This window comes from Coptis chinensis, chromosome 3, assembly GCF_015680905.1.
Source record: "Coptis chinensis isolate HL-2020 chromosome 3, ASM1568090v1, whole genome shotgun sequence".
NCBI classification, from domain to species: Eukaryota; Viridiplantae; Streptophyta; class Magnoliopsida; order Ranunculales; family Ranunculaceae; genus Coptis; species Coptis chinensis.
The window spans coordinates 115,205,486-115,267,813 of record NC_141458.1 but is presented as its reverse complement, the minus strand read 5'-3'; the positions used below and the strand labels follow the sequence as shown (position 1 = coordinate 115,267,813).

Sequence of the window (62,328 nt, the reverse complement as noted above, 5' to 3'; positions counted from 1 at the left end):
GCCCAAGTAAATGTAGGAATCTCATTAGTATTTCCTCAACTTGACAATTTCGCGTGTCTTCCAGTAGACCTTTTTCCCTAACCAACAAACAGAGTCGATGGAATGACTCCATTCCCATTCGTAAATTTTTACGACACTTTTCATCATTATATATGATCGAAATTATATGCATTTCGTTCGGGCAACATGACGAACATAAGGTTCTCTTTGGTAAGTTAAAAGAAAAGTATGCAGTAAATATTGTTGCTACATGTGCAACGCTTGCACAAGTGACAGCAACAACCTCTCTAATTCGCTCCTCATCTTCAAAATTATCCATAACTTCTATACTATTATCTGCCAGTAGAGAAAATTGATCAAGAGGAGTATTTAACATTATCACGACTCTTTTAAAATAGAAGAAGGACAGGAATAAGGGGTGGTAGGGTACTAGGGTTACCGACCCTCAAAAAAAATGAGAGGACATGAAACAGGATAGGTGTTTCCCTACTAAAATCTTCATGCTTTGTGATGCTACTACCTTTATTTTGTTCAAATTCTACATGAAAAACTTTAATTCGCAACATAAACAATCAAGTGTGCACGTCTATTTGAATATTCGTTACTTAACTTCTTCCTCAGATTAGATATCACCTCCATATTTGTTTACATTATGATTATGTACATAGTCAAACTAAACATGTGTTTGATCGGTGTTTCTAATGAATGGAGAAACGAATATAATAGAACATACTTTTCCTATAAAAATTATTTTTGAGTCAAGGAGGCACATTGATTACATTCATGATATATCATTTATCCCACCAAAGCAGTATAGAATGATAGATTACAAGAAATGCCGTATTATCTTGGACTGATTAGCTTTTCTTTAAATCCAGCCAACTTGCCATTCTTAATTAAAGAATAACCCAATAGTGGTTTGGCCTCTGTCTTATTCATATGTATAAGTAGAAATTCTCAATCTTTTAGCCATACCTAACTCATCAATACACCAACAATTACGGGGAACTAGCCAATGAACCAAATAACACTATGTTGAGGAACAAAGCAAAAGAAATAAAAGTTTGAAGTCTAAACATGTGAGCAGAGCAAAGTTATTACATAGTCTAATTATATTGATGGACGATGGGATGTGAAGCAAAATAAATTGAGGGGAAAAAATACATAAAAGTCTATCTATCCAACCAATTCAATCAGAGAGAGATATAGGAAGAAGAAGAAGAAGAAGAAGGTGAAGGCTAGGGCAAGGGCTTACCTTTTCAGAAGGAAACTCCAATAGAAGCACAACAATAGCTGAGATCAAGAGAAGATAAGATCCAGGTGATTTTGCTTAGAGTTCCAGAATAGAGAGACAGTTTTACGTTTGTGTTACACAAAAAAAGAGAGAAGAAAGATCGTGCAAGTGGATGCATGGGTTTTTGGGTTGCAAATGGGTGTTGTGCGAGCTATTTATACGCGGGAAGTGGAGATACCCATTTGCTGTAACGGGTTCTAAGCAATAGCGGGCCAAACACCAGTAAATGGGAAGTTAGAGGGAAATGGGTGCAAATGCAACCCATTGCACCGAACCAAACAGAGCATATAGTCAATGGCTGACCCACCCTAACTTAAGACATCAAATATTGATGTCCCATCTACCAACAGAAAATAAGTTCTTAAACTGGATTTTCTTTCTTCTCCATTGGGTTCTTCAGATTCAAAACCAGGCGCCGCCCCCATCAATGGAAAATCTGAATTCAAAATAAAGGTATGTAAGTAACAACAAATTAGATCTCATCTCTTGCATCTCTTATTCTTTTTTGGGATTTTTTCTCCTTAATTTTTTTTGTTGAAGATCCAAATAAATTTCTTGTATATAAACCGGAAGATTTAAGATTGAACTCGCGATTTGCGATTTTGGTACAAATCGCATGCGATTTATTCCGGTTTGTTAAATTTCCGGTTTTGCCAATGATTTAATTCGATGTCTATACGGTTCGAGTCAACTCGCGAGTTTTAACGGTTTCTACAACACTGGTTTTTTCTACTTTTTTAACATTGAAACAATACTCGAACTTGGAAACTATTCTAAGATGCCACGAAACTAAACAAGTAAACAATATTATTGACGTTTTGAAGGGGGGTTAAAAAAAATTTGAAACTGCTCAGCTCTTGGATATGTCAACTCCTAAATATTCAGGCATTGCAAATTTGCCACCATAGCCGCCCATTCGAAAGTACAACTGGAACTGATCCATGTGGGTATCATGCACAAACGGCTGTGGACTTGGAATCCTAATGCATTCCTGTGTTTCTCTCTTACCGTTCATAAATAGTCCCATTCTCAGAACAACATCCACGTCATTACTTCTAATCAATTTCAAAATCCTGTCTTCCATGGAGAACAACAACAGCAGCTTCTCTCCCCTCTCTGTTTCTTCTCCTTCCAGAAAAAGGTAAATAACTTGTCCACTTTATTATAATTCTGTAATAAAAAAAACCATACCTTTTTTTTTTTTTTTAATTGAAATTGAAGTAGTCATGGAGGTAGAGGTAAAGGAATGGAGAAGAGAGATGATGGACAGAGAACAAATGGAGGACGAGGTGGGAGCAGTCCAGATAAAATCGACGCTCTTGGTAGACTCTTGTATGTTATTATTGATTTTTCGTTCTTTGTATTTCTCTTGCATAGAAATTTTAATCATTGGTAATGTATTGTGTTGGTAAAAATTTACAGGACACGTATTTTGAGACATATAGCGTCTGAGTTGAATTTGAATATGAGGAGTGATGGGTATGTGAAGGTGAGCGATGTATTGAAGTTGAATATGAAAACTTTTGTTGATATTCCGATAAGATCACATACGGTGGAGGATATTAGGGAGGTGGGTTCGTTAAACTGTTCTTTTAGTTTGTTTATTTGTTATTGTTTTGGTGTTGGTACAATTGTATAGTCAATTTATAGCAAATAAAGTTAAGCGATTATCAAATCGAAACCTATGGTCCTCCCGTTTATAATAGTTACATTTCGTCCAGTATAGTAGTCTTTGGTTCCGTCTCTCATATAACACCGTTTACAAGTTTGCAGGCTGTTAGGAGGGATAATAAGCAGCGGTTTAGCCTCTTGGAAGAAAATGACGAGCTGTTGATACGTGCTAACCAAGGGCACACTGTAAAGGTAATATTTTCTTGGAGCAATTTATCTGTTCTTTCCTGATGTTTCAGATAGTGGAAGCCATTGTCCAAAACTATCAACCATCATGTTAAAAATTATGTAGATACAAGTAATAGTCTCTTCTCAGTAGTTCCCGCCTTTATAAGTCTGTGAAGATATGTGTTTAGTCACATGCTTCAGTGAGATGCAGTTCTGAATAGTGGAATTCTCTGTTTAAGACCACGACTAACATATCAAAAATGTTTGCAAGCATTGCATCTAATCATTGTCTTATTTTTCTGTTAAATAGATGGCATGCAGAGAAATGAAGAATGAAATATCTATTTAAACAATAACAACAAAAGTTCTAGTTAATTTTGTGTGCATATTGTAAATGATGATTTCTTGATTTGTGTACCACTTTTCATCTTAAGTAGTAGTTTGTTTACTACTAGCATACCGCGACACAATGAGGAACAAGCAAAGATCCCTGAATAATAAACTTGAAGTTCAAAATAAGAAAACAATCAAATTTCAAAAAGATTAGAATGACACAGCAAAGAAGAAAAAGAATCGGATTTCGAAAATACCTACCTTTTTGTTTTCTATGTTGTGGAGGATTGAACAATGAGATTTCTTTTAGAGAAGGTGATGATGAAGTGGGCAAAGAAAGGGGATGATCATCCAATTAAAGGTTTCTTTTGGCAGAGGAGGATTTATTTATTATTTTTTTTTGTTTGGCAAGACATGAAGACAGGGAACGGGACAATATTTTAAACCCTCCCTTTGTTCCAGGAGAACTCGCTATCGCTTGTTCGGATCACTTTTTTTGCAACCTTTTATGTTGTAAAAGGGTGTCTTAGTATTTCGTATTATTTCCCAGAACACTTAATAGACAAAATGTACAACGTACTATACATTTTTTTTTTGCATATTAGGTATTATATATTTTTTTTGCACTGCAGTACATTATACAATTAGGTTTATTGCACTTCGAGACTGACTCAATTTTGGTTAGTCAATGTTGATGTGGCCACCAGAATACATAACGTGTCCGTTCATTTCATTAGGTGGCACAAATAATGCACGTGAGAAGCACGTGGGTATTGGTTTTATTTATTTCTTTTTTTTCTAAAAACTAAAAATTAAATATCAAAATTCAAATCCAGCACTCAAAACCAAAAATCACAACTTCTCTACAAAACCAAAAACCAATTCAATAATTTCTCAGGTGATAAAAAATAAACAACTTTTTGAAATGAGACTTGGTCAACAAATTGGTAAGTGTCGAAATGGGGTGGAATTATTATTTAAAAGTTCTTTATACAATTTCTTGATTTATGAAAGCTTCTGAAGATGAGAAACTTCGGCGCGATTAGCGGATTTGATGTTTTGAGGAATGAATGGAGAATGGGAAGTTTGTAATTGAAGATAAGAAGATTCGAAAGATGAAATTGTAGTAAAAAGAGAGAAAATGAGGTTTGGGGAATTGGGATTTGTTTGGTTTGGTGAGTGGAATTGGGTTTATTTACTGCAACTTGTTAGTTGTTAGTGATAATTTCTTCTTCTGAAAGAAAAAGTGTTTGGAACTTGTTGTTTTAAAGTGATGATTCTTCTTCTTCAGCAAAGAATTAATTGTTTCGGCTTTGAATGCTATGCCAAAAGTTTGAGATATTCCTGAAATTTGGGAAAAATGTGGTCACGTGCCTTGTGTTATTTTTAGCTGTTGTGGCATACCAAACAGTTACATGACGCCACATTAGCAAGCAAAAATGATATGTCAGCATTTTTTGACCGGAATTTGGCCCATGGTCGTTGCCTAAAAGAAAAATCATCTACTTACTGCAGTGCAAAAAAAAAAGTATCTAAATTGCAAAAAAAAAATGTTTAGTTGTACATTTTACCTATTAAGTGTTTCCCTGAAAGAATATTAAGTTTTTATTGATCTCTACCTTTATCTTTTCCTCTCTTACTTTTAAAAGTTTTATCATTGTTGTATTAGCAAGAAATGCTTTCTGAAGTTGATTGTTGAAAAGGAAAAGGGATATAAAATTGTTTGTTATTTTTCTAACTTGATCTTGCTTCCAAGTATTTTTCAGACCATTGAATCTGAGAACTTACTAAAGCCCATCCTATCAATTAAAGAAGCTCCAGGTGAATATGCCAAATGTATTTAATATGTAATAGTAGATGATTGTATTTATTCTTTTGACCATAAGGTTACTGACTTGTTGTTTTTAATGTTCAGTATGCGTACATGGAACCTATAAGAAGAATTTGGAATCAATTTTGCAATCTGGTCTCAAACCAATGAAAAGGTTGCATGTTCATTTCACTAGCGGTTTGCCGAGTGGTGGAGAAATTATTAGTGGTAATGTTGACTCCATTCTTTATGTGTTTTCTTTTGATTTGCTTATTGGGATGAGTAGATAAACTTTTCTATCAATACTGTAGGTATGCGGAGGGATGTAAATATCTTGATCTTCTTAGATGTCAGAAAAGCTTTGGGAGGTGCATCTTACTAATTGCCTTTTTAATTACATATGGAAGCTCTCCTTATAATTTTCTTTGAACTTGTATGATTACTAATACTTCTTTTAGTTTCAGATGGATTGAAGCTTTACATTTCAGACAACAAGGTTATATTGACAGAAGGTGTTGATGGTGTAGTACCCGTAAAGTACTTTGAGAAGATAGAAACATGGCCAGGTAGACAACCAATATACTTCAAGAGCACAGAAACAAACACCGAGGATGATTTAAATATAGAAAAGTTCAAAAATCTACAGTTGGGTGAAAACAAGTAAACGAGAAAATACGGCCAGCAAACCTACCAGGCAATATAACCTTTTTGATCTTCTCAAAATTATCGGCCTACAAATAAATTCCAGATGGTGCTAATAAGTTCACAACATAAAATGTTCCGGAAAAGATGACATTATGGTTGTGCTATGCTTATTACTGTTTTTTGGTCAAAATAGAAGTTATGTGGGGTGTTTGAAGGGTTTTGATCACTTGGATGGCAGTTACTCCCTTCAGCTCTGCTTAAATAGCAAATTGTATTACTGTAACACCTTTTGTTTTCTTGGATGGCAAGACCCCCGGGCAATTGGGTATGTATATGCTCGCTAAATAGAAGCTTTGACTGTGATGTCCATTGAATGTTCGCTAATTTAACTTATATATATATATTTTTTATCTGCCTACTTAGGTTTGTTCTCATATCCATTGTAGCTCTACGTTTCTACTTTAATGGCAGTCTCGATCTTGGCATGTGAACTATAGACCTGTAGTTTAGCAAAGAAATTTGGAGGACTTCTGTTAAGTCAGAATAGGGAAATGCCACACAAACACTTACATTTTTTAAAAGCTTCGATAAATGATTTCCTGGACTAACGAATATTCTGCATTCCCGTCGATCAGTAATTTTCCAGTAGTGTCTGTAGCTGTTTGTTGTTTTGGGCGCATAGATTTATGTGATTTCACTCGACTTTTTAAACTATAATCTTGCATTCTAATTCTCTTACGAATATGAACGGTTTTGGTTTTATATTTGTGTTTTCTCACTAATCTGGTTGAAAATATCTTTTGAGAGCTGAGAGCCTGAGACTAACATAAAGTCTTTCATTAACACAACTGCATAAGAAGTCGAGAACTACACCCAACTTCACTGGAAAATTCATCTCAATTGTTTAACTTGTTCAATCATCAACCAAAATTCAACAACCAGACAAATGAAATCCAACTGGAAGATCTTTAAAACGTTGCCCAACTTCATATAAATTTTGAGGTGTTAATAGAAATGCAAAGAACTATCAATAGTCGCATACATGTTGGAGAACGATCTGGCTTAATACTAGAAGAATCAATCCAATTACTACAATACACCGGTCAAGTTTGTATTATCTTACTCTGTACGGCCCTTAATTGAACTGAACGCGTCCATGATTCTGCAGTTCTCGGGAATTAAATAATTAGATGATACATGTTTTGGTTATGTGTATAGAAAACAAAGGCTTCACGGATGAAAATTTTCAGATCCCAAATTACACTAGAGGTTGATGTGCAAGTCTTGTGTTCAAGTATTCTTTAGCTTCCTAGCAGGAGAGATGCTGCTATGTTCATCTTGCCTTTGGAGATCGCATTTGCACTTATATCCCACCAGGTGCATCCTTGATCCTATCTGTTGATACCCAAGGCTCGTTGAAAGATACAAACGATTAACTTCCACACTCTATTGGCAAAATGACATCGGACTAGAACATGCCCCACATCTTCCCAAAAAATAGATTCAATCCAGTTTTACAGCAATTCAGCTAATTGCTGACAGCCATGACATAATCTCTGGATAAAAAAACCAAATTATACTCGGAATTATAATAAATAATGAAAGCGACTTTATATTAGTTTAAGACTTGAGATCGCCATTTCAGCTGAAAAAGTTGTACCTAGTATTCTCCAACTTCAGTTCACTGTTCAATGTAACTTTTGCTGCAGCGAATACATAAATGATGCCTCATACAGGTTAGCATATCCCTCTCGTACAATCCAATCAGCACTACACCAAAAAAGACATGTTTAACGCTCGATCTAAACGATTGCTGAAATCTAATAATCATAAACACAACAAAAAAAATACCTAAGAAGAAAATACCGTATTTTCTCATCAGTTAACTAAAACTCAAATCTTAACTTGACATACTGCATACCGTTGTCTAAAACAAGAGGATCAAGAATATCACCACCACCAAACCTCATACAGGATAGTCAATCCATGAATCCCAATCTCAGGAGTCGGAGCAAAAGAAACCTGACAACATTGAAATCTTGGAGTTACACGAAAAAAGCTGTAAAACAAACTTTTCAAAACATACATTAATACGATGATTACCTTTTGACACGAATCACACGAGATTACCTTCATGCTTACAGTAATGGTGAACATGAGGCCTTGGGATCATTCTCGTGACTGTGCCATCAGAGGACCAAGGCTGTTGAGACACGAAACTCAGAAAATCATGGAGATGGTTCATCATTAAATTCTCTAACGGATCATTTAGCAGTAGTTGAAGCTAAAAAAAGTTTAAACCTATAGAGAATCACAATTCTAATTGTTGAGGTCATTTTAAACTTGGAATATTCTAATATTCTAATAGTCTCTTCTCCTCGAGGAAAAACAAAATAATAAAACATTGAAAAGGTTCATGCTTCACATGAAAATAAAAAGCCTAGAAGACAAGGAACTGAAAGAAATTTGCACTCTATTACCGCTATCATTCGTGTTGAAAGAAGTTTGGACCTTTATCAACTAGCATAGTTTCATAGTTTTCAATGAGTGTAATTTTTATCATCTATTTCTCCTAGCTTCCCCAAATTTGCATTTACATTTCCTGTTGTCCATAAACTCATGATAAAGACCACATCCTCTAAAGGTAATATGAGTTTTCTAGTTAGTTATTTTTTTTTAAACGGTAAATAGTTGTTTCCAAATGCTTAAAAAAAAAAAGTTTGATTCTGCACCTAATAGACTGATTGATCCAATCCCATTTTCCATGATTGGATATTTTATTTCCATTAACAGAAACTCTCTAATTTTGAGACCATTTTGTTAGGAGTAAATATAAACAGCTCACTTAATACTTCTAAAACCCAAGAATCAATAAAACAAATACAATGTGATGAAGGAAAAAAAAAACAATATACAGCTAAGACTTACTTCAGTGCCTTCTCATTGACGTGCATGACAATATTGACACAAATACCTTGAAAAAAGGACAAAACAACAATAGGACAAAACCAAGGTATTATGGTATTACTGTGTCATACACATAGACGAGGAAGACAATTAAGTAACTTAATTGGTATTTGTTCATTATCTCTTATCTCAATATATATTTTCCTTTATTTATGAACTTCTTTATCAAGGTTTTAAAGCCACTAGAGATAAGTTGTAAAAGTTTATCTACTAATTGATAAAAAAAAATTGGAAAGTTGATAAAATAAATATGGAAGATATCAACTAATTATAATCTTTCTTGGATCAATCAATGACAAAGAAGAGTTCGTAAAATCATTTATAGTTCATTTTGAAAAATAGTTTTGACCTTAACAGCCTAGAAAAAACCAAATTATCTTTAAAAGATGTGACATTTACCATGAATATAAGGATAAAAGAAAACAAAAGAGCCGAAATGGGGAAACTAGCAAAAGTTTATTTAACAATTCTAATAATAATACTAGTAAATGAAGTTGATATATGAATTGTAGTATTGAAGAAGTGATCAAAGGAAAACTTATGGTTTGGTGGGCACAAGTGAAATGGATATGCCCAACTCTTAATTTATAGCTACGGCGTCTCTTTCCTTCGTGGATAAAACTTACTGGCTCGCGACAGTGATTTTACCAGTCCTATCCAAATCTAGATAGCGAAAGGCCCAAAATTTCGTCTGACATATCTCAAACTACATACCGATATATTCAGATCAAGCCAAAATATCATAATATTGTACTCGTTTTAAAAACAAATCATTTCTCCCGCGTGTATATCTCACAAGTTTCATCATGCGACTGGAAGCATTTGCAAGTTAGATCCCTGATTAGCTGGAAGTGAAGCTCTGTTTATTTATGTTAGATCCTGCTTTGACAAGATTTTGAAATGTCCATGTTAGTGAAAAAGTTATGTTTTGCTTTTTGAAACCATTGAAACAACTTTTCTTTTTCTTCTTAAAGATATGATAATTTGATCTTACGAGTTTTTTCAAAGAGTTTCTCCTTATTCATAAATTTTGTTTTCCTGTTTTTCAAAATAAAAACTCCTTATTATCTTATTCTGAATGGTGCCTCTGGCTGAATATCTGTTCACGTACGGGTACGTCTAGTTTCGCTTTAGACAAATTTTATTGGATAGGAAGCGTTTGCGAGTATGTTCCCCACACGTTCATAAATTCTTCACAAGAAGAATTTTTCTCTGCAACTAAAAACTCAAAACAGACTTTCGTACTTCATAAATTTTTCTAGTTCTGAAAACTCAACTCACTTATTCGGATATGCCTAAGTTTTCAGAACTACTTCATTTCTTTATCTTGCATTCTTGCCTACTAGAGACTAAGCTGCTCCTGTTTTCTTTTGTTTTCTTCCAATTACACCAGTGGTTTAGTTTCCTATTTTTCAAAAGAAATAATTTCTTATTGTAGCTTATTCTAAACGGGTAACTTTGGTTGCGTGGAGAATGTCTGAGTAGAAAAATTCATGTGACTAGGAGCATTTATGTTCCCCATGCTCGTGAATTGTTTACAAACAGATTTCATTGTAGAAGGGGGTGGAGAAATACTCTATTCTGTCAAGTGAGACTTGTTGGTTGAAATTGTCTCATTCATTCAGACGCACTAGAATTTCCAAAGGTACTTGATTCCTACACACCTTAGCTTGTTATTTCAGTTTTTTTTTTTTAAAACAATTGTTTGTATTATTCACTTTAATCTGAAGGTTTCTTGTGAAAATATTTTCAATTATTTATTTTAGCCAAGCATTTTAAGTTTATACATGTTATTGTCGCTGATTCATAACTATTCTTTAATCGAAAACATATTTTCTTGGCTGACGGTGGGACTGATGCCCACATTAACCTATTTTTGCGGTAGTTAATTGGTTAATGGCCACATGGCACTAAGCATGCAAGTAGTCTATGTTGCTATGTATCATAGAAAAGGAAATTCTTAAGGGTTATTTGTTTTTAAGGGTTATTTTCATTTGAAAATTGGTTTTTCTGGTTATTTTTACTCGAAATTTGTCTTTTGAGAGTGATTAAAAAAAATTACTGGTTTTAAGAATGATTTTCCCTCGAAAATGGGCTTGGGACCAATTTCTTGTTATTTTATTTTATTGAAAGGGTGCTTTTGCTTGGATGTACATCTAATTTTGTTTTAGACAAATTTCACTGGATAGGAGGCGTTCGCGGGTATGTTTCCCACGCTCATGATGGAGTTTTTCCGGAGATTCCTGCCGAAGGGGCGTGGAGAAATTTACGTAGCAAGACCTAGTCCATGAAAGGTCTATCAAGTTGAACTTGCTCGTAAAAAATTTCTCTTTCAGTCAGATTCTCCTGAAAAGTCTAAAGTACTTGATTACTACGCACTTTTTCTTGCCATTATGGTTCTTTCATTTGAAAATATACTGGAGACTTTTGCTGGTCTGGTTATACATTTTACTTCCATTTTTGCTCAAGGTTTTGGTGTGATTCTCCTATTTTTAAAAGCAAATCATTCCTTCATGCTAGATTTTATTTTAAAGGGTGAATATGGCTGTATGGAGGATATTCGCCTGTACATCTCACCAGCTAGCATACAAGTTTCCTGTGGCAGAGAGGTCTGCTTGTGCTGCAGACCTCCCCGCAGATAGTTAGCTGGTTCCTATTAACAAGTAAGGTAGTGTAAATTGCACCATGCTTTCCTTTTAACATGTCAGAGTCCTTGCAAGGTAATTCTCTTGCCATTATACTGCAATTGTTAGCGCTTTTAATCTGCAGATGCATATTCATGTTGCAATTGGAACATGTTATTTCTCTCCTTGTTAATTTCCTCAAAAGGTATATACTGCTATTTGCCAAGACCATTGTGCAACTTGGCAGCAGTAACAATTAATATATATAAATAACTGATGGAATATGCCCGGAATAACATACTGTAGTTTTTTCGCTTAATTGCAGTAATTTTTCTTTGCTGTGCTTGTAGCATTGTAATTGGACCAAAATACTATTATGAGTAGATTTGAAAAAGTAATCTTTGGATATCTAGTGACTAGTGAAGATTTTTTTTGTTTTTTATTTGAAATATCTAGGATGATTTTTTTGTGAATTTAAAATGTTTAAATAGCTGGAGAGCATGGAAGATAATAACCAGTTGAAAGAATGTCTTCTAGAAGCGAAGGTGTTGAATGTAGTCTTATCTGTTTTTTATGTTTGATTTGTTCTCCAAACTCCTTACCTTGTAATTCCGTTTTTAATTTGCAGATATGTTTTGCCTCCTTGGCTGCTAAATGTTTAGCGGAAGCCACATTTCAAAGGGTTTATGTTGCTAAGTAGGATGATAAAGTGCCACCAATTGGAGCCATGCTTGCACCAGTAGAGGGAAGCTTGTGCTTTTCAGGAAAAGGAGGTATGTCTCCCTTGTTATTATGATTACGTCTCTTTGACTGCATTCTTAGTTGAACCTTTGTCATTAAGTTTCTAGGATGATCATTATAAGTAGCTTTGTTTTTGAAGCATTGAGGATCATCTTTTATGTGGCCTTGGCAGGATCATCCTTTATGTGCGACCTTGGCAAAGACCTCTACTGAGGATCTCCTTCAGGAAAAAACCAAGAATGGCTGATTTTTTTTTTGAAATTCAATGATCACGATTGGTAATTCCAGGATGCTATTGGGGATCTCCTTTGACTGCTTTCTAGGATGATCACGATTGGTAATTCCAGACATTAAAGATTAAAGTAATTAAAAGATGTTTAAATTATTAATCTATATAACCATGGTCAAGGATGGCTAAGGAAGAATCCTACCTGCTATACTATCTACTCATTATATATCAATATCAATGAGTAGATGGATGGACTAAATGGATTGCTTCTAGCCAGGTTCTTTCTGCATTGCAAAATAGTTGCTGAACTCTTTTTTTATGTTTCGAATTTCCAACAGTAATTCTGTTTTCAGGTTGATGTGATGTCTTCTCAGATAGTTATTTATTTGAGAACATGTGCAGCTACTTGAATGATTTTCTATCATTGCAGACTTTCTTAGTTCATGATAGCTTGTCAGTTGCTGACATCAAAATTTTTTTTGAAGCTATCGCTGGTAAGTTTTCAACACGTGACGCTGCTAAGGTAAAAGTTTAATATGATTATTAAAGTTTTTGTGTACTTTCTACAGGCAATGGCCAAAGATGGGAAAGTTTGAGGGATTCAAAGAAATGCGAAAATTTGGTTTGCTGGTTCGATTTGATTCGGCACTAACCGGACCAACGGTAATCAAATCAAACTGTCAGGACAAACCAAAATTAATTGAAATGGCAACCACCTCTGCTGGACACAGCTGGATTGGAATCTAAGATCGGAGAGCAGATAGGTTCAACAAGTAGGAATGCGAATTGCAATGAGAAGGTAATGGAAATGGGCAAATGGCTTAAGTTTTAATACTTAAAGGGAAGGTTTATGTAGATAGACACCAAGGGAGGAAATGTGGGAAGGATGGATGGCATTGAATTAAAATGTAGGCATCAATGCGTCATAGTGTCGGAAACTTATTCTTAATATATGGAAGTATGGAAAGAAATGGTCGCAGGCTCTGAGAGTGGTCATAACTCTGCCTTCGTGGTACGCTGGACATATGGAACTTTGAGATCCAGTGTATTACTGTTGCAATCTGGTTCATCACCATCGCACTGAGGCGAAATATAAATTGTATCCAACATATGACTTTGCATGTCCATTTGTTGATGCTACTGAAGGTAGTACTCATTCCCTCCTGTCTAGAGATTTCTATGACTGGAATGCACAATATTACAGAATCTCGAGGATATGGGTTTGCGCAAAATACGAATTTCTGAATTTAGAAGCTTGAATATGCCGTATACAGTTCTTAGTTGATGGATGGGATGATCCTCGTCTCCCAACTGTGCAAGGCGTTGTACGTAGAGGTGTGAATTTTGTGGCTTTGAAAGCTTTTCTTTATGAAAAGGTGAGACATTATTCTACTATACTCTCGAGTCAATTAGTTAAGTGTCAGTGTCATACACACTGTGCCGAGAACACAGAACACAAGAACCATTGTTTGACATGTCTCCTTTTCATCTGAAAGATCTCCTAGGTAATTAAAAGTTACTTTTAGATCATTGCTGACTACTATCTGACCTATGAAGAACTTCTTAAGGATTAGCATCCAATATTAATTGTAGGCTTGTAGCTTTCTGCGCCTGATCTTCCATACATTATTATTGTTCTTCTTATTCTTTAATTTATTTTACTTTTTTGGTCCTCAAGTTTGCCCTATTCTATTTGCTGTATACCAGGCTTTCTCTTAAATAGACATGTCCGTTAACGGACATGTTATAGTGTCTTGAGCAACTTATATAGTGTCTTACACATTTTATATAGTGTCTTGAACAGCTTTTTAATTTACGCTTATTAACTTGTTTAACGGACGACGCTATATAAGCTGTGCAAGACACTATATAACATGTCCGTTTAAGAGAAAGCTTGTGTTGTATACAACTATGTTTAACATAGTCTACGTTCTGAACTGTATTGATCTAAACCTTTGTTGCACATAGACACATAGTTTACATTTAGTGAATACTGTTGAATGGATAATGTTGGATCATCTTCCTGAAAATTAGTTCAAATTTGTAATAATGTATATTTTTCTTGGTTTTATGGGGGGCATCAAAGAAACTCAATCTTGTGGAGTGGGAGAGATTGTGGACCATTAATAAGGAGATGATCCATCCTTAATGCCCCAAGCATACTGCTATCCTTGAAGAAAAACGTGTGTTGTTGAACCTGATGAATGGTCCCAGTGAACCAGTTGTACCCCAGATTCCAAGACACGGAATTTTCGAAGGTGTTGGATCAAAATCTACGACTTATGCAAGGAGAAGTTTGTCGGACTATAATGGTGCATCTTCTTTATCAGTAGGCGACAAAATGACGTTGATTGATTGGGCAATGCAATGATCTTAGAAATTGCAGGTGCCAATTAGCAAAGTCGGTAAAATCATTGGGTGATGACACCAGAGGTCTAAGACTCGAACCCCGCCGGCATCAAAGAGTTACTGATCTCATTTAAAACAAGCTTACGAATAAAATAAATTAAAATGATCTTAAAATTGAGAAGGACAAGGACAAGGATGGGAACATCATCGAGTTGAGAAGAGGTTTGAACTGCGATAGCGCTTTTAAGGCCACAAACCTCATCTGTATGCATCCGGTAGCCATGTATGATTCAGTTTTATGGATAGAACTGAGATAGCATTTTGGTCAGTTAAGAACTCTTACACTCTGAAAATGGTCTGCTCTTCTCCACTAGTGTGTGATGCATGCCCAGTTGCAGGAGTGCAGATTTTCGTTGAAAACATTGGCTCCGGCTTGCTGAGTTGCAGGAATACGATCAATATCAAATCTTGGTCATGTTTGATGAGGTCTTGGAACATGATGTGGTGGCGAAGGCTTCAACAGGAACAAGAATATCATTCAAACTCGCATCTATCCATTTATGGACCTGATTCTTGGCACGATGCCTGCAGCCATGGCAACCCTGTATAGATGTCTGTTTTCTCCTATATACACTTCAGAACAAAATATACAATGACATGCAATGATGATAATAACTGTGCCATATGAGTAGCAATGCTGGTGCTGACCGTCATGCCGAGAGAGTTTGTCCCTGATTGCGCGACACTGATCCGAATTCAACTCGGAATTTGCATATTATAATATCAATGACTTCAGCACTTTTGATACAATACAATCAACACTAATCTACAGCATGATTCATTGAAATGAAATTAAAGTATGCTCGCTTCACTAGTATCATACTAACATTCAACATTTTTCGTTCTACCAACTTAATGAAAATACAAAAGTGACTTGCATAATAAGTTCAAACAAAATCTCGTTTTACAATGGTAGGCCATCTTTGTTTAGAGAACCAAGTATAAGTATATATGAATGATACGTTTCAGAACGTTGATTCAAAATCTTATATATAATGTGATTAACGTGACATACAAATTAATGTACAACCTGTTAGGAGAATAGCTCTGGCGTTAACGACATAATTAGCTGCAGGAACCATGCTTTTCAGTGAATTCTTACTAGTATTTTCAATTCTCTTATGAATCATTGGCCGCAATTTGTTGCTTTTGAAGTTTGAACTATAAGATTGAGAACGCGGAAAATCGAATCATGTGTGTTATATCTGCAAGTAATCACAAAGTCATGGTCTACGAGAGTGGGCGTGGGTTCAAATCCCACTTCTGACAAAGCTAATTATTTTGTGATTTTTTTTCGACCACTTAAATCCCACTACTAATTATTTTGTGATTTTTTTTTGACCAGTTAAATCCCACTTCTAATGTTAGCTTTGTGTCATCTTAAATGATATCCTTTCGACCAGCAAAAACGACTCAAATCCCACTCTTCAATATATTCAGCACATGCAAAAACGTCAAAACCAAACAGCTTCGAGCCAAGCAATTAAAACACGCAGTAGCAATAGACAAATCCTCCATGGTACAGTCATTAAACTCACCAATATAAACACAAACAATTCTGATGGAGGTACACGAAAGCGCTACTATAACAGAAAGATAGCAAGTGCCATGATGGATGCGCCTGGAACTGGTAGTGACAATTCTTATCTATCAAGCTTTGCTATATGTTCGACCAAAAGCAACAGGCAGATTCATTGTGCTTCTAAGTTGAAGGATGTCAGAATAATTTTATAAATGGAATAACATTTATTTGTTGTAGGAATCATAGTACAAAATATCAGGATATGAGTATTTATCGATATTCAATTTTTAGATATGTATCGTAAATATATCTCTCTTTAGGGATATTTGACATTATTTCACATACAAATATCGTAGATATATTTTAAATATCGATAAATATCGTAGATATTATAAATATTTTTAATATATCATAATACATTATTTATATTTATTTGAAATATAATAATAAATATTAAATAAAATTATTATATATACAAAATATCACCAAATATCACAAATATTATCAAAATATAACTGATATTTACAGTCGTTTATATCTCTAAATATATCGTGATATTTAAATATCTTTTTCTAAAATATAAATAAATATCCCCAAATATCGCGATATATCGGGATATTTTGTACTATGGTAGGAATTACTAATCGCTTGGAACAAAATGGATCTTTAATTAAGCATTGTATCTTTGAATTAATATCAAACGGTAGATCTTGTAAATCCGTTGTAATACATAATATGTACCAATCTTTAAAAATATAAGGGCACAGCAAACTAAATAATGGCACAGCCTGAACATCGACGTGATATATGGAAACATGTACATGACCAATGTAAGCATATGCAGCACAGTGCACAGTGCAATGCTCCAGCAATCACGATAGACTTGTAATATTCGCTCGCTTGCATTCACATGTGCAGAGACTTCTTGACTCTCTTACCACACGCAGAGATCGACGGACATGCATCTTGATGCTTGACAACTTGCCAGCAATCTGTTACAAAGTGAAAAAGTACTATTTATGTATAAAACTCTGCACAAAAACAAACAGAAAGTAAAGAAGAAATGACTTTAAGAAAATGTTTATTCTATGGGACGTCTCCTCGTTTTATTACTTTGCCATAATTATAAAAACATGTTTACATGACTTTAAGGATCTTAATAACAACTTGGAGAAACAGACATTAGCTTGAACATGACTCAACAAACCACGTTTCAAAACTACTTAATGGAACATGTTCTGCACTAGAAGTTTCTAACCAAGAGGAAAAAACCACCGGCATTGACCAAATACACAACTTATGATGGATATGATGATGTTTAGATATCACCTTACACTCCTATAATATTACTTATCAGTATCCACCCAACCCTCCTATTTTTGTCAGCACTCAACAGGCACAAATACACAACTTAGCAAAAAACTGACAAAAATATTGGTAAAATAAGATAGAATCGCAAACCATTCTCCAAGCTAAATCTTCCGGACCCAGAGGCTGAGCTGGACTGGAATATAGAAAATGCCTGGAGTACTGAAAATTTGAGAACATATCTAATCAGTAAAGTTTGGTCTAAATTAAAGCCATCCTACCGGAACTGGCTTATCAGAAAGAGCACAAAATACACTTCCAAATTAATAATAATAATGTGAATGCCATGACTTTGTTGGTTCAGCTTTTCCACATACAAAGTGGAGTTGCTCTGTACAATGGGAAAGCAGAAATCCAACCAATTAACATGAAAGATCAAACACTCCCACAAAACACATACCTTGGCAAGGTTGGCTCTCATCTTTTTGATGTTCCCACGACTTACACTCTTGAGAAATGTCAGAAGCCAACCTGGCTGTATGGCATCGCTGGAAGAAACAAATAGAGCTATCTGCATACAGGTAAAAAAAATGTCTCACTATTGGACAAATCAAACAGCAAGTGCATAAAAAGATAAAAAAGAAAGCATCAAGGCCAGGATATGGAGAGTCTCACGGTTTTGTACTCAGCAATGTTTCCTGAGGCCTAGATCTCAACATACAAGGCCATAACCTCAATTTCACACAACAAGGCTCATAAGGTTTAACCTTGATTCAAAATCATAGAGTACCCCCAATGAATTTTTTATGCACCAAAAGGACCTTAAATCAATGTCCCTTTTATTTAAGGAAGCTTATATGCTCCAAAAAAATTCATAATTTCTAATCTTGAAGACGAGCTGATAAATTTAAAGGAATGATGTCAACCGGACCACCCAAATTATATGGGATGTTGATGTAACTGAGAACCCATGAGTTATCAGAAGTTTTTGATTTCGAGCAGAAAACAATACATAACAGCTCAGCTGACCTCAAACATTCGTTCCTACAATAAATTATTGTGTTATGTGCAACCTAGAGAGCAAGTTAGACATGACTTGTTTTTCGGCGACCTATATAGGCAGAAATTGGGTTTACACACTAATGGTCATTCCGCACACAATCCATGTTGCACAAAACCACACCCTCTACAGCTTTGAGCAAATAGAGGAATGCCTTCTCATACTATCAATTTCTGGCAGCTTTTACTTATTTTTCACAAAAATGCATTGAATAAAGAAATTTTGTACCTTCCGATAATCAAGTATTCCTTCAAAAGGAAGCTCAAGTTCATCACTAACAATAACTGGAATACACCCACTGACAATAGCATCAAACAGTCTAGCAGACGATGGAGTATCTCCAGCTGGGTTTAGGCAAAAAATAGATCTGAAATCCAGAAAAATTCACCGATCTTCAACAAAACAAAACTTCCACGAGTAAAAAATGATAGTAATGACTCATAATTACCTGCGCATGCCTTTTTGAGCTGCTTCCTTTCCGCCCTCTCCACTTGTTCCCTCCTCTATAACAACACCCTCGGCACCATTTAGTTCTGCCACAAGTTTGGAACGAATCTTTCCTCCCTAGCATTACAACAAGTAAGTGTTAGTAACTCAGAATCATATCAAAATATATAGACTACCTGAAATTTAGAGACACAAACGCAACCCATTGGCTCATAAGATAATATAACTTAAGATTCCAAAAAAAAATCAAAACAAAAAAAAAAACTTGTATGAGTGTGTGCGGACCATTTTGAATATTGAATCAAAGTGCTGTATAACACGAAATCCTCTAAAATGGATCAAAAGAAATTTTGAGGGAAAAAATACGGATCACATAATTGATTAGAAAACCAAAAAAATGAAAAAAGAAAAAGTGAAGAAAAAAAATGATCGCAATACTTTGAAATTTATGGTTTTCTTCTCCAAATAATTTATTTATTTATTTTTATTATTTTAGACTTGCAATCGTATCAGGTAAGATTCACCTTGACAAAGATAAACTACATGGGACACATAGAAGGATGGATAGCAACTACTTGAAGCTGTGTGTGTGTGAACCACTAGCAGGAAGACAGCTCTTCCAATCTCCATTCCAGATAGACAATGCTTCTGACTAATCTTTTTACTATCAATTCATCAGAGTGCTCAAAAGTACAAGGTAGAAGAACTACAAGTATATTAGTTGTCCAGAACAGTAAAAACATTTGTTTTTATCAAGAGATCCATATTCATTAAGACGAGACTTTAGCAGTTAGGACAATTGCCTTTACTATCATCCTCATTCCATTTGAGTTTAAAGGAGAATATGATACCATGAAATTATTATTTCTTACAAAAGTCAAAACCATACCTATACAATAGCAAGAATAACCAAATCTCAAATTATTAAGGGGTCATTCTCACAGCATTTAGGAGAACTGACTTTACTATCATCCTAATTCCATTTGAATTGAAAAGAGAATATGTTACCAAATAAATTTTTATTGCTCACAAAGGTCAAAACCTTGCATTTACAATAACAAGAGTAACAAAATCTCAAAATTATTAAGGGGAAATTCTCACAGCATTTCTTTTCAGCCTCCCACGAAAGAAGAGCAGTGTGTCTCTCTTAGATTCAGTTGTTGACAAACATATGGCATTACAGACTTCAACATTGGCGACATAAGGAAGAATGAGATCCTTTTCAAGCCAAACTTCACCAGGCTTGTACCTGCATATTCTCAAATATTAACTTCTGTAAGGAAAAGATATGTAAGTAAGCATTTAAACTTTAGTTGGAACAAACAAACTTGCGTAAGCTTCTCACCAATTCCCTGTGGAGTCCATATCTGGTAAAAGCCAAATTGCCTTCTTCATAAATCTGCGTACGGACTTGAAAGACCACGGATGATGAACTGGAAGTATGTGGTCTCTGCCTTCAGACCTCTTCCAAGCAGGTTGGTCTGTTACCCACTTTAGAGCCTCCTACATTTTAAAAGAATGGATATAAGATTTTCAAAGATGCACACAAACTGTTTTGAAAAAATTGTAACAGGGAGAAAGAATTTAAGATAATATACAATCCCCATATTGTAAATGGCATTCTCTTGTAAGACCAGGTTCTCCATTTTAATTACAAAAAACTAGATGCAAACCTTCAGGTGCAGCACGTATTGAGTACTCAACTCCCAATAGCTATCATAAATCAATTAATGGCCAACACTAAAATTTAGAAACTGGAGATGGGTGATGTATGCTTCAGTAAGTGCAAAGAGGATAGTACATGAGAAAGTTTTAAGCTGAAAAGAATAATGAAGAAACAAAAGACGACACATTACGTATGATCCTAGAGTTGTATCATGGTACTATGCATCACATTCAATTAATAACTCGCATGGACAAGTTTAAATCACAATAGCAAGAATACAAGTTTTAACATGTCAGTTTCTCGTAATATGTCTTTTTGATCATATTTATTAAGTCTTTATTAGTAAAAAAAGGCTACACTAAATTAAACATAGATATTGTCTAATACTTATCTAATTTTTGAACCATCACACAAACAAATAAGACCAACTATTGCAAACTCTCGTGAACATTTCTATCTAACATATCATATATCAACAGCTAAACCAAAAACCTTGGAAATGCGCCCACACCCTGTAAAGAGCTTTACACTCCTGTTTCTCCAACAAAAAGAAGCTTATTGTAGTGAAGAACGGAATATAAAACAAATCCGCTTCCTCCTGTCGATCCACTCTTCTCACATTTTTCAACATCCTCTCAGTCTCTGGTGCGATCAAATCCGCCCATAACCAATAGTCAATCGAATGCTGCATCAACAATATACACACACTCAAATTCAAATAACAAAATAAAATAGTAAACAAAATTAAACTTAAGGATATCTACCTGTTCGATTAGTCTATGCACTGGACTTCCATTTGAAGTTAGATTCGATGTATCTTTATAAGTATTTTGAAACAACCTAAGTAAATCATAAGTAAATTTCGCTGGCATTTCGTAAACATAAACCCTAACAACAGATGGATTATAGTCAAATAAACCGTCCATGTCCTTTTTCCACATTAATTCATCTAGTTTCTTCACATCTTCGTCATCTGAAGAAATGGGTTCGGGTTTTCGGAATTTGAGATCTAGATGTGAGAAAATTTTCTAATGAAGTAACGAAGGAGAATTCAGGGTTACGTAAGAGAGAGGATTTATTAGGGTTTTGATTTGGGAAAGAAGAAGAGAAGAAGATAAGGAAAGCGAGAATGAGGAGAGAGAAAGTGAAGAGGACTACTTTTGATTGACGGAAGAAGAAGAAGAAGGATCTGTTTGGATGTTTTCCTGCCATTCAGAAGATCGATGAATGAAGTTATTGCTTTTCTTCTCTCACTCGTATAAACAATTTATATTGTGCTGTTTGGGAAAGTTTTGCTTCAAAACGTAATTGCGTCAAGAGCTGAGGTTGCTTATTTAAATGCTCTACATATACCAAAAAGATAAAACTGAACACCGGAATGAATTTAGACCAAAATGTTGGTTTTTTAAGTAACTAAAACTACTGCCAAGGGTAAATTTGGTAAAAGACAAAGGGAATAAAACGGACTTTCACTAGTCTTCTTCCCCAACCTTCTCTTTCCCACTTTCCAGCTTCCACCCCTATTTCGAAATTGAGAGGTTTAATTCGTCCAACCATCCTTAATTACTTTGCACTATTTGCTTATTTATGAACATCAAGGCTATTGCCTTTTGAGATTAGATTGGTTTGCCCCATTTTTAACAGTGTTTTCTTATTTTCCTTTATCAATGTCAACAAAATCTACTTCAATGTTCACTAAACAATTTTCTATGCTAGAATATTTAATCCCAAACTAATTTTGATCCTCTTCAACACCAAAATTTAATTTTGTGATGGAAGATTGAGGTTTGGTTGCCAAAAAGAACAGTGTGTTGAATTTGATTCTTGATATTGATTTTGAAGTGACTGGTGAGCAGGAGCAAAATAAAGTTTATAATTTCATGAGAAAGATGAGGTTATGTTTCTAAAGGTCTGTGTGGTGTGGAGGAGAGGTCAGTGAAGTTTAAAGTTGGTTTTTGGGATATTTTCAGATTGTGTGAGAAAACTCAGAGAAAAGGTTAACAAGTCAATCTTTTTGTCTGTTAGAGGGGAAGGATGGTCCTACCCTCAAAAATGGGCAGGACGCTAGCAATCCTCATTGCCAAGTCTGCAACATTTTCATAATGTGACATTGACGAAGGGAAGAACATGATTACAGGAACAACAAACTAAACCTCCCACAAAAAGCTCCTCAAACTACACTATTTGCGAGAACATATTCTTCACACACTGACATTATATAATGGAAATTGTAATACAAGTCAACAACAGCCCATGTACAGTAAAAGTAGATCAGACTAATATTTCCTTTGGATGAGCACAGCTCAGGTTTCTCCTACTGTACATACTCAAGTAAAAAAGTTGTTCACTAGGTAACCAATTCATGGTAAATCGATATTTCAGTCCAACAGCCTACAGGTATGATGACCCCGTGTAAGGTTCAAAGATATCAATAGGTTACATTCACGTATAATGATTTCAAGTACCAACAAAACTAAAATATTGAGTGTCACTCTTAACAAATCTAGGAAAGTATCTGCATTAGTCTCTGAACAGGAGCTCTGCTTGCAATGATGAAGAAGAATAAAGGTATCAAATTTTCCTCCTCAGAGACACATGGGCAACACTAAACACAGTAAATGCACAGCTTTATTCATCAGCGGGGAAGTCTTCATCTGACCCACAATCCAGGAAAGAGTCTAGTGACTTTCGCAGCATGTTGAAACACTTGTCACCCTGTATGCCAGAAAGTACTTGCTATTAATATAATCGGTAGTAGAAGGATAACGAAAAACTATAATATTAGGTTTAAATCTTTGATACGGTTACCTTCTTCTTCTTCTTCAGAGAATCCTCTGCAGCAGAAACTTTCTCCGCACATGCTTTCTCTAATTCGATTAGTAAGGTCTTCTCTTTCTTCCCTAAAGAGCAAACAAGTTCCCACATTAAAATTCTGGTTTAAGAACAAGTAGTTTAAGACATAATGGAAGAAAGGGCTTTGTTCTGCTCCTCACGTTGTTGTTCATGACGGCTGAACAGCCTTTTCTCTTCTTCGTCATATTTCGAAAATAAGTCTGCAAAATTGCACAACAAGACATCAATACTGCTGATAAACTGATTCTAAAACTAGGAGAGAAGTTTAGAACTTCTGTTTATCAATACATAAGTCAAATTCAAAGAGTTACCAGATTTAGTCAACCTATTCACAGATAAACCGTAAAATCCACTTAGATGTGGTGGACTTCGAACCCCAAAGCAATTTTCTAGTTATTTATATCAGTTTTGGCGTGGAGGAGTTGCACATAAACCACAGATTCCACATTAGCACACAAGAGGCTTAACAAAAGCATTTGCTCTTCCAATATAATCCATTTGCTCTTCAGAAAATCAATTGAGCTGTGTTTTACAAATAGAACCACCAAATCATACAGTCGACAAGAAGAACACAGCTATTTAATCCTTCCTACAGCTATTGGTCCTCTCTAAAATGTCAATACATGTTCGTTTATTTCATTAGAAACAATTCCACTTTACATGCTAAAGTAAGACCAAAGTACCAGAAAACACATAGCAAAGCTGGTTGCACCAAGCAATTCAATACAAAACAATAATCCGAAAGCATACACGTAATTTCCTCATCTCATATAAATTAAAACAAAAGAACTAGGTACATATAGATTACCTTTCAATCTCTGCAGTTGAGATGCATTCTCCTTGCAAAGTTTCTCATGAAGAGCCTGGTACTTTGCAACCTCACTCTTAACAGTAGATTCACACTGCATTTCATGTCAACCACAAATCCATTAACTTTCAGGTTCAGGAATTAAAATTAGAAACCATCATCTGCAATGTATTTTGAACACTATCCAAATTATACTGTCTAAAACCTCTTTAGAATTCTTTGAAAGTGCCTTCACAAAACTCTGCCTGCCATTTTAAAAATAAACATCATATATAAATCATACAATACTTCAGTACATATATACTAACTGATTTAATAGGTCAAACATATATAAGCGGGTATATTTTTCGCACCTCTCTTTCTCGATTTTTGCCTTTGCATCTTCAAACATAGACTTTATATCAGCAGAAGCACTGCCAATCAACCACCACATCTAGTCAATATTCAATACTAAATAATCGTATCAAAACCAATTTATTCACAAGTACTCACAGAAAAATCAACAACTCGTTACAAAAAAAATTGCTAGTACACATTATCTCCTTCCATAGATAAGTGAATCAATAGCAGAAATAGATCAATTATGAACTCAAATAGAGATCAAACCATCAGATCCACAAATTAATCAGTTAAAATAAACACAGATAACGAAATCTAGCTTCAACGATTTCGAATTCACAGGTTTTGAGTTAAATATACCTTGAAATCGTCACCTCATGCTTCTTCAATTCTCTTTCTGTGTTTTTCTCCTTGAAATTATTCAAAGCCGAAATAATCCCTTTCAAATGACTGACAAAAAAAAAATCAAACCCACAAACCAATTCAAAACAAAAATCATTCAAAATCAATTTAAGAAAATTGAAAGTAGATGAATGAAATTATTACTTGGAATAATCTGGATCTGAAAACTCTTCTTCTTCATCTTCTTCTGATTTGACTACTTTTCTTTTCTTCACTGATTTGAAAACTTCAGATTCCTTTCCACGTGTTCTCCTGTTAATGCTTTTCACTCCTGACATAATTGAATTCTCGATTTTCATTGTTCTGATGTTTTTTGGATTTTGAGATGAGTACTCGTTTTTGGTTTGGTTGGTTTTGAATGTTTGAATGAAGTGAAATGAGAGAGTGGGGTTGTTGTCAAGTGTGACAATGGGGTATTTATATTCTGTTACTGGAAAAGTTGGGATTCCGAGTTTGACCCTGTGGATTGTTTGTAAAGACAGTGTGTTTACTTGTTGGTGATTTGATATTTGTGCCACGTAGATAGGGTATTATGGTCATTTAATTAATTGACTCAGTTTTTGGTTCATTGGGAAAATTGGCGGGAACTTTTAATTAGCTATGAAAATGTGAAATTCATTTGGAAATTCTTTTGTGCATCTCAACGATTAGATCTGATCTTAAGGTGGAGTGCAACCTCACAATGACTTTTTGCCTGGGTACAAATTGTACATGTCCAAGTTTCATGTGAATTTGATAAATTTTTCGTACGGAAAAAAATATATATGCGGTTACACCATATTTATATGTACCTTCGACTTGGTCATACTGGTAAATTTGAAATATCAATTAGCATAGCGCCAACACTATTTTTGGGGTGTATTTTGGTGCAAGAAAGCCTATATATTTGGGTGAAATGATCGATCTAGATGACTAGATGTCTAGACTCTAGACATGCTATCAAGATTAGAAACAGCTTATTTGATTTCAAACCAACACAATTACAATATGGGTACATCAAGTAAGAACATGCTGATAAAATATAAAATCAAATATTACTAGTTTAAAGGAATCCTTTTTCATAGCAACTTTGAATTGCTCCATCATACATTTCTTCTAGACTGTACTTGAACTTGAATCCCAAATCTAGCAGCTTCTTGGAACTGAAGCAAAAAGGGTTTATATCCATCCCTTTGAAGAAACTGCAAGCAAATTAAATCAATATATGTTTACTTAAAAGTATAAGGCTATTATCAAGCAAGGAAAAATAAAAGAACTCACTCCAGTGGCATTTCGATTTCGGGATATCTGTCCGAATGAAACTTAACCAATTGATCAAATGTTGTATTGACCGATGAGCAAATGTACCGTCCTTTTGCATTTGGGGATTCAAAGAGGTACAAATGACCGGAGACAACATCGTCAATGTGCACAAATTGAGCTCTAGTAAGATATTTATACCCATCACGATTACCTAAAAACGGAAACGTATTAATTTCACAATTTATTGGGATAAAAATAAAGTTAAATTCATCAAATATAAACAAAATAAAATACCCATGTATAAGGACAAAGCAATGTAATTAGAGGCAGGGAAATGTGGACAGATGAAGGGACCAACAACCACGGAAGGATTTATTGCCACAACATCCAATCCATGTTCTTCTCCAAAATTTAGAGCTGTTTGTTCTGCCAATGTCTTTGGTATGCTATATGAACTTCCCGCAACCTTAGTACTTCTACATAGTTCAACGTCAGTCCATGAGTTCTCATTAAATTCCTCCAGACCACTATTGTTGAACACAACTGCAGCTATACTAGAAGTTAAGACAACTTTTTTCACTGTTTTTGAGTTCAAGCATGCTTTAAGTATACCAAGAGTTCCTTCTACTGCCATATTGATCATGGAATCATCTGCTTCTTTTCCTTCAAAATTTAGTGGGTGTGCAACATGAAACACCCCATCACATCCTTCGATAGGAGCACTGAAAGTTTCTGGTTTGTAGAGATCTGCATTGAAGATTTTGAGTCTTTCTGATGCACCTGGGAGGTTTGTGAGATGGCTGATATCTTTCTTTGATTCTGTCCAAAAATCAGATCTAATCAGAACTAAGTTGTTTGATTTAATTATGAGTCCTGTATTGGGCAACCCCAAAATTAGATCGGGCAGCCTCCAGCCCATACCCAAACAATAAAGCCCAACCAAAAGCCCAATACACCCACCAACCAAATCGCGAAACCGGCAAAACCTACCCTAACCGGTCATCTCTTTCGCCCAAACCCTTCGAAACCCTAACTAAAAAACCCCAAATTCGAATTTCAATTCGAGTGCCCGACCACAAATCTACAACAATTCGAGTTTCTCACCGTTAAAAAACCCCAAATTGAAAGTTGAAAACTAGATTCGAGTTTCTCACCATTCGAGTTTATCAATTCGTTTGAGTTTCTCAATTCGAGTTTCTCAAATCGAGCTTTAGCAAAATTGCAAGTTGGAAGAGCGGTGAAAGCTTGAAATTTGCGAGTTCTTCAATTGAAATTCAGGTTGGTTCTTCTTAATTTGCGAGTTTCTCTTATTATGTAATCATATATATGTGATATAATCATGGTTTGTTGCTTTGAAATGTTATATATGGATTATTAATATGACTCTATGACTCTGTCCAAGAAGAGGTAATACAGATGCAAGTGTACTTGTGTTTGAACTGAGTGTTTGATTTAGTTCAGTTATCATTTTGATTTACTTGTGTTTGAACCGAAAGTGTTAAACTAGTGTTGTTTAAACGCCTTGAATTCGAAAGTATGTGGCCTTCTTACTTTTCAGTAGCTACAATTAAGAGTAACAGTTATTTCTTTGCATTAGTTAGACTACCTAAGTACCAACATCGTTCTTGGTCGCGTGTGCATTTAGAGTTTTAGACCAACAAATTCTTGAATTCATGCACTTGTTTGCGTTGGGATATTCTATCCCCAATGGAATGCTTATCGCTGTAATTAGGCTAACTAAGTTATTTTTGGTAACTCAAACAGAAGGGCATTTAGTCCTTGAGTAAGAACAAATACTTGGTGTGACAAGTCACATGACACCTTAGTTTGGGTATGTTCTTGGCTAAATTTGGCTTAGAAACTTTGGCCGATGTACTTTCAAAAATCCTTGCTCGTTTTAGTGGTATTGACTTTTGTCTTTGGACGGTCACCTACAAAGAGTAGGGCAAAATGAGCAATGGCAAGCAACCAGGTTGAGTTCCATCTTCGATGGGGAAGACCTCGGGGTACCTTTACTCATGGTCGCTGGCTGTACAGATCAAGGGGCATAGAAAGCTCTTTGAAGCTTTAGCTGGATGTGTATTGATCTTTCTTTCTTATGGGAACCCCCTTTGTTCACCTCAACGGTAGACTTTTGTTCAGCCCTTAACCCATTGACTTCGGGCGGTGGCGCTACAACAGCCTACTTTCTTCGCTATTAGTTGAGTTCCGGGTCATAAGCCAATACTAATATTCCTTCTTGCTGGCGCTGGCTAATAGCAGATTTTGGTTGCCGGTTCGGATGGCTAATACATAGGAGAGCTATTCTCGAAGTCAGTGGCCGGCTGCGCCACGGCTTGATTCACCTAGCAAGCCAACCCTTGCAGAAAGGAAAATAAGGTACCCCAATCGAAGAGGGAACTAAAGGCAGGCAAGCAAAGTAGCGAGAGCGGGAGTGTTGGAACCTAATCTCATGCTTTCCATAATCTTCCCCCCTAGCGATAGATAAATAAAATCATAGGTGGGGAAGGGGGACAAAGAGTAGGCGGCAGAGCAGCCTTAGAAAGAGAATTAATCAGTTACATCTTGTTACATCTCGTTGGCTGACCTGAATCAGTTAGGGGACGGATGAATCTCGTTGGCACGGATGAATCAGTTACATCTTGTTCCTACTACTACCGAGTAGAGGACATTTCATTCACAGACCTTGATCTTTAAGGTGCAAGTGGGCCTTAGCTGGCTGACCTGATTTACCCGTTCTCGTTGGATTTTCGGCCCTGGTGATGGCTCCCCTTACTAGTAAAGGGAACTCGAAGGGATGCTACTGCTGCTATCGGTACTGCTCTCGTCCAAAACTACTTTGCTTGCCTGCCAATTTTATAGCCCAAGTCCAAAACTATTATCTATTGAGTCGGAAAATGTAAATTGAAGCCCAACCGCCCAAAACCAAACTTCCAATCAAGTTGGAGATTTGCAACTTCAATTTTCATGGCCAGCTAGCATCATGCATGTGCGATGCACGTGATATCAGTACAAATTTGTAGAATAGGGTAGGACCTTTAAAAGGTTCTGATTTCAACTTAACTCAGTTTACATCTAATTATTTTTTACATAGAAAGTTACTATGTCAACTCAGGCATAATAAAAGTCGAATGTACGTGTTACATAGTTGAGAGTTGAGACACAGGAATTTGAACTCTTAACATGTTTGAAATCCTGAAATTGACTTGTACTCTCCCAGTAAACTCCTGGCTATAGTCATTGTGTTCACGACCAAAGCGTACACAATATTTCAAAGAAAAAGATTATACAGAATATGTGCACAAACTGAACATGCATTGAAGTTTTAGTTTTTTGTATGTTAGATTGGGTGTAGGGCGGTGGAAAGAGATAGATCATCGTTCTAGCTAGCAAAAAGAAAAGAAAAAAAAGACGGATCACCCAAATTAAAAAGCATGAGCTGTTTATCTATGTAGCTACTAACTTGGATGTATTCATTGAGACATGTTATTTGATGGTCCCAATTGTAATGAGTGGGTTTATTATTTTTGATTGATAAAAATAATGGTTTAGTTATACTTTTGATATCTGGTAATGCACCAATTTGATTGATATGTTATAGATAGTAGAGAGCATGTATAAGGAACTGATTGCACTAACTTATATATGTATCTGATATAGATTGAATTTTAAACTAAACAAAAAGCAATTGATGTAGTAAATAGGAATATCGGCACACAACTGACATTGCATTCATAGATGAGCTTTTACTTCCTCCCTTTCTTTATGACCTTATTTAATAAGTAAATGAAATGCCTCTTAATACATATAACAATATTATCCGAGGCACTTTGACTACACAAACTAATAACACACATTTGGCTCTAGGATGAACATCAAGAACCAAGGTATGTGTAAAATTTGCACTAAGGTCCTAATTTAATATCTTAGTCTAAAATGTAGTATAAACTTCAATGCTTTTCAACAAGAAAAGTTCATCGCTTCTTCAAAAAACGAAAGTGATACTATCATCTTTGAATCTTCTTTGTGAAAGAAGCATATAATGTCATATGATCGCTAAAAGAAAAATTATGAATTAAGTTCTTCAAGATTACACAAACTTGATACTACTAAAGAACCGAATAGTAAAATATCATATAACTATATAAGTAACCTAATCATATACCTGATGACAAGAAAAGTTAAACCCTTGTCTGGTTGACAATCACCTCTAGTAAGCATACAAAATGGGAGATCAGGACAACCTTCAGGCTCACCCACTCAAATTCAGACCTTGTCACCTGCTTAAGACCATGAAAATGATCTTCATTCCTCACCAAGAAATACACACCCCTAGGCAATCCCACCACCCCTGTGAACAAAAACGACAAAGATGAACTTCAATCCTCGGAAGTACCCTAAACGGCAATGCAAGCTGTTTCCCTTGCTTCTCTCCACCACCTCGAGAACCCGGAGGAAGACAATGTAAAAATTTGATAAAAGTTTCTCTCTTCATTACATGAACTCCATCCATATCTATCACTCCTTCTCTTTCTAACAACTTCCCTCATTTGTAAACCCCTTATACAAATCTTAAAATCAATCCACTACTTTGAAATGGCTTGATTTCAAAACCATCCCCATGTGTCAATGGCTTCTTTACAACTTTTTCCGTCCTATATATTATATCCCAACAAATATGTTCTTTACTAAGTAAATTTGGTGTACCTATCCATTCCAATTGGGATAACGACTCGTTATCAAAGAACTCAAACTCTTATAATCCACGTAAAATTCCTTACTATCATTAGGAAAACAACAATAACATGTCACGGATGTTCAAATTCGATCTCCGGCAACTTCCCTTTCTGAGTGACGGAATTTGTAAAGTAGGAAAACAGACTAATCCCATTAACTTTTCTAAATCGAATAACCCAAACCATCAAGTACCTTAACATCCCACCCAAGTTCAGTAGCAACAATAGCAACAAAGAAGAGCAATAGCATGTCCAACATCATGATTACAATACCTAAACGCTGCTTCCCCATACTTCCAAGCTTCTCTCGAGAAAATCGAATGATAGCCCAAGAAGAAAAGAACCTTTAGGGAAAAAGTCCAACACCCCAAGTGGTATTTTAGCCCGGCTCAAGGGAATGCTCTTTTCGAATGTTAGAACGAAAAGAGGAGTCGGAAAGAGAGTTTATAGGAGGAGAAATGATGTAAGTTTTAGTTGGGTGAAGGTTTCCACTACTTTAACACGTGACCAAGTAGACAAACCCATTGACTTCAAGTGGAAAGTGAAAGAGAGATGATAAAGAAAGTGTGAGAGGGTTGCAAGAGAAAGGGGTTGTGGAGAAGGAGGAGAAAGAAAGAGTGAAGAATATGAAATTGAGGGGCGGGTCTTGTTTTGGTGTTGAAGAGGGAGAAGTGGGGAGGAAATGTAATCCACTTTAAAATGGGTTGGGTTGATTTGCCCAGTCAAGACCATGTGGACCTCTTGCGTAGTTGTTGAATGAGTGTTTGGTTTGGTTGTGGTATTTCAAGACTTGGGCTAATAATAACTCTTGTTGTTGTTGTTCATTTGATTCTTGTTTTGAAGAAGTGGGAGAAGTAGACATTGAAGCGGTTGTTGGTTTAAATATTCTTTTGTTGAGGGGTATCATGTTTTTTGAGAGAGTGAAGGTGGTGGAAGGAGAGAATATATGAGGAGAGTGAAGGGAGGAAAGAGAGAATCTAGGAGGAACGAGTAACATCTTCTTTGTGCTGGTTTTGTTCCCGTTTGTTGGTGTTGCGCTTTGTTCTGGACATCATTTGAATGTTCCAGATTTCCAGATGTTATGGGGTTGTGAACAGACTTCAATCTTCTTTCCTCATAACAGATTTCCAGATGTTATGGGGTTGCTATATATTATTAATTCTCTGTTGTTGACCCAATCTTCTTTCCTCAGTTATTCTAGTTATAACTTGAACCTACCAAAGAAAAATAAATGCAACAGAGAATTAATAATATATTGAAATAACACTACAGCTTTTCAAAAAAATTAGCAAACCAAATCATTAGGCGAGTCACACTTTGTCCCTACACACTTGGTGGAAGTGGTAACCCCAAGTGTTATTAAAATGTTATAGCTGCTATCTTTATGTCTAGGCACATGCATGTAAATATTTTGTAATTTCTAACCATACAAGATGTGGTCACCAATTATATTTAGAGTACTCTTTATGTTTAACAACTTCTAAAAGGGGTAGAGGTATGCAACTTGGTTGAGGTATGCAATTTGGTTTATCATAGATTCTACTTAGGAGATCATGCCTACAAAAACCAGCCGTATCTATGGTTTTCTAATGGGACCAATTCAACGACAATGAGTTTGTTTATATGTCAACCTTCCACTAGCACTGAGAACTCTTCCCTGAGTCCTTGATGACAAAAATCGATCATTAATCCTTGTTATTGGCCCAAGAACTCCATTTCAACGACCTTGGATTAAACTTCCGATATTGTTCTAAACTTAGTGCGTAAACACAAGTTCCATTAGAAATTCAGTTAGGAAGAATTTGGTCTCAAAGTGAACCCTGTAGATGTTAATGGCTTGAAGACACAAAAAGTCTTGTGTTTCGAGCTATCAAGAAAATCTCTCTTTCAAGTTTGGAGGACTGAAAATCAACTCATATTTTGTTGATTTATTGTTAAGTTCTTGAAAGTTTATTGTTAAGTTCTAGTATTTTGTTTCTGTACATTCTGTTACTCACCTTTCATACTGCTTATGTTCTTGAGTCTTGACTAATGAGTGATGACCTTGATCACATGCAGCTTTTACGAGTACTTGTTTAAGGTCTGGATACAGGGAAACAAAACTGAAGCGGTAAAGCATTATAGGTGAGAAGCTCTTTCTTTGGTTATCAAACTTACTGAATGTATGTTATCAAGGTGGTTTCCCCTATGCTTGACGAGGGACAGAGTCAAGTTCATTTTGTTGTATAGAGAGTCCAGTTATTTTGTTGTAATACTTGATGTACATAAATGACAGTTCATACAGAAACAGTCTTGTATATATATACATTTTTCACTGTCGTGTAAAAGTTAGGTTATATGTACATATGGTTGTTGGAAGGATGTTATTATTGATTTCGAGGTTATGACGAGGTTTAAGTATCACGAAATGTTGACCAAACAAAGGAAACTCTGCCCAAAATTGATAGAATTTGGATAAGCGTAACACCTCATTCTATTTCTTCATATATACTTGGAGTTATCATAGCAAGCTTATAAGTCTATTAGTTTTACATTGAGATGATCTCTTTTTTTCTAGTGGTTTTCTTTGTACATTGTTTATTTAAATATGGTTTACTAATACTTGTTTTATTTTTTTCTTTGTAGCGATGGGTCCTCGATCAAAGAATGTGAAGAATGTAGCGAAAACTACATTAAAGGGTGTTAAGAAATTGTTTGGTGGCCCGGTTCCTCTAGCGGTGATGCAGTTGGAAGAAAAGACATAGGGCAGACGGCTTAATCGGCATCGTAGCGTAGAGGGACCATTTGGAAAAAGAGGTTCTTGAGGTTCCCGAGGTTGATTCGTTTAGTGAAGATAGTGTAGATAGTGTAGATAGTGATATTAATGTAGGTTTAGATGTAGGTTTAGATGTAGGTTTAGATGTAGGTTTAGACAAAGGGAAAGAGTATAGTAGAAGAGGAGAGTGAGAGTGAGGAGGAGAGTGAGGAGGAGGAGGAGAGGAGGAGGAGGATGAAGCGGGGATGATGATGTTGAAGAATATGTGGTAGAAGGCGTACCACCGGTGGAAGAAGCACCTCCGGTATTGGATTTCGTAAGAAAATCCAATGATGATTTGGAGTTTCAAAGAGGTGTGTATGGGGGGAGGCCCGTATGAGTCGAGTTGTTGTATGACTATGCGGTGCATGTCGCCGCGATGTTTGGGAGAGAAGGGGTAATATTTTGTTTTTTCTTGTGTACTTTGATTTTCTTTTTATAAAATCTTTTGTTTACGTTCATATATATCTAATGCGTGCTTTCGGTTGTTTGGGAGGATCGCGAGGCGTTGAAGTGTGTTTCACACTTAGCGAAGTTATCCCAATGGAATTTCAAAATGAATGTGAAAGGTCTCCGAGATTTGCCGTGCGATTGAAGAAGATTTCCTTTGATCTCGTGGAAGGTTATCACGAGCATATGGATCCACCATTGATCTCGGCGTTTGTGGAGAGATGGCATCCGGAGACCAACACCTTCCATATGCCCGGTTAGGGAGATATTTGTGACTTTGGGCGATGTTGTCCAAATGCGTAGATCACATTAGAGGAAGAGCGGTCTGAAGGGGCGATGAAAGCTGAACTTACAACAATCGATAAATCTCTTACATCTTGATGCAGGGCTCCCTATTGATTTGATTAGAGGAGATGGAAGCTAGCGAGTTCACTTCAAAAGTAAGGCTAGAATTCATCCGGAAGCATTTTGCGAACAAGATTCATGATAGCCCTATATGTGACGCTTTTGAATGTGGTAGAAAGGCCTCGAAGTTTCGGGATGTTCAACCTGACCGTTAGAGCTTTTATTACGTTTTTCTTTGGATGTGCCGTTTTTACCGACAAGTCACGGGCTGGAGTGCCTATATGTTATCTGAGGCCGTTGTTGAAATTCAGTGAGATAGAAGAGTATGCATGGGGTGCGACAATTTTGGCGTTTTATATAGAGGTCTCGGGGCTGCCGCGATGCGAAGGTGAAAGGAGTTCACAGGCTATATGACTCTTCTACGTAAAAACTTGAGTATTTTAGAGTTTATTTTTTTAATGTTAATTTTATTACTCTATCAATATGTTAACTATTTGTGTATATCTAGGCATGGATCTATGAGTATTTTCCGGTATTATTGTGATCCCAAACTTCAACTATATCTCGTCTCGGCGTGCTCATAGACACATCCCGTCGCTCCACACTATTCTGACCTGGCGTATGCATTCGCAGTTTTATCGGCGATAATTGATGATTTGAATGAGTTCAATGTAAGTATTAAATTCAATGACAATTTGGTATTTAAGTTTCTTTATATTTATTTTTAGTAATTGATCATTAGAGTTGTTAATGACACATTTGATTTTGTTTTTTGGTTGTTTGACATCCCTACAAAAATATCGAGATACAAACTCGATCGATGACATTGCATTTTTTGAGGGATTGCTATGTTTTTTTCAACATTGTCGAGCTTTTACGCTGTCAAAGGGTGGTGCGTCGGTTAGGTCCGCGTGCAACTTGTACCTAAAGATCCTCCAATGCCAAATTGGAGAACAAAAATGGCGGGGCGGGTATGAGGTGAAATTTGGACCAATATTGGGCCACTTTCTTCGAGTCGTGGCGGAATCACGTGATTCAACTCTGCAACCCGAGGACCTATTTCGTCTTATCCATGGGAGTGTCATCAAAACTACATGACTTGGTATCGCGAGGAATTCTCATGTAGTTTTGGTGAACCACTGAAACTTCTTCCGATTCATCCCTCCCGGAGACCAACCCTAAACTGTTCACCGATTGTAAGTATTGTGATTTTTAATTGAGTTTTCTCTAAGCGTGATTTTTGCATTGATTGGTAACTTATCTTGATTTTTTCTTTTTCGGGGCGGCGTCATCGATGAAACCAGTTCGTTTGCTAGAGAGTCGCAATTGGTCAGGGAATGATATGCCGGAGGAAGCAAGGACCTCCTTCGAACAGATAGGTGCAAATTACATTGGTGGTATATAGTTGATTTGTTTCAGGTTTAGGGTTTGTAGAATGTGTTTGTAACTTTGTAGTTTAGTTTGATGGATGTAATTCATACATTGATGGATATGATGTTTACATGAATGTTTGAATGGAATTTAATGTTTAGGGTTTAGGGTTTAATGTTTGAATGTAATTTGTTTCAGTTTAGGGTTTAATGTATGAATGGAATTTTATGTATGGATGAATGTTTGATATCTGATGAATATGGAATTTGATATATGGAATTTTATGTATTGATGTATGGTTTAATGTTTGAATGTTTGATATCTGATGAAAAGTGGAATTTGATGAATATGAAAGTGTTGTAAAAACAAAACGAATTTTGAAATTTTTTTCTTCCAAACGACCCAGCCACATCGTTTGGCATAAAGGCCAAACGACCTCAGCAGATCGTTTTCCCTTTATACCAAACGACCACGGAAGATCGGTTGCTTTAAATCTCAAACGACCCAGCCAGATCGTTTGGCCTTTAGACCAAACGATGTGGTCATGTCGTTTGGTCTAAAGGCCAAACGACATGCCCACATCGTTTGGTCTAAAGGCCAAACGACATGGCTGGGTCGTTTTGTATTAAAGCCAAACGACTTCACCGTGTAGTTTCGGTCATTATTGACAACATACGAACGTTATTTCAAATCATTCGATTGCGGTCCGAATCAACTAGTCGATCACTCGATTTCCAAATCAAATCAAATAAAAGCCCTAACATTATTTCCAAATAACAATAAAATAAAATAAAATTACATTTGTTCCAAATTACATCAAAATATCAAATTACATCAATATATCACTTAGTCGATCGCTCGATTTCAAAATTTGCCGTCCGAATCAACTTAGTCGATTACTCGATTTCCAAATCAAATCAAATAAAAGCCCTAACATTGATAACATAAAAATCAAATCAAATTACACTTGTTCCAAATTACATCAAAATATCATATCGACAACATACAAACAACTTAGTCGATAACATGTACTGTTGGGTCTTCAACGAGCTCATTTTCCCATATTAAATTGGGAATGTTCAATGCCATAAATTGCAATTGCCTTACTGTCAAGGCCAAATTCCAACTTTCAGCAATATCATATCGAGCTCTAAGCCATTGGCGCATTACTGGAGGAACCGGACAATCTTCAACAAGTTCAACATTGACAAAATGATTTCCACCAACATGTGCGCTACCCAACACTTGGGTCACTCTCTCAGGATTTGCTTGGGTTCTCAGCGCATGATGAAGGAAGCAGCGACGAGCTCCTAAATGCATAAGGACAACATTAAATCTTGAAGCAAATAAGTATCCATCGAAAAGGCATGCTCATCCACTTATTTAAGGGTCGTAACCTTCTTCATGTAGGATTTCCTTCATCGAATAAAAACCTCACTTTGATTGTACAAAAGTACAATAAAGGGGAGGTTGTCGATAAGCTCTTCGTACAACTCCCTTCTCATCCCATTCTTCTTGACTTCTTCCTAATGCAATGCAAAGCTCTATAACCGCATTGCCATCGCCAACACGGGGTCATGGACTCTAACAATGTATTTATGCATTTCTTCAGGGAATATCCAACCCGTAATCCTTAGGACCCCTCGTCTTTCCAAAGTCTAAGCCATCATCTCATTTTTATTGGTGTGGTTGTTTTTGGAAGGCTTATTTCGTGGTGTGGTTGTTTTGGTGTTTTTTGGGAAGGTTTATTTCTTGGTGTGGTTGTTTTGGTGTTTTTTGAAGGCTTATTTATTGGTGTGGTGTGGATGTTTTGGGTTGGTAGTTTTGGAGAAGACTTCTTTCTTGGTGTAGTGTGGGTGTTTTGGGTGGGCGTAGTGTTTGGTTGTGACTAAGACCCACTCTTTCATGGTCACGTTGAGAATGTTCAAAATGAGATGGATCTCGCTTTGAAGAGTTATCATCTCGGTTTGAAGCTTTTACTGCTGCAGCTACCTTTCGGCCGACCTTTGGTTTTTGCTTCCTCACAAGGCGGTACTAGCCATGTACTTTCTGGTACAACAATCTCCATAAGCTTCCTAATCATAACCCTCTGCTCTTCTTCAGAAACCATTGCAAACCTATTCATGAACAAGTCCATGAAGGTGCAACATCGGGACCAACACCCACCGACACATTGGGAGAAGCAGACAATGTTTTCCAAAGGGGTCGATAGCGGACAAAGGGATGGACCGCTCTTGCTCTTCAAACTCAATTAATTCATGAGCACATGGCGGTCCATGACTTCGTGCGCAAATAGCACCAACACCTTATCTCTCCATCTTTAACCGCGCTTTTACGCGGGTATCTATTTCTTCAAATAACAAGTCTAAACACTTTGCGTGAGACAAGGCCTCCGAGTTCCGCGAAACAAAGGAATCCGGTGGTGGTCTTTGAGTTACAATCATACTTCTCTCGAAGGTAGCTCTAATCTCGGACATCCGGATCTCTAGAATCGGGTGGATTAAGCTAAACATACTCAAAAATCATGACATTTTCCTAGTACACGCTTCACGGCATGAGACCATTCTTCAACTCTATTGGTCGTTGTACTCCCAAAGTGAATGTGTTGGTCAGTCCAACAACATATGAATCGATCCACGTGAAACCAAGTCTCTCACGCCAAATAACAAACAAAATTGGAGTACTCAACCCCGTAATATTTTTCCAAAGCATCCCATCTACTTGGAAAATAACCTCTCGTCTTCGATTTGACTCTGATGTTCCACGAAAAAACTGGGCCTTCTCTACAAGTTAAGTTGGAAAAATATCGTAACATTTTGAAAGGGCCGACGTAGCGATATGCCATCTACATAGATGCTTGTGTCGTTAGGAAAAACTCTCGTCGGTGGCGGCACTCATTAGGGCTAAGTCCTGTCGGAACCACGATCCGCGGATGGGCTTATGTCACCAAGCAAACCACTAAAATGATCACGGGGCCCACTCATAGTCGACTTTGTTGTCTCGGAAGGCGACACGACACCGCGGTGAAAGATTTCCGCGTTGAAGTCACCCCTAAAATTGTCTGAAAAGGCCACCGATACCGTTAGTTTTGTAGGTAGCGTCTAACATGAAAACCTGTTGGAAAAGTCCAGAGCCAACTTAACACCTTCTCGGATGGGCCCATAACAATCCGTTATCTCCTCGGTATTCTCATCCCGCTCAACTCCTCAAAATAATGTTCTTTTGCTAACAACTCACGCGATCTCGTAATTGTGTGAGACGTTCATATCGATTTCCTCACCTTACGCCTTGGTGTAGACTTAGGATATACTAGAGATGTTATCATGATACCTATTCTTGATGGAATCCAATATTTGTTTAGGTTTTATTCCACACTTACTCATCTCTCGACAAATACTCGAACTCTGGAGCGGTTAGGCGGTAGCAAATGCATGTCCTTCAAAGGGTCTTCGCCAATGGATGGTTGTGAACACCATTAAGAGCGACAATTTTCCAACTATCGGCGGTGCCGCGTTGGAAAATACCTTTTAACAAAATGGACATCCGATTTCTTGGTTCCCGACCTTCTCTTATTAGCCTTCTCTTAGCCTTCCTTCTTGTGTGACCGATACACACCCGAGCACTCGCAAAAGCCAAATTCAATCTTGCTTTCGGTTTCCTTTGGCACCTCAGACTTTTCAATGACTACAACAACATTAACTTGTCTTCCTCTAGCGGTTGCCCAATCGATTGCCTTCGCTTCGTGTATGAAAGACCTACACACATAAAAAACAACAACTATTATTAATACACTAATAAAATTATATTTAGAAAATTTAAAAAAAAAAAAAAAAAAAAAAATCAATGCCTACTCAATCATACCTCTTACGTAGTAAAATTTCATTGTATCACTTAAAATCGGTTGACAATCCACATCATTCGAGTTTGCGAAGATCGGTTCCCCGATAAGCGGCAAAGAATTCTACATATAGAAGAATAAAACAAGAGTCTCAAACAATGCATTTAGTTTCAAACGACCCGACCATGTAGTTTCATCAAAAGAGTCCAAACGACCGGCCATGTAGTTCTATAGTGTAATGAAACGACACTAGCCATGTAGTTCGGTAGTGTAATGAAACGACCCACCATGTCGTTCCGTAGTGTTCTCAAACTACACCGCCATGTCGTTCAAGTAGTGTTCTCAAACTACAGGCCCATGTCGTTTGATAGTGTTACCAAACGACCCAGCCATGTCGTTTGGGCTCGGGTTTTGCATTCATTCATTTTGCATCCATTCATTCATTCATTCAATCAATCAAGTGTTTTGTACTCATTTTAATCAAGTGTTACCTCATTATTTAGGTTTGCATTTTGTCGTCGACGATTTCTTGGAATTTCATTTGCTCGACTTGTCGCATCTTCAAATTCTTCACCTTGACCTTCAACATTTTGTTCCACTTCTTCACTTTCAACATATCTTCTATTTTCTCCTTCTCTAATTTGTTGTTCTTCTCTAATTTGTTGTTGTACATCAAACATTACCTCAAATACTTCTTCTTCATCTTCATGTTCCATTTAGAGAAACTTGAGTGTGTAGAGAAACTTGAGTGTGTAGAGAAACTTGAGTATTCTATGTAAACCCTAAACTCTAAACTGAGTGAATGAGTATTCTATATATATTTGAAATTTTGATATATTTCGAATAATTGAGTGAAATATATTTGTAAACCCCCCAAACTAGTTTATTATTTACAATTGAATAAAAAAAATGGAAAATAACAAGTTTAGATATAAAAACAGTTATTATTTTAGATTTGGATAATTTAGTGAAATATGTTTGAAATTAAATTTTTTTTTTTATGTGGTCGAAATTTGTAAACCCTAAACCCTAAACCCAAACCCCAAACCCCCAAACTAGATTATGATTCAAAATTTGAAAAAGAAAAAATAAAAATAATAAGTTTATAAATAAAACAAATTATTATTTTGAATAATTAAATAAAATTTGTTAGCACAAAATTTGTAAACAACTCTAAACCCTAAACCCTAAATCTCAACCTAGTTTATGATTCACAATTTTAAAAATAAAATAAAAAATAACAAGTTTAGATATAAAACAAATTATTATTTCAAATAATTAAGTGAAATATGTTGAGTGCGAAATTTCTAAACCTTGAACTCTGAACTCTAAACCCCAAACTAGTTTATGATTCACAATTGAAAAAATAATAATAATAACAAGTTTAGATATAAAACAAATTATTATTTTAGATTTTATAGCATGTTTGATTACATGTTTTAACTTGGTTATAAAGATACTATGTCATAACAGGATAAAGAGTGTAGAGTGCATGTAGTTTTATTGATGTAATTGTGTTGTTTCTAACCCAATTTTTTAAATCGGTTTCAATTTTTCTAATTCAATTGAAATCGTTTGAGTGCATTTGGAATCGTTTGAGTCGTGTGTCCACGTCGTTTGAGTGTACACTCAAACACATGACCAAGTCGTTTGAGTGTAAACTCAAATTACATGTCCAAATCGTTTGAGTGTACACTGGGCGACATGACCATGTCGTTTGAGTGTTACTTTGAGTTTGAGTGTATACTCAAACTAGATGGCCAAAGTCGTTTGAGTGTATACTCAAACGATATGGACAAGTCGTTTGAGTGTTACTCACACTAACACCTGAAACTTCTCGGCCATGTAGTTTGAGTGTACACTCAAACTACGCCATATGTAGTTTGAGTATACACTCAAACGACATGACCGTTTGTAGTTTGAGTGTACACTCAAACGACATGGCCGCGTAGTTTGAGTGTTAGTGTGAGAGTAACTTGAAACTACGCAGCCATGTCGTTTGAGTATACACTCAAGCGACTTGGTCATGTAGTTTGAGTGCACACTCAAACGACATGGCAGCGTAGTTTGAGTGTACACACTCAAATGGACGCTGGCCGCCGTAGTTTGAGTGTTAGTGTGAGAGTAACCAAAACTTCTGCGGCCATGTCGTTTGAGTATACACTCAAACGACTTGGTCATGTAGTTTGAGTGCACACTCAAAACGACATGGCAGCGTAGTTTGAGTGTACACTCAAACTACATGGCCGCCAGAAGTTTCGATGTTAGTGTGAGTAACACTCAAACGACTTGTCCATATCGTTTGAGTATACACTCAAACGACTTGGCCATCTAGTTTGAGTGTAACTCAAACTCAAAGTAACTACTCAAACGACATGGTCGTATGTCGTGCGAAAGTGTACACTCAAACGACTTGGCGAAGTCGTTTACGTTTTCAATTTGAAGCGACATGGTCATGTCGTTTACATTTACACTCAAACGACACGACCATGTCGTTTGAGTCTCAAAAACGACCGCCAAGTCGTTTGAGTGTACTGCTGGGACATGGTCATGTCGTTTGAAATGTAAACAAACTAACCGGAGGGGTTCGTTTTGGCAATACCGGTTGAATTGGTTCTTTGGGCTTGGGCTTTATGGCAAATTTGTAATATGGCAAATTTGTAAAATTTCTTTTTTTTTGAGGGGTTGCCCAATCCAATTTGATGAGTGCCCAATGGAATCACCTTTAATTATATACCAAAACATGCACATATTTTGTGAACTGGAAAAATGAATTAATTAAGAGTAAGGAGAAGCCAAAATTTTCACATGACATAAGTTATGCAAGTTGAAAATTGAGAAATCTAGGCCGGGGTATCATAGCCACACTGAATCTCTTTCAAGATCAAAATCCTAAAAAAGGACATAACCGTTCACAAATTCACTATCCGCCGAGTTTATGTATGCACCTGAATAATGTGTTAATGTTTGGCAATGTTTATATTGATTGGCAGGTGCCGACTAGCAAAGTCGATAAAACTTTTGGGTGATGATACCAAAAGTCTGGGACTTCGAATCCCGTCAGCATCAAAGAGTTAATGATGTCATTTAAAATAGGCTTGCCAATAAAAAAAAAAAAAAAATTCATATTGATTGAAGGACTAAAAAAGTGATAAGAGTACCAGAATCTAATCTGACTGTAGCATTAACAGAATAACCACGTTCAAGAAGCCTCATGATTAGCCATGAACCTATATATCCAGCTCCACCAGTCACACACACAGTGCCTAACTTACCTTCCATCCTCTTTTTCTTCCAAGAGAAACTCTATATATTGATTTGTAGCTTACGAGATAAGTGCTCTTAAATATTTGATTACCAAGCCATAGTTTAATCATCATTTGGCTTTTTCCTCTTTTTTTTTTTGTAAAGTCAACGTGTTGGCTTTTTCCTCTTGTATTTTGTGATTGGTATAGAAAAATCCAAATCCTTTTTAACCAAAGTCGAATAAACCATTTTTGACGGTTGCTTGTTATACATTTTGGATCTTTAGAGTATTTTTAGGTGAGACACTATCCTAACATCAAACACCAAATTTTTAATAATTTGGTGTTTTTTCATTTTCAGGAGAGACACATGTTGATGGAAACACCAAAGCAAATTAACACCAAAATTTTCAATAATTTGGTGTTTTTTCATCTTCAGGAGAGACACGGTTGCTTTGGTGCTATATCAAATATCTCCGCGCGGTTTTTTGAACACCGTATGGGTTTGGGCTAGAGTGTGGGCTTCAATCATGCGGTGTTGCGAAAACCGCGCAAGAGATTTGAAAAGAGAAAAAAGAAGAAAGTTGATGCACGATTTCTGGAAAACCGCGTGGGCTTGGACTTTTGTAGTGGACACGGTTTTACAAAAGATGCATGGATTATACGTGCGGTTTATCCAAAACCGCGTTATTTGATGTCAACTATTTGATATCGTTCATGAAGTTAGTTGGTGTTTTTTAGGTTTGGTATAAAAATTTAGTATTTCTTTTTTTTATCTCCCAAAGATGCTCTTATGTCTTCCGTATAGTCGTTCTGTTATTAAGAATCCAGTCCAAAATTGAAATTTCGGTTAATGCTTGCCCCTCAGATATATATGTTTGAAGAACGTGCACCTAAAGTTCTTTTATAAGTATCAAAGGAGCTTTGAAAGTTTGTTGTATACCTAAAGCATCATTTTATTTGTTTTTTCTTTCTTTTTCGTAGAAATTGTATATATTATAACATATTATCAAATCTGGAAATAACACAAAATACGTTAATAATACGTTAATAATAGTACCTCTGCGACAATTGATTGATAGGGGAAGAAACAACAGTGGTGTGTTTTTCAACTTGTTTTACGTTATGATTTCTTTTAGGTTGACGATCACCATATTACTTACTAAATCCACTCGCCAAATAATTTGCACCCACTTTATCAATAAATCCACCATATATTTCAAAAGAGTACCATTTTCAAAAATCTGCCCCAAGTCTTCAATTAACAGCTATAAAATCCCAAATAAAAACTAAGAAAGGCAAATCAAAGATATTTCTCCAATTTTGTTAGATTAAGATAATAATAGTTGTTTCACTTTTCATTATCTAGAATAGTTGGAGTGGTGTTCAATCATTTGCTTCCACTTTTTATTCCTATAGAAAAAGAGTTTAATTCTTCAACAACAACAAGAACCCATACACTGTTTGGTTGATAGAACATAACTACTAATCTTAATGAAAATCACCAAAGAAGACAATTGTTTGCTCAACGACTTCCAAGAATTCAATTTATCAAACAAAACAAAAACCTATTTACACAAAATTAACTCATTACATAATTCATTAATTATAAAATTCATATTATGATAAATATTTGTTTAGATTGAAAAATATTTTAAATTCTAATCATATTTAGTTATCTTTATTAGCATAAAAAAGACTCCTTGCTTGAGAAATTAAAACGTGACGATGAGGTGAGTGAATGGACGTGGGTGTGATCAACAATATACGGAGGCAATTTTGTCCAAACAAAACAAACACTTTAAGTGGGTGTTGTGTGTAAAATAGTGGGTTTATATAACACCACCATTCTTTTACCGAACTCCATTTCTTTTTACTTTTGTTTCCAACTTAGAGGGTGTTTGTTTTTTACTACTTATAAGTGATTGTAAGTTCCTGTAAGTCAAGTTTTGTTTTGCTATTTATATTTTTGGCACTTATAAGTAGCAAAAATATACCATAAAAAGAGTCTACGTACCACTTATAAGTAATTGAAAAACAAACACCAAAAAAATATAGTCCACCACATACACGCGAATAAATAGTAAGTACTTACAAAAACCAAAAAACAAACACCCCCTTAGTTGGCATCAAATTGTTTGAAGTAGCCAAAGACTTGAAACTGTAAATATGTAATGTTCCTCCTCATGCTGAAGTCTATAAACTTCAAGAGGAATTTTTGGACTTATCTGTTCATTTCTCTTTGCCCTTCTTTGTTCTACAATTTAGGTGACTCCAGAATTAAGTCTCCCTTGCAACGAGGCAGTTAAACAGAACATCTTCTTGTGTCTTATCTGCATCACAACATTCGGCACTTCACTCCTGCTACTGGAATTCTAAAATAGTTTCATTTTAGTCCATAGACATGGTTCATTGCCTTCACTAACAAAATGTTTTTTGTGTTAGCTGAGCATGCATCCTCCATAACTTATTCCATTCATCCGCTAGCTAGCATCAGGAAAAGAGTGACTGAGTTGTTATCATCTCAACTTGTACCAGGTGATCTTGACTCGGATTTTAGATAACTACTATGATGCGAAAATTCTTCTTGAAACGCCAATAAAACCTGCTTTTTCCACTACCATCAAAAGCACATGTGGCTAAAGTCAAAGAAATGTTAGTTGCAAATATAGTATAAAATATCGGGATATGGGTATTTATCGATACTCAATTTCCTGATATGTATTGTGGATATATCCTTTTTTTGGGGATATTTTACAAGTGCAGGGATCGGGTCGGGTCGGGTTAGATATGGCTATATCCGAATCTGAATCGAATAGTTTCACAATATCTGAACTCGAACCCGAATAAAACTAAAATTTAATATCCGAATCCAACCCGATCGGATAATACTAAAAATTCAAAAAAAGCCCAAAAATTATATCCAAATCCGAACCCAAACCCGACCCTGACATACCCGAACTCGACCCCGACCCGAATAAATAAACGGATATGAAAATGCACCCAAACCCGATGTATTCGGTAATCGGGTAGGGTTGGATTCGGGTCTATCCGACCCGATTTCCTGCTCTATATTTTAGAATATTTCATATGCAAATATCGTAGATATATTCAAAATATCGACAATTATCGTAGATATTGTAAATATTTCTTGATATATCAGTTATATTTATTTGAAATATTAAATAAAATTGTTACCTACACAAAATATCGCCAAATATCACTAATATCGTCGAAATATCATCGATATTTGCAATCTTATGTATCTCTAAACATATCGCGATATTTATATATCCCTTACTAAAATCTCGATAAATATCGTGATATTTTGTACTACGGTTGCAAACACCAAAGGAAGATGTGTTGCTAATGGGCTTGAAGTCCACACTAATTGCGTTAGGCCCTATTTGGTAGCATGTATTAGCCAACCTGTAGAAAGAATAAGGCTGTATAGCAGGTCTTAGTGTTTAGTTCGGTCCATTTATGATCGAAGGGACCTACTATTGACATCCCCCAAATTGTGTTGGGCAGACCCCAACCTAATTTGGGGTATGTACTTATGTTGGGCACTACACAAAATCCCGTACACCCCCTACCCAATACACTAAGAACCGAGAAACCGGTACTTACCAGTTTCAGCTTTTGTGTCTTTTTTCTCTCTTCGACCACTCTCTAACCACATTCACCAAATTATCACAAAATTTTGTATCGATATTTGTGCAAAATTTTAAATATTTGTAGAAATTTTGAGTAAAATTTGAAATTAAGATAGCTATTGAGAACAATTTACATAAAACTTTGGTACAAATTTTGTTAACCCTAAACTAGTTGTTGATTCACAATTGCAAATGTTATTTGAAATTTGCACATAAATATTATTTGAAACTAAATAATATTTGTAATTGTTGATTCACAATTACAAGTGTAGATTTAAAACTAAATATTATTTGAAATTTGTAAATGTTTGATTATAATCATTCGTATTCAATTTGTTTATGTAAACCCTAACTTTGAGTTTTAAACTGTGATGGGAGAAGGGCTATGAAAGGTTGTCAATAGGTTAACTTAATGTATTTGGGGGGTGCCCAACACAAAACATGTTTTTTAGGTCAATGACAAACTTGTAATATATTTTTTTTGGGTCTGCCCAACACAAAATTGAAGGTGCCCATAGGCCATAGCGGAAGCCTTTTATGAATTGGGGCTACAACTAATGGGTAAGGCATGAACCGGGTAAATTGTGAAACCATAAAAATCGTGTATAGTGGATCTTTGGTTTTAGGTGAGATAACGTTATACATGAGAGAAATACATGAGAGAGAAAACTAATTAAATTGAGAAGAAACTCGCCTCTTTCCTTTCCTGTTTCCATATTCAAACATCCTTTCATCTTTTGATTTGTGCTTGAACTCCATGAAACTTCCTACTCTCTCTCTCCCACACCCCACGGTCCCCACACCTTACCCACTGTTGGCTTTATCCCTCACATAAGGAGGAAATGATTTCATTCTGCGTGGAAATGTTTGAGTGCGACCCGCGCTCAGATTGGCTTTGACCAAGGTGCGACCCGTGCCCATGCCGTGGAAGACTTCCAGTACCTTCAGTGCGACCCGCGCTCGACTTGGTCTTGCCCGAGGCGCGACCCGTGCCCAAGTCTATTTTCAGAAGAAAACTGGGACCACGAAGTTTGCAATAAGAGTAGAGTTTTTGGCAAAACCTAACACCCAACAAACACACGAGAGGCAGTACAAAAGTCATAGAAAACCCAATCTTGAAAGCTATCAAGATTGAGAGATAACCTTAATTTACAGAGAGACAACCCTGTAAAGAGATAAGAGTGATCTAGTAAGGTGAGAGACTGAAAGGAGAGATTGTAATCTTCTTTCCCACTTTATAAAGAACTAGCTCTTGTGGAAGTAGGCACCATTGGCCGAACCATGGTATATCATATCTTTGTGTTGTGGTTTGCTTTAATTCTGCTTTATATTATTATTTGTTGTTAATAGTTGTTTAGCGAGTTGGGCATGTTAGTATAGGTTGTAGGTGATATTTAGAATTTGTCTAGAGTTGAATTATGTTCAAATACAAGTTATATGTGTAGTAGGGGAATCAATTGGTATTGGTATAAACCCCAACAAGTGGTATCAGAGCTTTGGTTAGATTAGCCTAGGGTGTTATCCAAATCTTGGTTGGAAGGTGTTTGATAAAACTCCTGAGAGAAGATTTGAGTTTAAATAACTTGTAGAAATGAACCATTCCGTGAACACTCGCATGACAAATCTGAATAGAGGTAACTAAACAATGTGGAAAGCCAGGATGGAAGACTTGCTCTATTGCGAGGGCCTGGCACAACCCATTGATAATGGGGGAATAAAACCAAATATAGTATCCGATGCCGATTGGAAGACGCTTGATGAAAAAGCGATTGGGTGCATTAGACAACGGATTGACAACAATGTAATCCGTCTTGTATCCCAAGAGATCACAGTTTTCAGCCTGTGGAAGACTTTAGAAAACCTCAACGATAAGACAAGAAAGGACACACATAATAGCTCCTGTCACTCAGAGATCTTTGTTACAGAAAGCAAGAGAGAGGCAAAAGCAGAAAACCATCTCATTCTTCTAGAGGTGAGGACAAAAGAAAATCTATGAGCGCGAGCAAACCTCCTAAGAAAGACTTGTCATGCAATTATTGCGGTATCCATGGCCACTTCAAGTATGAATGCACAAAATTGAAGAGGGATGAGAAGACTAGTACCGTACATGAAGACAAGTTAGAGTTAAAAGAAAGCACCACCGGTAGAGACGCCACAGATATCGCTTCACATGGTGACACTACAACATAACATGTTTTTAGCAGCGCCATACCCCATCGCTAAAGGTGCCTTTGAGCGTGGCAAAATATCTATCGCAACGCACCAGATGGCGTTGCAAAGGCGTTGCTAAAAAGTGTGTCTCAAATACTCAAATGCAACGCCAAAAGTGGCGTGGCAAATGTTCCTAAATTGTTGCGACGCCTGTGAGCACTACTAATACCCTAATTCCGTTGTTACTTCATTTATGAAAATTAAATTAATTACAAATTTTTTTCAAACTATTTGCAGCGCTTGGCGTCGGAAAAGAGAGATTGTAACAACTAGGATGGCGTTGCAAAACTGATACCTTTAGCTTCACAACTAAGCGTCGCAAAAGGCAACCTTTTGCTACACTATTTCTATTACGGAAAGTTTAAATATTTGGCTACACAGTGCGGGAAGTTTAAATATTTAGCTGAACATTTGGCGTGGCAAAAGAAGTCCATAAATTTAGCCACACACCAAGCGTGGCAAAAAGTGTCTACGTTACTGTAGAATCAAAACTTTTAGCTACACCAAAATTGTTGCGAATGATATAAAGTCCAGAAAAACACACGTATTTGGGACGCATTTAGCATTGCAAATGGTGCAATTCATTAAGATACATGTACATTTCCATTTACATAATCTTGCCCAAAATAATTTTTATAGAACACAGTAACCCTATAACAATTCACCACAAATCATAACAAAATGAATTTCATTACTAAATCATTTAATACAAAAGAACTTAAATAATTCACATAACTATTTTTTGCGAAAAAACATCATCTCACATAATCTTAATAACGTTCAACTAAATTTAGACGAATTATTCAAAACTAAAATTCCACAAATAATGTCTATAGCATGCTAATTTGAGCAGCATCCACTCGAGCTTCTTCTTGATTCTATTACTTCTGGCGACCAATCGACCAATCTGGCACAACAAATTAAAAAAAAAAATCACTTAAGTAAATTTATTAGAAACATTAATAAACATTAGTAAACTTTTCCGACGGCTATGCCCACTGCTGTGGATTATCGAGTATGTCTATTGTTGTTAACCATCAAATATACCTGCAGTGCCCTAACCAAATGATGAATTACAGGTCATGTACCTTATTATCTCTTCGATGAACTTCAAAACCACTCTCACTTGCAGCCATTTGCCTTTTGAATAAAATTGTCAAAGGCATCATTCCCAGTCTTTGTGATGACGCCCTGGTCATGAATTAGGTGAAAGAAGTCATCAAACAAAATTTGAGAGAGAGAGAGAGAGAGAGAGAGAGAGAGAGAGAGAGAGAGAGAGAGAGAGAGAGAGAGAGAGAGAGAGAGAGAGACCCTTTCAGTTACAATGGCAGTTATAACATTTACGGGAGTAACATCAAAAGCTGGATTCCAAACAGAGATCCCAAATCCAGCAATTTGCTCACCAAGTCCCCCTCGAGAATTCAAGAGTTCCTTTGGAGATCTTTCCTCGATAACAATTTCTTTACACAAGGAAAGATAGAAGTCACAGGTGCAACCACAAAAATGGAATCCCATGATGTAAAGCATAAAGGGCTAGCCTGTAAGTCCCAATTTTATTTGTAGTGTCACCTGCATTGTAGAAAAGAAGCACACTAAATTATGTTAAAATAACCCAAATATATCTCCAGCCTTATAATGGACTGGTGCAAGTGTATACCATTTGCAGCCACACGATCGATCGGCTCCGACAATGATTAACACGCGTCCAATTGTCATTAATGCAGCTGCTATTGAATCTGCTATAAGAGTAGCAGGTATTTTATCATGAACCAACTCAAAGGCTATGAGCCTAGACCCTTGAAGTTGCAGAATGAGAAGAATCATATTAGGATTTAAAGACACAATATGTACTTCAATTTTGAAACCAACACAACAATTATTTAATCCATGGATTACAATAGGGCTTAATTAATCGCCTTTTAATGTTAACGACCATTCCATAAAATGATAATAAAGTTATTATTTACAATGTTTTAAGAAATCAATGACAACAACTAGCATATCTCCTATTGTTTAGAGAAATTGATCCCTAGGACGACAATTTCTGGGGATTATGCCATTACTAACCTCAATTTGTAACTTTATCCATGCACATTGATTTCTACATAACAAAAATCAGCCAAGGGATTACACCTTTAACGTTTCAACTCGCAAGTTTTTAACAGATTTCATTACGGTTGACCAGACTAATTCACGACTCTTTGAAAAATTGTGATATAGTGAATGCCTCATTAGTAGTCGATTATCCAATACATCCCACTTCTCTCTCTCAGGTAAAACGTCACCCTAGGCAATACAACCTTTAAAACGAGACTCTAATGCTCCCTGTTCAATTTCTTTTTCATAATCACTATAGTATTGGACGTTTGTAGTATAGGATGATCAAGATAGCTGTTTGATATATTGGATTAGAGTCTAATGCTCCTATTTCATAAACACCCTAGGTATCATGTCATCTTTTTAAAATGACTAGTTTCGGTCAAATTCAAATGCCAAAACTATAATGACAAAGATACAAGGTAATGTTGGGGTACTTGCCTGGTTAAAAGGTCGTGTCTCTGTGCAAAAGGCCTTTTCAAGGACCCTATTAGTATGAAGTGCACGGATAACTCCAAGGGCAGTACCATATCCAGCTATTGCAAGACTATTAAAACAGTGTACAGGGTGAATGTATCATAACCTATTTTACATAAGCTCTTACTAGATTGATAGAATAACGCGAAAGTCTACAATATTGCAAAGTCCGAGCACCTACCAGTGTTGCAATGAGTTAAAATAGAAATGTTCTTAGAATCCTTTAGAGTATTCTTAATAAAGCTTGCTCCATATGAACCAATAGCATTATTTGAAGTAACATCATCCTCAAGCATGGTTTCAAAGATATTCTATGTAAGCCCTGAATAATGATAATACAAATTTTTTGTTTCTCATCAAGTAATAACAGTTTTCCAATCATTCTAAGATTAGAATCTAGAGTTAAATCTACTACCCAAAAACATATTTAGAATCCCCTGAAGAAGCATCACTCTTTGTTATGACATCTTTAAGTTTTATCATGCGACATCCGACGGGTTTACGATGAGTTGGATGGCTGCAAATAATAATTCATAAGTCATATAATGGTTGGGATATGAAACGACATCTTAAGAAAAAAGAGGTACCTGGAGACAAGATGGTCTAATTTATTGAAAAGAAAAGAAGTTGCATTCTCAGATGTTCCAACAAACGGCTCCATGTTAAACACTTCCACAGCCAGGGAAAGGGTTGTGGATATAACAATTGCAGGTGCCCCATGAACCACCATATCCCTTATAATATTCCTGGAATAAAACAAAAAGATACTAAAAGGTCAAAATCAATCCATTCTTTCTTCCTAATTTGTTCATCAATCAAAACCTCGTAAAATACCAGTAGCGTAAATTTCTTTAAATTTACTTTCTTATATAGTTTGACTAAACTACTGGATACAAGTCAAAGTTCCACAAAGAAAAAATCGACCATCCCCTAGGGGGCTAGAACACTGATATGGATAAATAGGAAAGAGATGCTAGTTGGCTACACAAGGAATCAAAAGAGACACTATGATAGACTTCGAAACTACTAAACAAGTTCCTATACAAGATTTAACATAATTAAAATCCTATCTATGCTGACTCCACCTCGTCAAGTAAACACAACCAATTGAGAAGATGATATAGGATAGAGACAATTTTAAGACAAATAAAAGAGAAAAAACCTAAAAAGGATTACCATCCATCAGTGGCATTTGGAACGTCCAAATAAGTAGTCTCATGAGGAAGTTTTGTCTGCACATTCCATTCATGAATTTAAGCTTATTGTAATAAAAAAATGAATGTGAAGCTCATCGTCATTACCTAAAATTTAAGGTACGTGGGAACTGAAATTGGTTTGGCACCCTGATAATTGGAATAGATATGCCAACAGCTGAACTCGCAAGAACAAACCGGATGGTTAATAAGTACAGCAAAAATTTAATCAACAGTCGGAAAGAAAGGATGGTTAAAAACTATCAAAGTAACTGACGGTCTTGACGGATAAAAGCTCTCACACAACTGTTGGTCATAACCAAAACACATGAAGTGCTGAAAGAACTAACTGAACGGATGGCAAAATAATACCCGATGGATATCATTTGCAGGACCATCCTACAGACTGAAACTGTCGGGTAATCTTTCTCGAGTCTATCGGGTAAAGTCATTTTTTGGTAGTGTATAAACACACTGAGGTTATAAAAAGCGAGTCTGTCGGGTAAAGTCATTTTTTGGTAGTGTATAAACACACTGAGGTTATAAAAAGTGAGAAAAAAGTACTCACTAACATACTCGAAATGCAGCCATTTAGGTCTAGTCCTACTGGCGGTCTGATCGTAATATGACAACTAAACTTTTGCCTCCTTAATTTTTCATTTCTCTATCAATATACCAGATAGATTGAATCCCTTAATAATCAGAAGTTCAAATTCTCTAATAATTCATAATGAAATATAAAATATTTAGATTGAACTTACAACTTTGTGCGGTGGAATGAGAATCTCCTTCTTGATTCTCTGGAGTATCATCAAAGGGTGGATGAGAAGGATGACCATCTTCTAAATCTTCTGAAGCGTCATCAGAGAGAACAGGAGCATAACTGTCTTCAAAGTGTTCAGATACCAACCTCCTCATTATATTACGTATCAAGTCGGAGTTAACAAGCTCAAACTTATGCTTTGGTGTATGTTGTTGATTAAATCGGCCTGGAAGCTTGGAGGAAGTATTATAACACTCTCCACACAAATCAAAACCAATTGCCTCCTCACAGTCATTGCATTTATATCTCTCACCAACTATAGGAAACATATGAAGGGAGCAATCAAGAGGTAAGAGAACGACTGAAGGAAAAAGGTATCACTAGGAAACTAATGGATATCATCCTATTGAAGATGTTACCATAAATCAGTATGGCCAATATGTTTCAAACATGGAAATAAGGCAGCCAAAATTCAAAATTTTTGTATGCACTAATCTATCTGAACTGACTTTCCAATATGAAAAAAATAGATGCCCCACCACCAGATTAGGTATTTCAGCCTCTAATCCAAATATCATCATACAATACTTGCATGTTGACAATTATCTGAAAGTGTGTGACACTCTTTCTGAAATGACTTAGTACAAATAAGAACACTAGGAATTTACTCTAATTGGTTTAGCATGCTAGAAAAAATATAATATCTTTCAAATAACAAGAAATTACGAGAAAGACATTACCCCACAATAATCACAACAAATTCCAAGATGGACATTTAAACCACATTCGCCTAACCAAGACAAGTAACTCCAAGTAAGAGGAGGCGATGATTGGGGACACTTTTATCTATCCATCAAGTCCGGCGCCTTAGAACATAACTTTGTCTTAGTAAATATAGAAACAAATTGTGCTAGACGATAAAGACATGTGCACAACACATATATGTTATACGAAACATGAAATATGTATCACTTGGAAGGAGATATAATATAGTTGATACACACCAGCTGATGGATTACCCTGTTGTCCATGAATAGGTTGAAGCTAAACAGCCTCTCTTCGCAATGCATATTCTTTGGGGAATCTTTTCTCCAATAGATGATCAAGCTCTAGACAGACCTTCCTTTAGAATGTGAACTTTGACAAAGTTGACATCTAAGTGCTTCATTTACTGGAATAATTGTACAAGATTGACAACAGACTGCAAAAAGAGAGAAATCAGGATGATTTGACTTTCAACATGATACATGTCATTGATTATATGATTCAAACACGAGAGAAACTATTCACTACAATAAAGCACAAAATTTTTTATCGAAAAAAAAACAAATTTTAACAAACCCAAACTTAAAATCGACACTATTCTGGTGGTGGGCGATTACCTTACAATCAAAACCCCAATTCGCAACCTAAAACCGAATTGAAAGCTTGGAACTTTAATATGCAATATGAGGAAAAAAGAGATCGTGAGAAATCCGAAAAGCTTATCTAAATTATCTTTTTTGGTGGAAGAAGACTAACCTTAATTCGAGGGTGGGAGATTGAAGCTACCTAGCTATAACAATTTTTATATTGAAGAAAGTAAGGGGGGGAGGGAGCTGTTGAAGAGAAGAAGTGTTTTTAGGGTTTATTTTTTTTATTTTGCTAAATATATCGTTTCTATTTTGTTATTTTGTTGGAGCCAAAACAAAAAAAGAAGCCCGCGAAAAAATTTAGGCTGTGAAAAAGCCCAATCGTGGCGCCAACCTCACCGCAACAAATGTATACCAAATATTGAGAAAGTTAAATATTAAATCGATAAAAACTTATTGCGATGAATACTGCGTTGCAAAAAATTCCACGTACAGTAGCAGCGCCATCTGCGTTGCAAATGTTAAAATCCCTCAAAAAATATTTATTATTGTTTCTAAAATATCATAAAACAAGCGTTCTTTGCGGTCTAGGCATCAGCATCGAATATGTGAATACAAGTAAAGTGGGCTATCATGGAACGAGAAACATGTAGCAATGCTAGATGGCGTTGCAATAGATGTGTTTTAGCAACAATTTTTTGGCGTGGCAAAAGGGTGCGTTGCAAAAGGGCCCCTCTGTTGTAGTGTGAAGTAGGAATTGTGTCAGGTGGTGACGAGTTATGCTTGAGCACTTCAGGCCAGGGTACAGAGTGGGTGGTAGATACATGTGCTTCTTACCACGTCACACCTTATAAGAGTTTCTTCACTACCTACAAATCGGGTGATTTTGGTGAGGTGAAGATGGGCAACAATAGAGTCTCGAAGATTATAGGCATTGAAGATGTTTATGTAGAAACCAATGTCAGCTACACCTTGACACTCAAGGATGTAAGACATGTCCTTGACATTTGCCTAAGCCTAATTTTGGTTGGGAAATTAGATGACGATGGCTTTGTACACTCGTTTGGTAACGGGGTATGGAAACTGAGTAGGCGTTCCATTGTAGCAGCCAGAGGGAAGAAAACTTGCTCTCTTTACAAAACACAGGCTAGTTTGTGTAAAGCGTAGTGAATGCGCGAAGAAGAAGCCGCATCGCGGGCACAAGAGACCGCGGTCATATGGGCATAAAAGGGATTAAAGTTCTTGCTAAGCAAAAGGCCTTGCCAGACATCAAAGGTACACATTTAAATACATGTACTCATTGTTTGGTAGGAAAGTAACACAGGGTGTCTTTCCAAACATTCCCGTCTCACAGAAAGGACAATGTCCTTGAACTAGTGCACACAGACTTATGTGGTCCTATAAAGGAGCTTCATACTTCGTGACCTTCATTGATGATGCGTCAAGAAAGATATGGGCCTATAGTATGAAGACCAAGGATGAAGTACTTGGCGTGTTTGAGAAATTCCACAACATGGTGGAAAAAGAGACTGGGAAGTTGTTGAAGTGTATTCGCTTAGATAATGGGGGTGAGTACATTGGGCCGTTTGAAGAGTATTGCCAAAGTCATGGGATTCGTCATGAGCAGACCATTCCCAAGATACCGCAACAGAATGGAATAGCAGAGAGAATGAACCGTACTATTGTAGAAAGGATGAGATGCATGTTGTCTCACTCTAAGCTACCTAGAACCTACTGGGTAGAAGCAATGCGTACAACCGTGCATGTGATCAACCTATCGCCATCAAAGCCTCTAAATAGTGACTATCCATAGAGAGTATGGTCAGGCAGAGATGTTGATTATGGATACTTGAGGGTATTTGGGTGCAGGGCATTTGTGCATATTCAAGGGATGAGAGATCCAAGCTTGATGACAAAGTCAAGTAGTGCATTTTTCTGGGTTATGGAGATGAAAAGTTTGGTTACAAACTCTATGATCCGATTAATAAGAAGGTAATCTGAAGTCGAGATATTGTGTTCCTGGAAGACCAAACCATAGCAGACTTTGAGGAGGGTGAGAAGCTACAGGCGTTCGCCAATGATCTTGTTGATTAAGAACCAGAAGTTCCTACTGTGGAACGTGCAGAAGGCATTGAGAATGCAGAGAATCATGAGCCGGAAGCTCATGATGAGAATCCTATTGCTCATGATGGGATAAAACCTATTAGTATAGAAGATGCAGATGAGATGCATGAACCACCACTAGAGCAAGTAGAAGTGCATCCTCCTGAGGCACCAGCAGATGGGGCAAGGAGGTCAGACAGAGAGAGACTAGCTTCAACCAGGTATCCACCATATACCTACGTACTACTATCGGATGGTGGAGAACCTATGTACTATCAAGAGGCACTTGAGGGTACATACAAGGAGAAGTGGTTGAAGGCCATGCATGACGAGATGGATTCTTTGCATAAGAATCACACTTATAAATTAGTTGAGAAACTGCAAGGACGAAAAAATTTCAAGAATAAGTGGATATACAAAGTGAAGTATGAGGAGAACAATCCTCACCCAAGGTACAAAGTTTGCCTTATTGTGAAGGGATTCGGTCAAAGAAAAGGGATTGACTTTGATGAGATTTTCTCTCCTGTAGTGAAGATGACTTCTATCCGGGTGGTATTGGGTATGACCGCAAGTATGAACCTAGAGGTTGAGCAGCTAGATGTTAAGACAACTTTTCTTCATGGAGACCTCGAAGAAGATGTCTACATAGATCAGCCAGAGGGGTTTGAGGTCAAAGGCAAGGAGCAACTAGTATGCAAGCTGATAAAGAGCTTATATGGGTTGAAGCAAGCACCGAGACAGTGGTACATAAAGTTTGATTCCTTTATGGCGAAGCAAGGATACAAGAAGTCTGCTTCCGATCATTGTGTGTTTGTTCAGAGATTTCCAGATGGGGATTTCATAGTGCTATTGCTGTATGTGAATGATATGTTGATAGTTGGCCCAAACATCAACAAGATATCCAAGCTAAAGAAATACTTGAGTAAGTCCTTTGAGATGAAGGATTTGGGTCAAGTAAAGCAGATACTTGGCATGCTTCTCTCGTGACAGAAAGAGTGGGAAGTTGTGGCTTTCTCAAGAAAGCTACATTGAGAAGGTGTTGAAGAGATTCAACATGGATCAAACGGCTACCGGTCGGTTGTCCGCTTGGGCGGCCCGCCGCGCATGACCAAAGAGATGTGTCCAAAGGGTGAGTATGAGCAGAGTCAGATGTAAAAGATTCCTTATGCATCCGTAGTGGGCAGCTTGATGTACGCAATGGTGTGTACACGACCGGTATAACTTTCGCCGTGGGCGTTGTAAGTCGTTTTTTGTCAAATCCGGGGAAAGAACATTGGGAAGGTGTTAAGTAGATATTGAGATATCTCAAGGGCACTTCCAAATCGTGTTTGTGCTTTGGTGGAAGTAAGCCCTTACTTGAATGCTATACTGATGCAGACATGGCAGGTGATGTTGACTCGATGAAGTCCACCTCCGGTTATCTGGTTACTTTTGCAAGGGGGGCAGTTTCTTGGCAATCAAAGTTGCAAAAGTGTGTTGCCCTCTCCACTACAGAAGCCGAGTATATTGTAGCCACTGAGTGTTGAAAAGAGTTGCTATGGATGAAAAGGTTCTTCGACGAACTAGGGCTAAAGCAGAAACAATTTGTAGTTTTATGTGACAGTCAAAGCGCCATCCATTTGAGCAAGAATCCGAGTTTTCATTCTAGATCCAAACACATACACGTGCGTTATCATTGGATTAGAGAAGTACTCGAAGACAAGCATTTGTGTATCAAGAAGATCCATACCGAAAAGAATGGGTCGGATATGATGACCAAAGTCTTACCGAAAGGTAAGTTTGATGTTTGTTGTGCTATTGCCGGAATGGCGAAGACACCCTCCCCGCCGATTTGGAAATTGCATGGAGGTATCCCCCCTCACTGTTCGGGAGGGGGAGATTGTTGGTTTTATCCCTCACATGAGGAGGAAAGGATTTCATTCTATGTGGAATTGTTTGAGCCGACACTGCGCTCGTTTGCTGACATTCGGCGCCCAGCGCCCATGCCGTGGAAGACTTCCAGTACCTTCAGCGCGACCCGCGCTCTACTTGGTCTTGCCCGAGGCGCGACCCGCACCCAAGTCTATTTTCAGAAGAAAATTGGGACCGCGAGTTTGCAATAAGAGTTAGAGTTTTTGGCAAAACCTAACACCCAACAAACACACGAGAGGCAGCACAAAAGTCAAAGAAAACCCAATCTTAAAAGCTATCAAGATTGAGAGATAACTTTTACAGAGAGACAACCCTATAAAGAGATAAGAGTGATCTAGTAAGGTGAGAGACTGAAAGGAGAGATTGTAACCTTTACTAGCTCTTGTGGAAGTAGGCACCATTGGCCGAACCACGGTATATCTTTGTGTTGTGGTTTGCTTTAATTCTGCTTTACATTATTATTTGTTGGTAATAGTTGTTTAACGAGTTGGGCATGTTAGTATAGGTTGTAGGTGATATTTAGAATTTGTCTGGAGTTGAATTGTGTTCAAATACAAATTATCTGTGTAGTGGGGGAATCGATTGGTATTGGTATAAACCCCAACACCCACTTTATTCTATTTTTTTCCTCCCTCTCATTGAAATTTGTTTGAGGAATGAATAAGTTATTTTGTTGGATTTCTCTAGATGCATATCAAATTGTTCAAATGAGTTGTTCTCAATTCCTTAAAACTTTGTATTATTGGCAATCACTTTTCTTTGTTTTTTGAATTCTTTTGCTATTTTTTTGTGGCCTGTTGTAATATATGAAATTCTAAATATGACATTTTTTAGTCAATATGTATTATTTCTAAGTAAAAATTTGTTTGTTTGTTTGTTTGTTTGTTTGTTTGTTTTTTTTTTTGTTTTTTGTTTTTTTTTTGTTTTTTTTTTTTAATTTTAATATTTGATCTGTGTTTAAAAGGTTTTGTATTGTATGTATAAATTGTTAGAATTTATTTTATTTTATTTTTACTTTGTTCTATTTCTTAATTTTTTTGGGTATTGTCTAGCTGAAAAAATGAAAAATTTACAAACCAAACATCGTTCCACACCATTCATATTTCGGTTAATAATCACCTACAACCTTGTGCCACCTTAGAGCAAGTCCAATGGAGGGCCGCTATAATGGGCTGCTAAAAGGTGCCACATATGCCTTTTAGCATTCCCAGCCATATTTGGCAGCCCAAAACAAAAAAACCAATACAATCACACTTTTTAGCAGCTATTAAGTTCGGGATACGGACGACAGAAACTCTGTCGTTTGTCTGTATTTCTGTCGTCTGTCTGTTAACTTGCAACAAACGGTGGACACTATGACGTCTGTATATGATAGTTACTAAAAACGCACACTTCACTCCTCTAACTCCTCCATTCCCCCACTCAAAAAAATCATCATCCTCCTCCACTCCTCCACTCAAACAAATCCCTCTTTCTCTCACTCACTCGGTCTCCTCACTCAAAGGTAACATTAAAATGACAATTTTCAATTCATTCTTGAATTGTTAATTGTTTATTGAATGCTTGAATTGTTAATTGTTAATTGAACTCAAAGGCGTATTCTTAATTTGTTAATTGAATGCTTATTAATTGAATTGAAATTGATGTTAGAATGTTAGTTTGAAATGGTTTGAAATTATGCGTGATTGGAATTGATGTTGGAATTGATGTTAGAATGTTAGAAGTGTTGTTTGAATTGAAGTTATGAGGATATTGTTGATTGAATTGCAGGTGCCACGCAAAATGAGTAACAAGGGTAAATGATTTTTCGGTCGAAAATCAGTTACTAGATTGACAAAAGAGTCGACATTAGCGCTAAACGTCGATGAAGAAAACAGAGAGTATAGTTTGCAAAACCTTCCAGTAATTCAATTTCTGGACATGATCATGTCAGAGATATTTTATGTGATGCATTTTGGAGGGTTGGGGTACAAGTGAAGAAAGAGGCTCCCGTAAATTTTCTCACTGGTCCGAATTAGAGAAGATCGACATTTCGGCCTGTGGATGTATTGATCTACAGTTGGTATGAGGGGAGACATGCATGTGTTGATGTAACTGGAACCTGTCCATTGGTAGGGCTTGGGAATGGAGTCTTTGACGTGGGAGAAACAACTAATAGAGCAGCAGCAGAGAAAATTGAGAAACACGCACGAGGAAGCTTATAGGGCTAACCAACATTGTTTAATTCCGTTCAGTTTTGACACTTTTGGTTTCTTGGCACAACAATCTATTGAGCTCCTTAAGAAATTGTAGAAAGTTATGGATTGCAACGTAATGACAGCTAGTTCTAACGAGTTTGTATTTAAGAGAATAAAATTTGCTATTCAGAAAGGACTTGGGGCGCAGTTTGTTGCACACTTCTCCTAATTATTTGTAAAATTCGTTATCATTATCAATAAAATTTCCACTTAAAAAAAAAAAAAAAAAAACCATTTACTAAAAGCAAGATTTATTGTGGTGTCCATGATCACAAATCAAACACAGCAGCGAGCAATCATGAAAAAAGGAGTTTAACACATCGATCTTATCTCGAAAATCTACTAACATACAGATGAACAATATAGGATCTTGGTGGATTCAAACCACCATATCTTTGGATAACCCCAAAGCGCTCTACCATTTGAACTAAAGATCCAATCCTTGTGAATGTGTTTATCGATACTTTATAAAAACCAATTTACTAAATACCATTAGAAACCCAACAAAAAAACAAAAACCAAATTCAACTTCAGCTTTACTACATCATGCCCATTGACATACCCATCACTCTTGATATTGAAATTCAAGACGCCATATGCCGCAAAAAAAAAAAAAAATTAACTACAAAATAAAATTACTAACAACAAAATTTGCTATGAGAAATAAGTTTCAAAAATACGAAATCCAGCAATATGAGTAAGACTCTCAAGAATTACACCCGGTCAAGTTGTTTGCAGATAAATCCAAAACCTAGTTAGGTTAGATAGCTTAGATATCGAAGTCCGGTATGCTACCCGAAAAGGCAATTCTCATTCAACAACAGAGACGCTTACCATTGTACAATCGTGAGATTTCTTCCCGATTTGACTTGAAAAATTATTGTTCCCAAGATCAAGCTCCTTCAAATGGGAAAGCCTTGAAAGATCAACCGGTAGCCCACCCGCTTAACCGACTTCGATCTAAACTCAAGTACTTCAAGATTAGAATAGTTACCAAGTTTCGGCTGGAAT

The 62,328-nt window shown here is 36.4% G+C and overlaps 3 protein-coding genes, 2 long non-coding RNA genes and 4 pseudogenes across 15 annotated transcripts; 3 read left to right on the top strand and 6 right to left on the bottom strand.

The window, feature by feature from the left end:
* The first annotated feature begins 1,580 nt into the window (after nt 1-1,580).
* Nucleotides 1,581-6,414, top strand: LOC147513279 (uncharacterized). Of its 10 annotated transcripts, none has more exons than XM_086596294.1 (9): nt 1,581-1,747; nt 2,119-2,435; nt 2,516-2,626; nt 2,717-2,864; nt 3,068-3,157; nt 5,233-5,287; nt 5,382-5,504; nt 5,588-5,644; nt 5,735-6,339. In XM_086596294.1, the coding sequence occupies exons 2-9, from the start codon at nt 2,236-2,238 to the stop codon at nt 5,938-5,940; spliced, it is 990 nt and encodes a 329-aa protein (XP_086452420.1). In that variant the 5' UTR covers nt 1,581-1,747; nt 2,119-2,235; the 3' UTR covers nt 5,941-6,339. The 10 variants fall into 10 exon arrangements, 9 of the variants coding, with proteins under 9 accessions (XP_086452420.1, XP_086452422.1, XP_086452419.1 ...); XR_015215353.1 differs by lacking the exon at nt 1,581-1,747 and adding an exon at nt 6,345-6,414 and having other exon boundaries at nt 1,811-2,435; nt 5,735-6,246; XM_086596296.1 differs by lacking the exon at nt 1,581-1,747 and having other exon boundaries at nt 1,811-2,435; nt 2,531-2,626.
* Nucleotides 6,415-6,884: 470 nt separating this feature from the next.
* LOC147513278 (uncharacterized) lies at nt 6,885-7,945 on the bottom strand. Its single transcript, XR_015215355.1, has 3 exons — nt 7,843-7,945; nt 7,582-7,691; nt 6,885-7,477 (listed from the first exon to the last, which is right to left on the bottom strand). It is a non-coding gene; the product is annotated as an uncharacterized LOC147513278 (long non-coding RNA).
* A 5,353-nt stretch (nt 7,946-13,298) lies between these two features.
* Nucleotides 13,299-14,552, top strand: LOC147513277 (glutamate--tRNA ligase, cytoplasmic pseudogene; annotated as a pseudogene).
* A 2,526-nt stretch (nt 14,553-17,078) lies between these two features.
* Nucleotides 17,079-22,246, bottom strand: LOC147513276 (putative arabinosyltransferase ARAD1; annotated as a pseudogene). Its single transcript, XR_015215352.1, has 9 exons — nt 21,659-22,246; nt 21,406-21,579; nt 20,574-20,731; nt 20,330-20,477; nt 19,230-19,345; nt 19,010-19,148; nt 18,182-18,292; nt 17,875-17,943; nt 17,079-17,405 (listed from the first exon to the last, which is right to left on the bottom strand). The product of XR_015215352.1 is annotated as a putative arabinosyltransferase ARAD1 (transcript).
* An 845-nt stretch (nt 22,247-23,091) lies between these two features.
* On the bottom strand, nt 23,092-25,679 carry LOC147513275 (DNA ligase-like protein). The gene is made up of 8 exons (XM_086596292.1): nt 25,441-25,679; nt 25,255-25,344; nt 24,909-24,968; nt 24,761-24,800; nt 24,556-24,649; nt 23,888-23,947; nt 23,703-23,794; nt 23,092-23,609 (listed from the first exon to the last, which is right to left on the bottom strand). The coding sequence occupies exons 1-8, from the start codon at nt 25,593-25,595 to the stop codon at nt 23,523-23,525; spliced, it is 678 nt and encodes a 225-aa protein (XP_086452418.1). The 5' UTR covers nt 25,596-25,679; the 3' UTR covers nt 23,092-23,522.
* A 560-nt stretch (nt 25,680-26,239) lies between these two features.
* On the bottom strand, nt 26,240-43,377 carry LOC147513272 (vestitone reductase-like). The gene is made up of 4 exons (XM_086596291.1): nt 43,234-43,377; nt 26,833-27,357; nt 26,557-26,749; nt 26,240-26,477 (listed from the first exon to the last, which is right to left on the bottom strand). Exons 1-4 carry the CDS (start codon nt 43,352-43,354, stop codon nt 26,339-26,341), a joined length of 978 nt encoding a protein of 325 aa, XP_086452417.1. The 5' UTR covers nt 43,355-43,377; the 3' UTR covers nt 26,240-26,338.
* On the top strand, nt 27,422-34,028 carry LOC147513273 (uncharacterized). Its single transcript, XR_015215351.1, has 3 exons — nt 27,422-27,816; nt 33,333-33,398; nt 33,900-34,028. It is a non-coding gene; the product is annotated as an uncharacterized LOC147513273 (long non-coding RNA).
* Nucleotides 30,679-33,324, bottom strand: LOC147513274 (uncharacterized; annotated as a pseudogene).
* A 6,929-nt stretch (nt 43,378-50,306) lies between the features above and the next one.
* LOC147513271 (methylthioribose-1-phosphate isomerase-like) lies at nt 50,307-53,869 on the bottom strand (annotated as a pseudogene).
* Nucleotides 53,870-62,328: the final 8,459 nt, after the last annotated feature.

Excerpts from the sequence above, each read along its gene's own strand:
- LOC147513279 (XM_086596294.1), top strand. The coding sequence starts at position 2,236 with ATGTGGGTATCATGCACAAACGGCTGTGGACTTGGAATCCTAATGCAT. Across the intron at positions 2,627-2,716 it reads GACGCTCTTGGTAGACTCTT|GACACGTATTTTGAGACATA; the intron begins GTATGTTATTAT and ends AAAAATTTACAG. Across the intron at positions 2,865-3,067 it reads CGGTGGAGGATATTAGGGAG|GCTGTTAGGAGGGATAATAA; the intron begins GTGGGTTCGTTA and ends ACAAGTTTGCAG.
- LOC147513275 (XM_086596292.1), bottom strand. The coding sequence starts at position 25,595 with ATGAAAATCGAGAATTCAATTATGTCAGGAGTGAAAAGCATTAACAGG. Across the intron at positions 25,345-25,440 it reads TCAGATCCAGATTATTCCAA|TCATTTGAAAGGGATTATTT; the intron begins GTAATAATTTCA and ends TTTTTTTGTCAG. Across the intron at positions 24,969-25,254 it reads CATGAGGTGACGATTTCAAG|TGCTTCTGCTGATATAAAGT; the intron begins GTATATTTAACT and ends GTTGATTGGCAG.
- LOC147513272 (XM_086596291.1), bottom strand. The coding sequence starts at position 43,354 with ATGGAAGGTAAGTTAGGCACTGTGTGTGTGACTGGTGGAGCTGGATAT. Across the intron at positions 26,750-26,832 it reads TGCTTTGTCCTTATACATGG|GTAATCGTGATGGGTATAAA; the intron begins GTATTTTATTTT and ends TTCCGTTTTTAG. Across the intron at positions 26,478-26,556 it reads GAAATCGAAATGCCACTGGA|TTTCTTCAAAGGGATGGATA; the intron begins GTGAGTTCTTTT and ends ATTTGCTTGCAG.